The 61,470-nt window shown below is 42.4% G+C and overlaps 2 long non-coding RNA genes across 2 annotated transcripts; both read left to right on the forward strand.

Annotated features, from left to right (window-relative positions):
* Nucleotides 1–22,943: 22,943 nt before the first annotated feature.
* Nucleotides 22,944–28,582, forward strand: LOC134472756 (uncharacterized). Its single transcript, XR_010042714.1, has 4 exons — nucleotides 22,944–23,276; nucleotides 24,384–24,526; nucleotides 25,345–25,462; nucleotides 27,560–28,582. It is a non-coding gene; the product is annotated as an uncharacterized LOC134472756 (long non-coding RNA).
* A 14,867-nt stretch (nucleotides 28,583–43,449) lies between these two features.
* LOC106025661 (uncharacterized) lies at nucleotides 43,450–56,007 on the forward strand. The gene is made up of 3 exons (XR_001199205.2): nucleotides 43,450–43,670; nucleotides 52,834–52,959; nucleotides 53,408–56,007. It is a non-coding gene; the product is annotated as an uncharacterized LOC106025661 (long non-coding RNA).
* The last annotated feature ends 5,463 nt before the right edge of the window (nucleotides 56,008–61,470 follow it).

Genomic DNA, 61,470 nt, shown 5'->3' on the forward strand with positions numbered 1-61,470 from the left:
TGTGAGCAGATGTGAACTCTGAGCTTCACTCTTGCTATGTCATCTGTGGGGAGGGAAGCACACATGTGCACTCACATGTGAGTCTCCTGCTGGTGCTGTCCCAGTGTCTGCCACCACCGTGGCAACTGAACCCTGGGTCCCCATGGGCATCCATTTCCTACTGCCCATGGGAAACATTGAGCACAATGCCTTTCCTGCAGCCAAAACATGTAGTGTCTCTGTCAGGGTGATGAGGTCCAGGTGCCTGAGTTCCAAGCCAGCCCCTGCACACCACTGACTGTACTCTTGCTCAAGGTAGTGGAGGGCCTGAGATACAGCAGACTTAGTGCTTCTTCTACAGATATTTTAGAAACTAAACTTCCTGTAAATTGTACTTAGTAAAAGTTTGCAAGCTGCCCAGAGATCCAAACTGTGTACCCAGAAAGAACATGTGTGACACACTGTGGGTGTGGGAGACAGGGTCAGAGGTGAGTGAGGTGGGGTCTTTACCCAGCAGCACTTGTATTTTCCCTGGGTCTGACCTATATGGATTCCTCCTGCCACTCTGGCACAAAGGCGCTGGGAAAGGCACTGTAAAGTGATGAGGCTGAATTATTGCAGCCCTGCCTCTCATGGTGAGGCAGATACTAAGGTAAAAAGCAATCGGAGTGAGATGCCACTGGGAATTACTCAGGATGGGAGTACGGGGATTCATTTCCTTTCCTGCAAACAGGATTGGTAAGTGGCAGGCATTTGTTTTTCTAGATTCTATGGGTCGCCTCTGGAGTTTGCTCCGTTTGAGGCAGCCATGCCTCATTGCATATCCAAAGGTCCGCTGGCGTTTCTAGATATTTAACGCCTGCACAATTAACCAATCGTGTTACGTAATGTGTTTTTTAATGCTCCATTTATCTCGTAATTGAACATTTGTGCTTTCTGTTGGACTGCATTGATTTTCACTTTTAAAAAATTCCATTTGAAAGTGCAAGCAACATTTTAAACTTCAAGTGGAGTGCAGAAGGGCAAGAGGAAGTTCCAGAAGGATCTGCCGCTGCAGGGCCATCTTGGCTGCTGCTGTCCGCACTCTCCTCCTGCTGTCTGGCTTGATTTCCTCACCTTATTCTCATGCAAACCCAGTCTCACCTTGATTTGGAGATGAGGGAAGAGGCTTAGGGAGGCATGCAGCCTGAGGAAGAACACGCAACTGACAGGAATGGGAAAGGGTATTGGGATTCAGGCCAGTCAGCAGGAGTCCAGAGATAGCTCGTGGCCACTGCAGGATGCTGCTTCCAAAGTCTCCATACACAGCAAGAGCCTGACATGGGCACTGGGCTGTGATTTGCTTCCAGAGGCTTATTCTCCCTGACTGTGCTCTGTGCCCTAGCCCCCTTGCTCTAGCAGGGCAGGATTGTGGCTGGTGGGAGGTCTGTTCCTCCTGCTGAGCCCTGTCTTGTACAACCCCTCTGCTTTCTGCAAACTGTAGGCTTCAGGCTTCTGGCATGCAGGACTGCCTACAGACTGCACTGGTGCACTCTCTGATGAGCCCATCCTGGTGCCGAATGAAAGGCAAAAATCAATAGTGAACTTGGGTTCCCTGTGCCCACAAGGCCCAGAAGCTGCCTCCTCTGCTGACTATCTTCCAGGCAGAGCCACCTGTGGGGAGAGGTGAAAGATACATGAACTAATGAAACCTCCCACAGTTTCAACCTGCCTGTGTGTGTCTGTGTGTGTGAGCATGGGTGCATCTTCTCTGGAGTGCCTGTGCATGTTAGTTTCTGCATTTGTGCATATGCTTCTTTGTACAAGTAGACTTGCATGTTTGTGTGTTATTGTGCATGTGCACATATGCCTAAGAAGTGGGTTTATGCATACAGATTTGCAGAACTAAGTGTGTGCGTGTTGTGTGAGTGGAAGGAGGTGTGGTATGTGAAAATGGGTTTGTGTGATGAAGGCTTACAGTAATGTGTATAGGGGAACATGTGTGTACAGTGCTTATCTGTGTATTATGAGAGTAGAACCTTTATTCATGAGTATGTATATAAAGCTGTGTGTGATATGTGTATTTCTTTGCATATAAGTGTGCATTTATATAGGCTCCCACAGATTCAGAGAAATGTGACAGGTTTCACAGCAGCAGAATTAGGTGTAAGCTTCTGTAAATACCACGTCTGTGTTAGCTACATATTTATGGGCTATGGGCAGGGCTGCCAACCTGTATGCCCTTCTAGAACAGACCCTATTACGGTCCTTACTCCTCTTGGCAGCCATGACAGTACCATGGGACCGTGTCACACTTCCCTAGCTGACTGGCTCCAGATAGACACTTGACTCAAGGTTCTTCAGTTTCTATGTTGATTAGTGACATCACAGCTCAAAGTGCTGGACTCAGACACTTCCTTTTTCTCCTAGTAACAGCTCATTCAGCTATGATCTCATCAGGGTGTTAATCTATTGATGTAGTTTTCACTCTCAATTCAATCACCATTCAAAAGCCCCATCTTTGAATGTGTGAGTCTTTTGGAGGACATATTCATTCCAAACCATAACAATGATGGAGACTGAAAAAAGAAATCATAAACTGCTGTAGAACCTATAGAATTACTAGAAATCCAAATTTTGTATTGGGCTCTGGACCCTGGAAATCTCTTACCTGCTTTTGAATTTCATGAAATTTTCTCATTTCGTTTTGCAGCATACTCACTATGTTTGAGTTTGAGTGGGCTCAATACTTCTGTTACTGCCAAAATTCTTGGGCTTGGCTAAGAGCTTCCTTCCTGGTCACCCATATCAGGAGGGTGGAGGAAATTCTGGCAGTAAGTAGCCATGTTCACCATCTTGCTATTCTGATTTTCTCCTAGTTCAGAGCATATTTTAAACTTCAAGAAATTTGTATTAAGAACATCACAGTGAAAGGACCTAGGGTGGAAGAACCATACAGGTAGTCATGGACTCCCCAAATATAGCACTCAGGATTGTGTCCAGGGATGGTTGAACAATAAAAAGAAATTACTTTTCATCTCTCTTGTTCAGTAACTTTTATGGGGACCCCAAAACTTCCTGTAACTGCTAAATTGGTGTGAAAAGGAAGAGACAAGAAATGTCCAGCTCATGATCATTGGACTAAGAGATGGTGGGACAGCTCTCCAGGAGAGCTGCTCAGGCTGTCTCCTTCTTTGATCTGCGGTTGGGAGTAGAAGCTCTGTTTCTTCTGATCTCCGAGCGCATGGCCTTTCCAGGCTTTCTTGCTCTGCGGCTCCGGTACAGCAATGTCTTTACCCTTGCAAGAAGTGACTTAAATCTTTCAGTCTAGATGTGAATGTGTGAGAGGTTTCAGAGTCCAAGAAGCCAGCAATGCCCTGAAGGTGACTCTCCTAGGGCAGCCAGATGAAGTAGTGGCAAATAAAGCCAGGTGGTAAAGCCAGCCAGGTGAGGCCGACGGATGCTGTTGGCAAGGTGAAAGACTAACAGTGGCTTAGCAGCATCATAGGAAGTTCCAAAGACTAAGGAACGCATATGGTAACGTCACATCCAAGAGTTTATCAATGAAAGAGCTCTTATCCTTTCAAAGTGTATTCCTATTCTCCTAGATATGCTTCTCATACTTTAAGAACTGTGCTTTAGCCCATTATTAGGCATATATGTTTGCACTGTAGTAATGGAGACAGCTTTGCCTGGTGTTAGCTGAAGAAATGCCAGATATTTAAAACTCTACTTTCCTGTTCTCTACGGCACTAAATTTTCGTGTTCCTCTCAATTACATCTGACAGGAATAGTAATTCATTCCAGATGTGCAAATCAGAACAGGTGACTATAATTTCAAGGAAATCCAGGATTGTGTTATATATTTTCCTTTACCTTATTCAAACTTTGCACAGCCCTTGGAAATGATGCTTCTTAATGAAGAGGCACACTAAGTCCATATGAAGGTAAAGAGTACCATGTCAAAGAGTGGTCCACAAAATCATGCTGATTTCTAGAACCATATTTATTAAGCATTTTAAGGGAAACCAGAGTGAAAAATGCATTTTCCATCATGACCCAGTACATATGTTTCTGCAGTTCAAATAAACTCTTGAAAAGACAATGCAGATATGAAATGTGTTTTGATTCCAATCTACTGTCCTATTGCTGTATTATAAAATGCTGGCCTTTGAGGGTCCTAGCTCCCCTTAAGAGACAAAAATTTTTCTTTCTGAGGCTCACATCTGGGCCCCTATGTATATTCTGTTTATGCCCCAGGCCAAACAGATCCCACTGACCTACTTAATCTTGCTTAACCCTCGCAACCCCACCTCCAGTAATAGCCCAGTGGGAAAAAACCACTAGCCCAATACAAGCTGCTGTGGCACTACAAAACCAAAGGGGCTTAGATATTATACCTGTCAAGAAAAGTGGCCTCTATTTATTCTTATAGAAAAAGCATTGCTTTTTTTTGGGCAGATCAAAAATTGTCTTCTCAAGCCAGTTCGTCGTAGAGAAATTGGAAATGTGAGGAAAGAATGTGGTACTTCCTTCTAGGCAGACATGTTGTATCATTTGGAGAGATAAAAACCTAATTTAGGAAAGTAAAATTTAACTCAACATTGAATGGGTGATGCCATTTCAGAGAAATAGAAACTCAGCTTAGAAATACAGAGTTTAGCTTAGCCTATCAGGCTACCCTGTTTTGTTCCATTCTTTTCAAGCATTGCTGGAACCCAGAACCTTAAGTAGAACCCTCAACACTCCTGGCCAAGGGCAACTCCTAGAGCAGTGACCCAGGTGTGGTCACTGGAGGCAATAAAACCTTCCCTTTAAATCTGCATGCAGCTGGTTACCTACTAGGTTTTAGTAGGGATCTTCTTTGACCTAATAGCCATGAGTTATTAAGTCAATTTCATAGCCCACTAATAGTTTGTAGACTGGAAAAACACTTCTCCAGAGCCATCATATCATGCACCATTTTGGTAAGTTTTTCTCTTTTTCAAATATTGAAAAGAACTCCTTCAAGAACTCAGAGGAGACTATGAATTACAAAAGAAAGGAGGGCACTCATACACTATTTAAAAACTAGATTTATAAATAAACACCTTCAAGTGTTACTATCCTCTAACGAATGTTTCTAATCACAGGTAATTATAAGATATTCTTTTCCATGCTTTTTCTTTCTGCAGATTAGTAAGGTTTGGGCATCCAAAAGAAGCTCTGACATGTTACGTCTTGCTGTATTCAGCATTCTGGCAGGAACCTTCTTAGCTTTAATTTGAACTCCTGTAAAGGATAAAGTTCTTATCAGTACCATGGATGAGCAGTGTATTCATTGACAACAGGTGTTTTCTAATCTTGACCAGTACTTTGACTGGGACAAAATGTGCACATTACCTAGCAGGGCATAAGCTATATAATCATTCATCATCTATCCAGCTTTCATGGATACATCATGATTACTTAAGAAAAATTTCAAATATACCCACTATTGGAGAAAATTATATGATAAAATCTCAAATATTTATCATACAAATTTAGTAATTATCAGATTTTTTCTTGGCTCTCTGAATCATTTAAAAGCAAATGCTAGATACAGTAAAACTTTGGTTTACGAGCATAATTTGTTCTGGAAACATGCTTGTAATCCAAAGCACCTGTATATCAAAATGAATTTCCCCATAAGAAATAATGGAAACTCAGATGATTCATTCCACAACCTGTAAATATTCTCTATAAAATGATTACAATACTGTAACATAGTACAAAATATAAAGAAAAATAAACAAATTTACTTTAACTTACCTTTGAAAACTTTTTTGTCTAGTGTACAGGGGACAAGAGAGAGGAGGGTTACTGAGTAGGATGATTTCACTACCACTAACAGAATCACTGCTATCTGTTAGCTGAGTGAACTCCTTTTCTTTGCAACAAAGAATCTATCCAATGACACTGGCTTTCAGCTCCTTGTAAGGATTTCATGGAAATGTGATATTGCATTGTCATTAAACAGATTCATTACTTGCACTGCTATAATCTTATTTGGATGGTAATCTATAAACTTTTGTACTGTTTCTCACATTTTACACATTTTCCTAATGTCATTTGAAATAAGGGGTTTCTTTACTGTATTATTTTACTTCTAATACTTCATTGGGAATCTCCAAAAAAATCAATTTTCTGATACAAACACAGTGTCATTATTTTACAACAAGGAGAATTACACATTTGGAATCTTCAAAAACCAATTTCTAATCATCTGTCCTCAATTGTCATAGGTTTCATTAAAGCTGGGTTGTATAAATTCCAGTTCAACATAGGACACATTTTGAATCTTGTTAAATCTCTAATTTACAGTGCCTTTCTTTTGCTGCTTGTCTTTTGTTTGATGACTTTGCCTTGAAGAAATCATTTCAGTTGTCTTTGAGAATTGATTTATCTGTTTGCTTTCTGATTGTGTTGTTTAACCTGTTAGTCCATCCCCTTATGTCATGGAAGGTATCTTCAAATATTTTTCCTGATACATACTATAATTGTAGAGGAGCCTGTTGGCTGGTTATCATATATCACATAGAACAATGTGAAAATTGGAAGTCTATTACAAAGACAGGTTTTGGTTCAATGTGTAGGGCAAAGTTTCTTCATGTATCACAAATTATAAACCCTTAATGAAGAAATTATAAACATCTGATAATTCCTCTTTCAGTGATATAAACTTGATTAATGTGTTCATACTATGGCAACCTGATGCCTCCATTGCAAAGTTCCCCATCACTCTTTCACTCTATGGCTCCATTTACTGAAAATTATTTCCTGAATCTGATGCTTCTTTGAGATTTGCAAAATAGTGATTGCTTCCTCTCACATCCTTTTCATTTCATTATCTGACCTTCATTGACAAAGAATTTAGGTCCTCAACTAAGTTTATTTGGTTTCTCAAAAATATAATTCATATATAAGCAATTATACTCTACATAATTTCAATTATTTGAAATTTTCCTATCCCTGGATAAGCACATTTATAATTTAGATGTTCATGATGGAAACTGGAATGAGTTGTCTCAAGGAATCTGATGACCATAGGTGTGGTTGTATCTTTAGGTCCAAATGGAAAAGCTAGGATTATGTGGCTGACAAGGCAAATAGCTTCCTTGAAGATAGAATGCCAGAGGCTCCACTAACTTGGAGGGCCTTCTCTAGACAGATCCAGGAAGCTTTGGTATACCTAAACCCAGTCTCAATAATTGTCTCTGGCTAGCACCTCCACTATAGGAAAACACATTGGCTGATTCAGTCTTTCTGGCAGAGGTGAATAGCCAAATAACTTTACCTTAACACTGACTTAGAAGATAGTTGGGTGAAGAGAGAGGTATTGGAGTGAAAGAGGATAGGACACAGATGGGGAAAAGAAACAGCTACAAATGAAAAATTATTGCTCTGAACTCTCAAATGGGTCTCCTGCTTTTCATTCATCCATTAAAAGTATTGTATAGAAGCAATACTTTTATCCCAGTGAGCCTACTTGGCACAGAAAGCCGTGATTTAGATGTCACGTGAAACTTCCCACATGGTACTTAGAAAACACAGCACCTGCAAACTGACCGTCTAGTGGAAAAAAGTGAGATGTGGCTACACGTGTTGAAAATGTTATCGGCTGGTTTTCACAGGTATATGAAATTTGGCTGTGGTAATGAGGGAAATAAATAGTTGTAAATCTTAGAAGACATTACTTCTAATATATACCTCTGGTCTAAAAGTGTGGAAATATAAACAATTCAACCAGGTTCTTCTTTCCAACTCAAAGACAAAGGCAAATGACACATCTTACATGTAAATGTTTAACTGGTAATATGGAATTAAAGAGTACAAGTTACAGGTTAACTATACTCTTATCTCACTGTGGGCTGTCATGTGAGAAATGGTCCAAGCATATATCAAAAACTCATCCACTGATGACTCAATCCTTTGACAAATTCAGTCTGCTGTTTACAACATAACAGGTAGCTTGACTGACTGCAACTTTCTTTCCTTGATTCTTCTGCCTATACACATATAGAGTAAAATGGATACATGAGGATAGCTTCAAATATTTTCCGTCTGGACTTGACAGCCTCCAGACAGCTGATCAAATAAATAGGCAAAGCAGATATCAGGTAGGTAGTATAGTTTTGGAGGAGCCTGTTGTGCCTGGTTATTACAGATCACATATAACAGTGTGTAAAATCTCCCGCTGTTCAGAGATTCTTGTACTAAGCAGGTTAATTAAACCTTAATTTGAATCTCCCAGCTTATATGGGTCTGGCCTTAAAATTATCCCACCTAATTCTCTGCCTATGTATGCATTAGTGAAGGAAGTAGAGGTAAGGTAAGGCATTTTAGATGCCTGAGTCATTAAATTGGCTAAATCTAATTAGTAGGTTGTGAAACAGTGGAAAAGGTTTGATGGACATGCCACCTTAGGAAAGCCAATATATTTAAAATATTATTTTTCTTTGCAAAACTCCAGCTGTAATGTTTTTGGTATAATAACAATTCATGTTAAAATTAAATTAGCCACCCTTACCTAGGAATCCCACACAGATATACATGTCTCAGGCACCTACAAATCTGGTTGGGGCTACAGGACTTCAGTTACAGGATCTCCAACTTCTGGAGACAATGATCAACTTCAGTCTGGCCCTGGGACATTCAACCAACTTTATGAGACTCAAAATGTCTGGATACGTGTGGATTGCCAAATGCTTGGCAAAAGCCAGCGGTGTCCTCCACTGCCCAGCCCCATCACTGCCTGTACCCCTCCCATGATCCTCCCATGTCCTGTAAGAACACATAGCACACTGTCTGTCACTCAAATGCTCCCAGTACTGGACTCTGAGAATGTTTATCCTCCTTTTTACCTTGACAATTGTAAATATACATTAATCTGTTGTCAATGATGAGCCCTCTGGGAAATTCTCTGCTTCAGTTTAGGACTTTAAAAGTTGTATGTGAGAAGTTTCCAAACTGAATCATACATTTATCCTAGGTCCACTTCTGGCCATAGGTCTGCAGTACTGACTCCATAGTAGGTAAGTGCGAAGACGGCTTCTTCACCCTAATCCCCACTGTAGAGACGGTAAGAATCTACCCTTCCATAAGTAGCATTAAATTCCTGCCTTTGCCCTTGATGCACTACAGAAATGTATAAGCAAACCAGTGCATATGCTTTTGCTCTGGACTAGCAGAATCTCCAGGAAGAAATAAAATAAAGATAAGAACATCCTATGAGTCTTGTAACAAGAAGTGTTTTGGTGGTTGAACTTGAGAAAAGGTGCACGTTATGAGTGGAACTCCATTTTCAACTCACTGCAGGAAGCTGTGTGAGAAAACAGTCTCGAAAAAGGCAATCAATAATTTGTATAGCAGACACAGTGTGCTGTTAAATGGTTCAGGTTCAGATGGATTTGAAGCAGAGAGGAGGAGCAACAACTAGCCAGAAGTAACCAGTGGAAACAACGCATCTACATCAGCAAAGGGTTTGAAGGCATGTACAGAATACTTGCAGCCTGCCTGGCCTCCCACAGAGATAAATACCTGGGTATTTCTCATTTAAAACAAGATTTGCCAGCTTCCTCCAAGTACTTTGGGCAAAGCCCATCTCAGGGCTGCAAAGGATTCAGGATCATGGATATGCAGATGCCATGTGTGAGCGGAGATAAAGACAGAGTATCTGATGAAATTGTCCTGTGCCAATAGTGAGGACCCTTGGCTTTTAGCAGGGCAAAATTGATGGATTAGCATTTTTCTTCAAAGAATACAGTTACTTTGCTCAATGGGAGGCTGAGAAAGCCAGTACTTCACTGATTCTTGTCAGAGAGCAGACAACTGGGGTAGTGTCACAGCTGAGAGTGTGGACTCTGAAGCTGGATGACCTGTTTTCAGACTTGCTAAGTTTTAGCTGTGTTGCCTTGGTCAGTTCACCTAACTTCTCTCTATTTCTTAGTTCTCATAAGTAAAATAGAGATGCTAATAGTTTCTACCCCACAGAATTAAACCAAAAGGGTTCCCAAGCACTTGCGCAGGTAACACAACATAAACTATTAGAAGACCTGCTGCAATCAACCAATCAGAGCACTAGTTCTGGCACTTGTGCAATCAACCAATCAGAGCACTAGTTCTACCCATGCTGGCAGCGGTGGGTAGGGACCCACCTTGCAGCTTACTCACAGGGTCACATTGCTGGAGGTACCAGGACTGTCTTCCTGGAAGTCAGCTGTGGCTGGAGGCCCACCATGTGGAGAGTCGGAGGCAGCCAGTGATGTGTTTTGGGAGCCACTGGTGTGTTTTCAGAGAATTCATGGCAATCTGGGCCTTTGTTCACACTTCTGGGTAGTAAATCTGTTTTCCTCTCCTGCGTGGGCTGAGTTGGCCTGTTTTCCACTATACTCTGGCAACTATGGGATGGATTGCATCTAGGGTAAACTCCTTTAGGGTGCTCTCTGGTGCTGGTTTTTCACCCTTATCATGTCTATGTTTACACATACTCTGCAGAGCTGGGATTTACCCTGCAAGCCATAAGAGTTCAAAATATTTCAAGTCAACACAAATCTTGGCATGGCTGTAAGTCATGACAGGGTGAGTTTTATTGAACCTGTCTGGATATTTGGAAGAGGGCAGTGAGTTGTTACCTTTCTGTTTTGCTTTGTTTTTTTGACCCCTTATAAGGCAAATCTATGCTCTTTTCTAAACAATGTGCAGAGCAAGCATATCATCCTCCTCAGCACATTTAAAACCCTTTTGGAGAGGAGATGACAGAACTTTAGTATCTTAATCACCTTTCTCTTAATTGGGACTTAAAGGGAAAGTTTATTTTGGCTCAGATTTTTGGTTCATAATCAGTCAGCTCTAAGGCAGGAAGTGCACAGTAGAAAGTATGGCAGAAAAAAAGTGCTATTGTCATGGTGGCCAGGGAGCAGAGAGAGAGAGAAAGGAAGAGCCTGGGAGGGAGATGGCCTTTCCAGAAGATTTCTTTAGTGGCCCACCACTTTGGCCCAGGCCCTATCTTGGATGAATCTACAGATGAGTACAGTACATCTATGATCAAATCACCTCAAAGCCTTGGCTCTGAATGTGTGATACTTTAAGGGATATTCTCCATCTAAACCATAACACTTGCCTTGGAAACTGAAGATTTGGAACACAGTAGAGGTACATATACCTCTTCATGAATCTGGACTTCTCCATGTAAATGCTCCCCATTTTTCAGGACTGGGAGTTTGGGGATGGAGCTGCTTCGTACACTGTAGGGTGTTTAGCAGATCCATGAACTCAACCCACTAGATGCCAGAAGCATTCTCTTAGTCGTGATTACCAAGTAATGATGCATTTTTTGGTCTGGAGGGTGAGGCTAGATATGTCTGCAAGTATTTGTTGAGACTTTGTGAGACACTGAGTGTCTCCAATGAGGGAGGATCAAGAAGCAGATGGAGAATGCTCAGGCATAGTAACCCTTCTCAGGGATCAGGGTCTCAGAGCCCCTTTTGATCCTGTCTTATCACTGTTCAGCTTCTGTGACCCCCGAAGTTGGTGCCACTTGGGATTCAACAAGGGCGTCCACATCGAAGCTAGAGGTCGATGAGGTTTCAGTCTTCTCAAGAATTCCAGCTCAAAGGTCCAGGTGCTCCTGGCCTTCCCTTCTTTGTAAACATCTATGCCAAACCTCTTGCCTTCTGGCACTGCGGTTCTGGCACAGATATTGGAATAGAAACCCCATTTGAATGAATTGTCCATGCCTATGCCAATATAAGGACACATGTCTCTTGGATATGATTTGTCCCTGCCAGAACTTATATTAGAATTTGGTTACTAATGCAGCAGAACTGGGAGGTAAGGTCTTTGAGAGCAAATAATGTGATTCTTGAGAGACTGGGTTAACTGATGTAGAGACAGATTAGTTATCAAGAAAGCGTTCTTAAAAAGTGGGCCAGTTTTATAACAATGGATCAATGTCTCACTGGAATGTGCCCAGTTGCCCTGCTGCCTTTTGGCCATGCATGGAGCAGTACAGGGCTTTCTCATCAGAAGCTAGGAAGGAAATCTGCTCAATCTCAGACTTCAACTCTCCAGAACCATTAGCTAAATATGCACCCTAGAAATTACTCAGCTTCAAATAATACAGGTAAAAATATATATCTCAGACACCCTGTTTAAACCAGAAAGGTCAGTAACATGGCTTCTGAGTGGAATGAGAGTTTTTCTTCAAGCTGGTCATCCCCCTTCTAATTTGGGGCTCACTCTGCTATCTCTGTTTCAGCTATAGCCCTTAAGTTAGAGATAGAAGACTCACAATTTGTGTTGCTGCTTGAACAATAGCTCCCTATCTATCTATCTATCTATCTATCTATCTATCCTCTTTGTTGAAGTCCTAGCAAGATATGGTACCATTGGAGTGGGCTGCACGAAGTTAGTGAAGTAGGTACTGTTGTCTCCTGCTTAGTGATGAATAGATGGAGACAGAAGATGAAGGACTCTGCTCTCTTGTCTGACAGCATCTGACCAGGTATGGAAGAGCTAGACTTAGTATCTCCTATATGTACATGTCTGGCCTACTTTGTGTCCTTTGATTGTGTTATATTTTATTTATTTTTTAATGGTTTGATCCTTATGCTTTTTGAAAAAATATATATATATATGATATCAATGAGCAAAACAAAAATATAGAAAGAAAATGAAAATAATGCATTTTATTACAAAAATCAGAGAGGGATTTTTTTGTATTCAAATAATTTGAGTGTCAAGACACAATGAGAGCCTCGGTGGCTTAGCATCTCATAGTCTACATTTTTCCAGGCAATGGAAAGTGCTATTATTTGCAAATATTAGGCAAGTGGCAGATTGTCATGTTTTGCGAGTCACTGTCCCAGTTAATTGAGACATCTAAAGACCACATAGGGAAAATCGGAGGGTGTCACCCAAGAAATCTGACTCCCTAGGCTGGCATATCAGGAGCAGCCTGGGCTGGAATTGGGAGGGAGAAGCCAAATGTGTCCCATGTTCCCAGTGCTAGTTGATTAACAGAGCAGCATCAACCCAGTTCTCTGAGGCAGGTCTGCAGGGCTCACCCTCCTGGCTAGAAGGAAGTGTGCCTGCCCTTTCTGGTGGCTGAGGTGGAGCCAGAAAAACACCGGATGACCTGTGGCCATTCCCACATGAGAAGGTGCAACATTGCCAATACTTGGTAAAGAACTACAGAGCCTTCCAGAAAACCCAAATACATTTCAAAGGGCATGTTTTCAAATTATATCATTAATGCATCTAAATTAAATTTTTGTTTCTTCTGATTAGAAACTTAATGGACATGATACCAGAGTAAGATTATTCCTGCTGCTTCTAAACTAGTATTAATGGCTCCAAAGCATCCAGTGCTTGGAAGATTTATCTAGAGCCTTAATGTAAAGACATATTTAGTTTTTCTTCTCAAAAGCAAACACTGAGAACCTTAAGTAACTCATGTGTTTGTCACCCAGGATTTGGACTCCTTGTGCTCTATGACCTAAATTATTCATAAGAAAATCGGTTATTGGAGAAAGTGTCAAGGGTCTCTAAAGTGGTTTTTAAATCTAATATCAAAATCATGGGAATATAGGAAGGATAAAAGGTATGTCTTAAGTGGAGCTATGAATTTGTTCTCAGAGACCGAGCTGTGAAGAACTGAAAAGCATGAACCAAGCTAATTCGCTTTGGGAGGAGGAGGGGTTCTCCAAGGATGGGTGGAGATGGCCAGGCTCACTCTGCCTGGCTTTATTAACTCATCCGTAATTAGCCCATAGCTTCGATACAATTTAGCTCATGCCATATGGGCTAATATCGTGCAGAACGGTACCCCCCGTGCAGGTGACAGTCTGTCACATTGAAGGCAGATTAGCATAAAACAAACAACAACACACCCTTAACGACAGTGGGGCCATTTGCCACACCAGAGTTATGGTTGTGTAAGCACTTCCATTAGAAACTCTTATTTTCAAAGATTTTTTAAATTAGTCATTTAAAAAATCACTCTGGGCTGAAATAAAAACCCAGCCAATCAGCTCTTCGCCAGCAAGGTTTATGTTCAATGACACTCGAAAAAAACATGTGGCACTTCCCCAAGTTTTGGCTGCATACTCTCTTGCCTCGGAGTCACTGAATCAAATACCAAGTGCAACTGTATGTTGAATGATAGACAAATCATCATTAGAGAAAGAGAAAAAGATGCTCTCTTTCTAAGATGCAGCTCACCTGGTCTTGCAGGTTTTACTACCATTCTTTGGCTTTTGAGTTTGCAATGAAGGTGCTGAGGGTTGGATGTGGTTAGTCCCTCGTGGATTCCAGCCTTGCTCCTCGGTTTGGTGTTGAAGAATGATACCAAACATTTAAGAGGAGGAGCCTAGTGGGAAGTTTCTAGATCAATCATGGGTGTACCCTTGGAAAGGATCGTGTAGCCCCAACATGCTTGGCTTCCTGTCTGGCAAGGTGCTCCTGCCATTGTGATGCCATCTACCATGCGGCCAGGCTAGAGCCAAATGGATGCTGGCACCTACCTTGACCCTCCAGACTGTGAGAGAAATAAACCTCTTTTCCTTACAAATCTACCCAGATTTGGGTGTTTTGTGATAGCAATGACAAACTGACTAATAGGTTAATGTCATCTGGAGTAGGCAATGACCTGTCCCCACTGAGAATGGGCACTGTTTCTATTCATTGGATTCCCCTAGGACAGTGGCCTCTGGGTTCCATTTGAAGAGGGTGATCACAGAGTGGGAAAAGAACCCCACTCAAATGTGTATGAATTTTCTGAGTGACATGTCTCTGAGAATAAAATTTCAATGAGGGCCTTGGGAATATCTGTAGTTTTCAATGCTTCAGAGGCCAAAATTGTGAAATGCTTTAGATTCCCACTCCTACATTTAAATAACACTTGAACTGGGCCTCATTGGGCTCAGCTTACCTCTAATTCTCACTGTAGCCATGACTTCCCCTCATTCCACTGCCATGACCACGTTGGGCCACGGCCCTCCAACAGGTGAGGTCAAGCCGTGGCCACTCTATCCTTTGTGTAGCTTCTGCTATAACTTTTACTTGGCTTTTTACCATCCTATTTGCAATGCTGAAATTCTTTCCTTCTGATTTTGGTTCTTCTTAAAGTGACTTGGTGCCCACGCAACCAATCATTGCCAAGAACCTTGGGGCTGTGTTTGTAGTTGGTTCTGGCTGGTCTTTTGAGATGCAAGAGGCACAAGCAGAAATGTTCTGGCTGGCCTTAAGGGCACAGAAATATATCCAAGGGCCCGGGAGTCTTGCTTTAATCTGTTTCCATCCATATATAAGCAGTTGGAACTCTCTCTGATTTGAATTCAGTTTATCTAAATAATTGTATCTCCTTCCCCTCTCCCTTTTTTTTGCAATATGGATAGGTTATCTTAAATGGGTAACTACTTCTGCACCATGCGATTGACAAGAGGAGTTCAGTTTGTTGAGGGCCCTTGCCAAAAGGCTAGGGCTATCACCTACAGAGGAAAACAAGGAACTTAAGGTATTTTAACTTACCACTGGGCTCATGTTTAATACATTCTATGGGTAATGTAAGAGAGCATCAGAGGGATGGTCTGACATCTCTATTCTCGGGATCAGCCTTGAAGATGAATCCCAAATCTTTAAGAAAGAAATCAACAAAAAGAATCAGCCAGCAGGTTAAGTTTGGGCCAATTTCTAAAGATGTGGGTGGGAAAATAAGCAACTTCTTGGGCAGTGAGATTGTCCACCATTCAGTGACTTTTAGTGCAAATACAGTGGTCCTTATGCTGATGCTGCTCATGTGTCCTGTTGCCCATGTTCGCAGCTTCCCCAGAGAAGCTTTTTGCCCATGCTGGGACAGAAGGTCTTTTTTTAAGGTATGTCCCTGCTTAGGGGTGTAGATCTACTTACATTTAAAAATGTTCAAGTTAGGACACAATAGTGAATAAGAACAGAGAATTTCTTTATTAAAACTGCTTTATTAAATCTGTTTTTCACCAACATGTGCGGGCACTCTGTATGTATACGTGTGGCCTTTCCACTACCACAGGACAGAGTCTGGCAAGTAACATGGACTCTTCTTTTGAAAGGCAGCTCTGTTGTTTTGCATCACTGGACTTAAATGATTTGTGCTATCCAGACAGGAGCTAAATTTTCCTACCTCTCATTGGCTATTTATGTGACTCTATGGTTTTCAAATGGTGTGATGCAGGAGGGTGCCAAATGTCCTGCCATTTCATAACCAGCAGCAGACAGAGCTCTTTTCAAAATGCCACCGCTTGGAGCATCTGTTGTTATTAAGTAAGATGATCAAATGTTGAATAGGACTTCAATTTTGTTTTTCCCGTCACTTATTGAGCAAGAATAATATGCAGTTTGTGGACAAAATAAACATGTTAGGGCCATTGTGCCAATGGCTGCCTTTCTGTGTCCCCATTTATTACTGACTGTAAAATAAACTTTGGCCTTTTTAATAAATGTTATAAAAATGCTCTGTGAATAGGGAGAGTGTCATCCATTAAATCTATTTAACATCATCATAATTAAAAATGCAACACTTTCATGTATTCAGGACCAATGCCCATTAAAAGCCACATTGCTAAACTGAGGAGTGGCATAGCTACCTGACAACCCGAAACACACACACACACACAGAGAGAGAGAGAGAGAGAGAGAGAGAGAGAGAGAGAGAGAGAGAGAGAGAGACAGAGAGAGAGACAGAGAGAGAGACAGAGACAGAGACAGAGACAGAGAGAGAGACAGAGAGACAGAGAGAGAGAGAGACAGAGAGACAGAGACAGAGACACACACACACTACCTCCTTCTCCTCCTCCTCCTCCTAGGTCTCTACAAATCTCTGGCTGGCTAGATAGCATCTCCAAAGGAATGCTTTTAGCTGCCTCACACTTCTTCAAGGAAAATGTGAGCAGTAACAAAACACAGGCCAACGTAGCCACAGACAAGATGATTTCGTTTTGGGGGAAAAGTCACAGGAGACAGAGAGAGCTATGGTGGTGGGAGCCATCTGGGGAGTGTCGAGGCTGTGGAATGCTCTCTCTCTCTCTACTTCACATAAGGGCTGATGGCTGCTTTTGATATTGGAAAATAATACAGAGCAGAGGGCAGGGAGCAAGGGCCCCCGGCAGGACCTGTCTCGCCTAAGAGGTTGCTTAGACTCTGTTTCTACCTTTAATCTTCAATTTTGTTTCCTTCTGAACATCTTTCATGAAGTTCTTTCCCCCTGTTCTTGGGCTCCTGACATCCATGCCCAGGTGACATGTGCTTTGGAGACGTCCAAAAGATTAAAAGGGTGCCTGGGTTTCCTGCTGTTTGGAAACACACACCCCCCCCTCCAAATTTAAGGCTTTAGACTGAATTCCAGCAGTGAGGAGCTATGCTAGGGATGCTTTGTCTGGCATTTAGAATTTGTGGGCATCATCTAAAGCATCCACTCTATGTGGAATGAAAGAAATATGCACCTATTATTTCAAGCTCTGTGTTCATAGAATTTCCACACCCAAGCGCTTTCTCTAAGGTTTTGCTCAGAAACAGGGACAGACACCTTGCTGCAGAGGCTCAGTTCCCTTTCATGACACAAGTTATATCTCTGGGCATCCACAGAAATGACCGAGGGACTAAGCAGTACTCTATACGTGAGTTTTATCCTCCATAAGGCCTGTATCACTCCCTGAGCCTTGGTTCTTCATTGTTTATTGTTCTTCCCCGAGGTCCTTGCCTCTTAGGTCTGCCTGGAGTGTTTTTCTACACAGGTCCCAGCATCCTTTTCTCTGTTGTCATATTGCCTAAAACCTTGAAATGTAACTTCCCCCAAGTCTTGGTTTTTATTTATTTTCTTTGGTCCATCTGCTTTTCTTCCTTGACTCCAGTTCTCATGCATGTCTTGTCTCCCTCTTCATGTGACATCCTATGCTCCATGCCAGGTCACCTGCAAACTCAGAGTGAGGTTTGCATGCTGGTCTGAGACAGTTTCCTCCCAGGTAAACAGACCCAAAGTAGGACTGGTCATGAATCCCTCAGCATAGCCAGTGAATTTCCTGTTTTCATCTGAAGTTTAAAATATAGGTGTTTGCAATTTGGCCTCCTTCTTGAGTTTTATATTTGACGTTGTTATGTAGGGCCAGGAGTTTATGAGAAGTCTGTCTTGAAGCAGCCCAGAGGTAACTGCCTGGGGGACCCATGGGTTCCAGGAGGAGAGTGCAGACAGGCATTTGTTGTTCATTGTTGACAATTCCTTTGCATGGCTCCCACCCCTTGTTACTCTTTTGAGTACCAAGTAAGGTCTGGAGCTCCAAAGGACATTTCTTGAGGGTAAGGAAGCTGAAGGAAAGCAAAGGAGGGGTGGGATATGAAAAATTGTTATTTTCCATGCCGCCAAAAGAGCCTTTCATTATGTAGAGTGAGCAGAGAGACAGAGACAGAGAGAGAGAGAGACAGACAGACAGACAGACAGACAGATAGACAGATCCCAAGCTCTGACCCCAGTTGCTTCTCTTCAAGTAGACACATCGTCCTTATCCATTGGGACTTTTGGTCAAGGCCAAGACACAAGCTCTGCCCTGTGGCAATAGGATCACCTTCTTGCTTAGTAGCAAGGCCCAGCCCAGATAAGTATGATTCCTTTGTACTTGGAGAAACCAGAGTTGTTCCTTGAACAAGCATTTATCCCAGAGCCCATGAAGCCAGAACATTATAAGTGTGTCTCCAGACACCAATCTTAGGATTCTGGAACTTTCTTGTCTCATATATTCTAAGTGTTTGTGTGTGGGGGAGGTCACTTGAAAGGTGATTCTGTCCCTCATTCTTGTCCCTAGTGTGTCACTGACCCCTTTGGACTCTAGATTCAAATCCTAGTTCTTTTCTTCAACCATTTGATTGAACCAAATACTGATTGAATACCTAATATGTCTCCAGTAGTATTTTCTATGGGACATTGGGTGAGTTCCTCTGTTTCCTTGTAACACAAAGACAATGATAAAAGTTAAAAGCTGAACAGGGTGAGAAAATAAAAATGGTGATGACTCTTAAAGCGCAGGACATGATACTTGAATAAAGAAAGAAACTGATAAAATGTCATAGAAGTTTTGATTTTTGAAGGTGAAGGCAGTGTGGGAGCTAAGCTGGGGCTGGACAGTACCTGAGACATCATGGAATGACAATGGTACTCCAATCTTGGCCAAAGTATTACTCATGTCTTTAACAAAACTCAAATCTATTTGAAGATACGTAGCAATTCATGAGTTTCTTAAGGGTGCCTACTAGGAACCATACCTCTAAGTATACCTTTCTTGATTCAAGAATGGAACAATGGTCAGTGGGGATCTCTGACCCCTTGAGTTCTGCTAGGAAGAATATGATGAAATACAGAAAGGAAACTTTGGTTACTTAAGAAGGGTGCTGAGAAGACTCAACACATGATTAAAGTGGTCATTTTTATTCTCCTAATGAGTACAGTTAGCCTCTTTATCTTTACTATTTTCTATGTTCAGCCTGGTTAAATGTGTCAAATACCTTGTTTTAGAAGATGTAAAAAATTCCTGAGTAGGTGGAGTACTCATCCAACTCAGATAGTAGGAGAGTCTCTGGGGTAAATCTCAACCTGAGGTTCCCTACTGACCGTTCTACCCTGCTCCCTCAGGATCCAACTGGTCAATTGGTATTGTCACCAACAAGCATTAGCATGACTTGGCTTTGTTAACTTCAGACAATTTCTGCCATGACATGGAGTCAGAGTTTTATAAATACATACTTGAAATGGATGAAAGGATGTATTATCCTTGAAGTCCAGCTATGGGTTTGTGGACCCTCTCTCCTTTTCAAAACGTTCTATAATAGAGAAACAAATAACAGGTCACCTCTATGCCTTTGGCAACTGGAAACCTTCCAAGCTGGGTTAAAAATAAATGATGGGTGAGAAAGTGTTCTTCTGTTACTGGATTGAGTCAAAACGCTCCATTCTCTTTAAGAAAAAGACATACTAAGTAGACAGCTGACAGCTGGGGAAATTTTGCACATTTCTATTGTATTCCTCTCCATCATAATAAGGCCAACATGGGTGGCAGCTTGCATGCTTTCTGGGACCCTCTTCCACCTGTATCCAATGGGTCAGGCCCTCCTCCCTCTGAAATGCCACCCTTTCCTGTGGCCGAGGAGCATAGCTATCTGTGGGAGCTCTTATAGTCCTTTCTCTTTTTAGTCGCCTTGGTTCTTGGAAGCCTGATGGCAGAACCAAAAAGCCAGTCAATTGCAATGTCCCCGTGTTCGAAAGCAGAGAAAAATGCAACAGGAAGATGAAGGTAAGGCAGCCTCTCTGCCTCACTGCAGACTGCAAAAAGGGACCTTCCTGACAACTTAGGGTGGGAAATTCTCCCAGCAACTCACTTTTAACAAACTACTTCCAAAGCTGCTTTAAATCATTTACCTGCTTCAATATCCCAACTGCCCATGTATTTTTCATTCATTCCCATCCCTACAGGCTATCTACCCCAAATCAGTAAATCCAATTTGTCATCACTCAGATATGTTTTCAGGCTCCAAACAACCATTTTTTATATAAACCAAATGGGATTAACTTCCATCAGTTGTTTAGCTGCAATCAAGACATGTTCATAAACAATGTAAATATATTTACTATATTCCTTTACAAGTCAAGTGCCCACAACCAGCCAGGAAATCTGGATAAGAAAGAGCCCTTCTTGATGCTTTATGGGACTATTAATGAGTATGGATTGCTATGTCTCTTTAATTTTGCCTTGCCTTGAGGGAGCCTTATTTTCCTAGGGATTTAGGTTAGCTCCCACATGGTAAAAATCAGGATCAATCTTCTTTTAGAGTTAAAAATCACTTGCACATCCATTCTTGCCATTTCTCCTTTAGGCTCTCATTTCCCACTACTTCACTAAAAATAACTGCTAGTGGTTTGTGGAATTTGTTTGCTAATTCCCTCAGTCCCAAAAGGTACTCGCTGGTGACATGCAATAAACTTGACCAGCTCAGATTTCCTGAGTTATCTTGAGTCATCACCTGATGTTTCTGGGTGGATATAACCATTTCTGAACTCTTTAAATTCAGTCATGTCTGTGCATGAAACAAACAAACAAACAAAAGTGCAGCATTTTACAAGTTAAAATAACTCTATTTTACCTCTTTAATTTATTTTTGGATTTTTAATTGTTCATATTTACAGAGCTCCCCATTTACCAGACTTTGTTCTAGGTACTAAGCAAGACAGACACTTCCAGCCTTCAGGGCGCTGACAAGGTTAACAACTAAGGCATAGGTTTCTAGAAGGTGGAAGGTGAGAAGACTGAATCCTTGCCAGCTTTCTCAGGTAGGACTGCATGTTGTCTTGGGCTGTTATTTAGCTTTGGCAAAGAGTATTGTCGGTGTCGCTCCCGGCCGGCAGGAAGAACACGCGACAGATTCTGACGGTGTGCAACCTTGCCTTTATTTGTCTCCGCGTGGGCCCCGCGAGGCCTCCTCTCTGTCACCAGCCCTTTTTCGCCGGTGGACTTTCTCTATCTCTCTCGTGCTTCCTTTGTGCTTCTCTCTTGTGGCGGGAGAGGCATTTACTTTTATAGGGTAACAGTGGCCAATCAGTTCAAAGCGCGCGATGCGGGCTGATTGGCTAACATCAGTTGTTGCTAGGCAGACTATCTTACAGAGCGGGTTGTTTAAGTCGCCAGGGCAATCAGGGGGCAGGAAGCAGGCGCCAACTTGACTCACTCGATGGGAGGGGCAATCTAGCTCAGGCTCCGCTCCCACCCACAGGCCCTACGTCCGCCAAGTAAGGCGACCAGTGTCGGCCGCGGCTCCCAACAGAGTATTGGCTCCTGGGTACCTCATCCTAACTTTTCAGTCTCTTGCATCTCTCCACCTGCCCTTTCCTCTCTGCTTTTCTATTCCTGTGACCCCGACCTCATGTCCCTCATTGCAATAGCACTGTCTCGATTCTTTCCTTTTTTGATCTCTGGTCTCTAGGTACCACTGAGGTCCCTCATGTCATTGTCCTTTGCTAGAGTAGCTGCTTGGAGCTTAGTCTCTCTTTCATCCAACAAGCAGAAGGAATTCCAGGGATCTTCTGAACGTGCTCCACAGCCCCTGTTCTGCTTTATGCTGTCACGAGAAGATTATATGCACTTCAGTAAGGAGTGAACATTGAAATAAAATCTTTGGAAAAAACCGAGAAATAATTGGTTCTAGAAATGGCTATGTAAGTCAAAAATTTAAGCAGTTTTTGTTAAGACATCTTACATATAATTTTGTTAAGGATTTTCACTTTGGTAAATACGACCATGGCTCAATTGGTAAATTTTCATGGACTTAAGTGTGAAAATTACAGGATCACTTACCTTTGTGCAAAGAAAAGTACATTTTTCTTGGGATCCAATCAACATTTTACATTTATTATTATTTAAGATGTGTTGCTAGATTTTTGTTGACACTCTATAACCAGACTGAAAAGTATGTTTCGGGGTAGAATTCATTCCATCTGACCTGCATTTCTGGGCCACTCTCTGTGACAATTCCCACTTTTCTCTGTGTTTCAGCAGCCTGGCTGCTGCCTCCCCACAATCCTTCACTGCCCCCACCCCACCTCCCCGTCTTTATGCCCCATGAATCCCGGGCATCTTGCCATCCCATTACAGCCTCCTTCCGCTCTCCCCTTTCCAGCTCCTCATCTCCCCCCTTCCTCTGACCTCTCAGGCAGTTCTTGGCACCCCTCCAGGACCCCCTACCTTTGGCTGTTAGAGTTTCTGTGCACAGCAGCTGTGACCGCTTCTCAGCTGGGCCCTGACACTGGGCTGCATGGAAACCTCATAGGCTCCAGCTTGAAGGCATGGGGGAAACCCTCATATGCAGGCCGTGTGAGTCTGCCAGCCAGCCTGGGCTCCAGGGCCCACTCTGCAGCCCCCAGGAAGCTGTCCTGAAAGAAGACATCCTTGAAAGTTGCCTCAGGGCCACCTCATCAAACCCCAACCTTTTCCAAGACCAAGGTCCCTCGCAAGTTAAGCTGAAGGTTAAGCGTGTCTCAGGTTGTCCTTTTCTTCTCTGATTAACTTTTGCCAGGTTATAACCTTTAAGTGAAAAGCATCGCACAGACTCACCGTACTGGATTGGATGCTGTTCGGATATGGTTTTTAGATCACCTTTAAACTCTTCTTAAGAGAAGGAAGAAAAACGGAGATGAAAAACAAACTTTGTTTCATTGTTCCAGTTTCACTTTAAAATGAGAGAACCTAAAACAAACAACTGTCTGCTGATGTAATAACCAACTTATCCAGGTAACGCCATACGGAGAATTAGGCGAGTGAGCTCAAAACATTTCTGCACAGAAACGGGGTAAAAACGGACCCAAGGTCATTTTAGAACCCTGTGAGTTCTGCGAAGCATCTGATGAATTAGAGATCAACCACATCAGCTGCCCTGAAATTAAATCCTCCGGCTGTGTACCCACCCCTCCCCCACGGGGCAAGCATATTCTTAGGGGGTTTCAAACTTTTCTTCTGGCCTGAACTCTGTAATTCTTCTCCTTTTTTTTTTTTTTTAATACAGAAAAGGGGGAGGGGAGTGAGGACTGAGCAATATGATCTTCCCAGAGATAGGAAGCCGGGATACAAGCGCCCTTTGTTTCCATCCCTGAAGCCCCAGGACTTATGTCAAAGCCAGAAGGCCGAGCTGGGAAAGGAGCAGGCATTATTCTGCCTCATTTACATTGCAGCCTGTCTGCCTCCTGACCTGTGTGGAGGAATGCGTCATTATGGTAAAAACGCACAGGCAGAAAAACAGAAATAATAGATCATATTAGAGAACAGATACAGTATGCAGTACCCAGCGGATTCCTTAATTGAATGTTTATGATTTTAAGCTTTTTTTTTTCTGATACATTCTAAGCCTCTGCTCATTGTTTCCTATAATTTGAGTTACTGCCTCTGCTGCATTCTCTTTCTTCCCAATTTAGTGTAAGTCAGCTGCACATCCAAAAACTACTGACTTCTACCAAGTGCAGGGAATGAGGCCTCAGAGGCCCAGACGACAATACGAAGTCAGGTGTCCACAATGGATAGCTGTTTTGGGGATCCCGGTAGCTTCTGGAAGGACCCTCAGTGACCAGAGTTGATGAAGAGATTTTATAGATAAAGAAGGAGATTTCCTGGGGACTTCTAACTAGATAACTGCTGACCTAGAACTACCAAGTGTTCAAACCAGGGATGTTTACTTTTCAACTTCAATTTATATCATATGACATTTGGCCAGGGATATTTTAGACAAAAATTTCAAGATTCCCCCCCCCCCCATATTTTACTTGTTTTTACTGTTAAATTGTCCTGTTATTTTAAACATTATCTCAGCTACATTATATGACATTATCTTGTTTTATGGCTTCATAGATACTTTCTTCCCTCTGGAGACCATCATATCCAATTTTGTGCAAAGATACAGGAAAACAGAAATCCAAATAACATAAAACGTCAGAAAGAAGACATGTCTTGCCGTACCTGGTACCTGACCCCAGATATACACATAATTGAAGGTAAAAATGAAAACGAATTGTTTGGAAGTTAGCTGAGGGCCTGTTTGAGCCCTTGGTTTTTTCTGGCTACTTACCAGGGAACATATGAATCAGAGGCAGCTACTAAGCTCCACCTAGGCTGCTCATAAGCCCAGTTTGGGACATCAAGCTCCCCAGAACTGATACCGATGCAACCCAAATGAATGGGGGAGGGTGGTCACACTGGGAAACAGGACACACAATCCTTCTCTTCTATACTAGCTTATTTAAATATGACCTAATAGATACACAGAGTATCTGGGCTGGTAAAAATGCTGAATCAAATTAAAACTGAGCAACAAAATGACTGGGTGGGCGAATACGACAGACCAGGCCACTCCACTCCTCCACTTCATGCCCCAAGGGAAGGATTGGGTCTTGAACTCGTTGTGAAATCTTCAAACACATAATAAGAATTAATCACCATTCCTTCTCTATTTTAACAGCTGTCGGCTACCCCCTTAGCCTTCTGCAGCTGCGGACTTCTCTCCCTTTGCTGACATCATAATCCCATTACAGCTGGAAACTTGCACACATAAAATGCAGATTTAAGCTTATTTTGAAATAACTTATACTTGTTAATTGCCCCAATCTATATCACAAGCATAATATCTCAGCTCTCATCTGGCAATCCGAGGCCTCTGTGCCAGGGACAGGAGCTTCCTTCTCTTTATCTGGGTTAACACAGACCCAAATGCACAGCCAGACCTGGCAGCTTTGGAGTCACTGACACACTTGTGGACTGAATTTGTCCAGAAGTGGCATCTGTCCATCTGCTCCTTTCTCATCTCTCTCCCCAGATGGACCCTGCTGGTGGCTGAGAAAATGCCTTGGAATCAGGTGAGCCGCAAAGGGGCTGCCTCGCTGTGGCGGCTGTTTCTGGACCTGTTCTCTCCAGTTCCTGAGAGGAAATCGGAGGTGCTGTTTTCTTGACTTGCAAATCAAATGGGAGAAACTGATTTCCTGGTTCGGTTTGTGCACTCTTTCAACAAGACATTTATTTGACTGATTCTACTCTATCCTTTGTACTTGTGCCTTGTTTTTACACAAGTTGATGCATAGCCTGAAGCTTGACCAAGGATTTGTTTAGACTGGATTGGTGCAGGTTCTCAATCGAATGAAAAACAATTGTTTAAAGAATCTGCATGCATAACTATGTCCACTAATAAACATTGTAAAAGGGCAAAAGCATATTTTGTTCCAGTTCTGAGATATGGGTGAGTTGACTTGTTGTGACTAAATTAATAACAGATAGTTATTTTGCTTTCTTGAAAATTGTATGGTAACTTCCTTAGAGGAACACAAAAGGAAAAGTGTTTAAAAATCTACCATGTTAAAAAAATAAGTTAAATTCATAAGCATGTCTGGGACACTCTGAAAAAGCTCTAAAAATAAAAAGTAAAAATAAAAAAACAGACCAGCTGATAGTTTAAAGCACAAAGAAGAACCATTTTTATATTTTGAAAAGGTTTAGAATGATTGGTTTTTAGGTTAAAAGGTTCTTTTCTTCTGCAAGTGTTTAATTCTGTGGTTTTTGCAGCCCCCTCTGCTGTTCACTGGTGGAAGTGTCTGGTTAAGGATTATAAAAGGGCTCCTGCATTTTTTTTCCCTTACGCCCAGCAGCATTTTGATTTTTAGCTGTGAAGAGCCAGACCTAGAGATCTGAGTCACTATGTTTGTTGATAATTAGACTACAGTCAAATATAACATGAGAAGCACGTTAAGAAGACAGAACTTGGGAGTCACCCAAGCCTGCCAACTGGGCAAGAATTTGAGCCTTTGCGATTTCAGGCTATGGATTTTGAAGCAGACATAATTCTTCTACTTTGTACTTGAACAGGAGAATGAATTCCTGAGCCCATGGAAGGTGTCCCTGTTAGGTTAATTGCAGAGATCATTTGAGTAGAAATCAATGCTTGGCTCCCTCATGCAAACTGGGCTTTGGCAAGCCTGCCTTAGTAGCCTTCAGGAAAAAAAAAAAAAAAAAATTAGATCCTCTCTTTGGTGGTTAGATCCCTCCCCAGAGTGAAACTCTCTAGAGGAGAGCCCCTGAAGGCCGCTTGGATCCCTATCTTTTGGCACCATTCATTGCCACCTGCTGTTGTCACCCAGGAGTTTTTCCAGCAGTATGATGAATTGCCAGGCCCATCATGCTGCTGATCAAAGAATGCAGCACCCCAATTTGGCCAACAACTGAGTCAGGACTGTTCAGCCAGAATTGCCAAGTGTCGCTTCCTCTGGCATTGTTTAAATGGACTTGGGTTTAGATTGACATCCCTTGGATAGCCTCTCCTTGGCTGTCCTGTTTGCAGCCTCTCTCATTCTGTTCTTGGGATAGAGTCGCACTCCACCAAGCAGATGACATTTACTACACATGATAGACCTTGATGTGCAGTAAATGTGCAGTGTGCTTTCTACAGAGCTGTGACTCTGTTTATAAAACCAACTGGCAGCACAAAAGCAACTCCTGAGCTGGAAGGCAGTCAAGGTATCCTACACTATAAGCATAAACATTTGGTCTCCCTGATGAAGGGGACACCCAGTGCTTACTTTGCTGTTCCCTTTGCTGAATACACTGTGATCATAAGTCCTGATTCCAGTACAGAGAAACCTTAGCTTGAACTCTGCCTCCCCTGAGTCCTGTGTCTTAAGTGGAATTCTTTAAGTCATAACCTTCACGCTCATATTGGAAATGTCCTTTGAACATAATGTCTAGGACAGGGATCAGGACTAAGAATGCTCAATGTAGAAATACGGCATAATACTGGGAGGAAATTTTTATTTTATATAAACTGATTGGTAAAGAAAGATGATATACATGGTCTTCTCACACACATACATTGATTTTTAGTCACCTAATAAATATTAAGGTTTCCTAGACATGCCCTAAATGAACAAACTATGTAACATTCACCCATCCTTGTGCTGTCCAGATGGTTAGTGAGTCTAATAATGAATTGTTTTATTTGCAACTGAATGTCATCTTGCATATTCACACTGATTTTCCTTTTGCAGATTGGATCTACCCCCATATTTCGGGTCACAGCTTCCCCCTAACCTTGATGCCTGGATAGGGAGCAAGCAGGTGCAAATGACCAAGAGGCTGCTGGATAGTCCTGGATGCAACCAAGAACAACTTTGCACAAAGACCCTAGGAGGCCAGGCTGCATCTCCATGTATGCATCTACAGTTTTTGTGATTCTTCAGAAAAATTTTAGGGTCATTGGATCCTTAGAATTCATGCATATGTCCCCTTTGCAGTGGTTTGTATTTTACTCATGTCCAATGGATTTCCCAAGTCTCTCTGGGTACTGTGTTCCTAACCTTGTAGTTTGTTCTTTCATCCAGTCGGTAAACAAGCAGTCCCTCTGGCTCCCCTCACAAACACTAGTGCATGGATTGGCCATTAAGAAAGCCTGCTAAGGGATCTGCTGCCTGTCTTTCTGGGAAGGAGGCACATCCCCAATATGATGTCCTTTGCTCTGCTGCTCGGGTTTGGGACTGGCGTGTCCCTGAGAACCAAGTCTTTTGATTTTACTGGTATGTGCTATGGCTGCATAATTTTGTGTTCAATGACTTGGCTTGAAGTCTCCATAAATGTCTCTGATTTAATTTCACACTTAAGCAAACCAGATTCCTTGGTGGATCCACAGAAAGAAGGTGCATTTTGGGACCGGCACTCACTGGTCACCGGCACAACCTCTGAAGTAAGGCCAAGCTGGAGGTGTGTACACACTGGCTGCCTGGAGCTGCTGTCTTAATGTGTCTGGGAGTAGGGGCCTCCACAGCCCACTGGTCAGTCACAGGAGAAATGGTCACCTGAGCTTCCCTCTGTAACACATGGAGCATCCAGTCCTGCCAGGGACCCTGGTTGACCACAGTTTGACAGTAAAACTACAAAAAACCAGTTGTCTGGCCACTAGGATCAACCAGGCAGATCCTGGCCCTTGTTTTATAAGGATGAAGAGAAAAGGAAGAGATAAAGAAGAAATGAAGGAGAATTCACTGGAACTAAATTAATAAAGTTATTACATTTGTGTGTGTGTATCTTTTTTAGTGACCGTTGTCATTTCTTGGATATGTAATCCTGCATTACTGAAATTTGAAGTCAATTGCAGAATAACTTCCACTAGTTGTTGTCTATGTGATCCTTCTCCATGGTTTTTATTTGTGCATGCGCATGTGTGTGTGTGTGTGTGTGTGTGTGTGTGTGTAGTGTGTATCTGTGTGTGTAGGTGTATCTGTGTGGTGGTGTTCACACATACTTGATGATATAATGCGAGTGACTGTTTCTTAAAACATGGGATTTAAAGGTCTCTAGGTCTAGAGACCTACAGAGTCAGAACCCTAAGTGGACACTCTTGGCCTTCTCCAAGGGTGAAGCTTCTGAGCACCAGGACCCCCACCATAACCTCAGGGAGGATGTACAGCCACGGAGCCAGTGCCTTGGCTCTGGTGGCTTTCTAATTGATGTCAATATTGCGTCTGCCAAGAATCCTTTAGATGGAGCATAGCCTTAGGTAAGTCCTTGCAACTTTGAGGCTCAGTTTCTTCACCTGCAAATAATATAAAAATTCTCACTAAAGAAAATCTATCTGACCATTATCCTATCTTGAAGATCTGCTCTTCATTGTTACCTTGAGTTATTCATAGGTAATTTTCACTTAATTGTTTGATTTTATTTTTGTAGAGAGTGCAATTAAGGAGTCTTTTAATTATGTGACACCCCCATTAACCCCCTAAAATGTTCAGGTTCCTTGAGATTGTATAAAATTTATAAATTAAAGTTGCTATTTGACTTAACAAATATAAATAAATACATAAGTTCATTTCAACATAATTCCATATGAAACAATAAATGTAATTACAATTCTCCCTGGTCAATAAGTGAATTACTATTTTGATATATCTCTCCAACAAAAGCAGAATGAATCATCAGCAAAAACATATTCTTTAACATAGTAATAAAAAATCTGTTTCACAGTTAGAGAAGTCTGTGGTATTATCTATAGTTCATATTTTGGGTGAACTTACTATCAATCAGTAGATATTCCTACTAATGAAACTCCAGGAGGCAGCAACCCAGGTGAAACCGCCCTATTGGTTAACTGGCTTAGAAACCAAATACTTCTGGTATGCGAGGGCTTCAAAGCAGTGTTCCTATCTCATCACCTTTGAAATGGTTAGTGTTTGTACAGTTCATTCTGATAATGACTATTTAGGTGCCTTGTGAAATGGGCTAAAAGCTGAATAATGCACTTCCCATTTTATGCCAGAGAACAGCCAAGACAGTAATCCACTAAGGCATTGGCTGAATCTCAGGTGATGCTGAGGCTTCCCCTATGACATTCTTTCTTCCCAGCAGCTCTCATTTTGTGAATGTCCACTGGACAGCATCCTAGCAGCTGGGAGCAGGCAACACCCATCCTACTTTCATGGAGTTACTAGTTGTTCGCCAGAATTTTAACAAAGCAGAAAAATTAATATTCTTTATCCAATCTCCTTCTTTTCCTTGTGATAGAAAAATGATTAAGGAGATGAAATGATTGATAACAGGTAAAATCCTGTTGAGGATAGAAAACAAACCCCATTATCAAGCAATCAAATATTTTCCTAACATAGCTTCCACATCTTATTTCTAAAAATTTCAATTCGTATTGAAAACTGGTATAAACACCAGTGCATGGGAAGAAATATGTAAATAAGCAGAATTCTATGCAAAGTTGGAGAAACCCAGGCTATGTGAGCCTTGTTAGCAACGAGGAACAGAACTTACAATCACTGCACTAAATTCCACAGATCTGGACTCATGCCTAACCTTATGTTTTATACTCTAGTAGGCTCTTGATCAAAGAAAAACACAGGTGCTGTCACTGTTCATCAAAGGCTTTTATTTATTAAACATAAATAAAAGGTTGTAGGTCTCTTGCCACCTTTGTTCTTGATAAAATTAAAAAAGAAACTCCCAACACTCCGTTAGCTGTGAGGGCAGATAGGTTGAGGATCAGGAGTGCTGGGTTGCTGGCCCTATCCAGTTGGTCTTTCATGAGCCATGTCTGGCTGTGGCCACCCAGAAATGCCCATCAGACACATGCCATACAAGACTCCAACCTCCTATGGGCTTCCAGAAATTCTTCCAGAAAAGCTATGGCACCTGACTGCAGCCCATGGAGAATTCCTTGGGTTTTGTCAGATACTACATGTCAGTCTCTGTGCTGTGTTGAAAAGGACCATCATCTGGGACACAGCTACTCAGTTCTCTGAGAGGAAGTCCTCGAGTCAACATCACCAGGTTGGTGAGCTGATGTGTTAGGAAATCTATTTCATGTTTGTATTAGTGATTTAACATAGGAGAGCCAGTCAACACCACTGTTACGTTCTATAGGCTGAATGTTAGAGGATACAGGTGACAGTTGACTGGAGTCTCCTATACGGTAGGACTTTTAATGTTTTGGAGTTGCTCAAATACACATTTTAGTTCTTCTTTTGCTTTTTCCCAAACTGGCTTATGCCAAATCTCTCCAAATGTCTGCCACCAAATCTCTCTCGAGGATGAGTGACCAGAGTTCCTTGTAGGAGTCATTATCTCCCTAGATGGAATACTTCTTGAGTTAACAAATACAGACATGCATTCTATACTTATAAATCTATGTATTTTTATCTACTTGGGAAGATATAGCTCCCGTATACAGCTAGATCTCCTCACATATGAGTATGTGCGTGAACGGCCACATGAGCACACACACACAAACACACACACACCCCATACACACTTAAAAGGACCCATCTAAATGGATTTACTTTCTTTTTAATATTTTTGAAGGCTGCTTTATGATCCTGTTGACCTGCTATTAGTGGAAGCTTAGCTTTCAGCAAAGGTAATTAAATTACAAAAATCACTGCTGCAATCATCAAACTACTCATAAAATAAGAAATGGAAAAAAAACCCTGAAATAAAAATCTTGCAGGCTTCTCTTGTAATATTGCTCCCTGATGTTAATTACATTTAAATGGGTGAGTACTATTTTGGTATCATTCATACGCCTCCAAAAGTACTTTCCAGTTTATCATACCTGTCAACCTCTGTGCATCACAGGCTAATACTTTATTAAGAAAAAAATCATTAGGGAGCCGCTGATCCCATTTAAGTACATTGGGCAGAATGTAAGACTAATTAAAAAGCATATTTTTACATTATTAATTTCTGAGTTTCACACTTAATGAATGTGAAATGACAGGGCTACTATTTTTACATTCTGGCACTCTGGGCTTTCCAGTCAGGGGAATTAAATTCTGGGGATTTTTGCAAAGATGTTGCTTGGGAGATTTGTTTTCAAGGAAACCTAAGTTTTTTTAGCTGTGCCTTTTCCTAGGAAATTATACTAAAGCACATAACAGCCACTTAAAAAGAGTAGTTAAATAGATGTTATTTTTTTCATCATATAGCTATAAAAGTATTTTAGATGAGGTATAAAATATGGTTTTTAAATGATATTATGATTTGCAAACACTAAAAAATAATTGCAGTGCAGTTGAGAGAGAGAAAACATCTAATCTTTATTGTGTAAGACAATGTGATAAAATATTTTACAGCCAAAAGCTCATTTTGCATCTGGAAAATTGTGTAAACTGATGGGAGAAAAAATCTCATTAAAACTAAAGGTTATTTTTTAATATTCTCAGAACAAAGCAACACATTACAGCTAGATTTTTCTTTTTTAATATTTATTAAATCAAGCAGTCACGCAAAGGCCCAACACTTGATATAAATAAAGGCATAAAATGACAAGACCGTGCAGATGGACAAAGATGAATTATGTCAGGATGCAAAAGATCTATGTTAAGAAGAAGCGTGGGTGTTCTGGGGTCTCGTTAACTATATTCGGTTGCAGGGATATATTATTAAGTATTAGGTGTTACATTACTTAAAACTCCGCCAGTGAACACTGGCTTCCCTTCCTGAGTCTGCACACACAAGCCCATTTTTATAGGGCTACACAAGGAGGAGGAGAGGAAGAAAATTCCTTTCTTTTTTCCTTTCTTTTTCAAATGTGCTTACAATTACCTCTCTGTATTTTTATTGTCTTTTTACAAACCACAAAACTCACACTGGAGGCAAAGCTTAACTGCTGAGGCTTTCCTCGTGTAAATATTAGGAAATTACATTTGTACAAACTGTGGGGCTTTGCAAATGGGGGCTGGAGAGCCTCCAACACAAATTAATCAGGATAAAGTTGCTCTATGTTGAACATGACCATAGTTTATTTTCTTAAAGTATTAATTTGTCAACAGCTTTCCTGCCTCGGCGTGGCTCATTTGGCGGGCAGAGGGAAGACACAGATGTGGCTGGCGCTAGCTGCGTTTTCACCTTGTGGTTTTAGGAACCAAGTGCAGTTAATCAAAACAAAAGTGTGCTTAATTTTTCAGTACGAATGTTTCATATAAACCTTTAATATCACATGACAGAAATGTGACTATACACATAGGTGTTGCAGAAAGGCTTGTTTTCACGGAAAAAGAAGAAACCAATTGAGTCTGATGCTGAATAATTGATGTCACGTTATGTTTTTTAAGGGTTTCCCAAAGAAATGCTTTTCAAATTCCAAGTGTCTAATTTTCTGTCTCTTTCAAAGCCCACTCCATGCGTCCCTAAGCACTACAGGCGGAGAGTTGCAAATACAAAACAACCTCACTCCCTAAAACACTGTGGTATTTTTAATTATAATCATGATTTTCTTAAAATATTTGTTCCTTGTTCTGTTTCTGGAATGCAGAAGTATGTGTAATGACCTCTATTTTTCAGGTTTGCCAAAACAAATTAAGCAAAATGCTCAGCTCTCCCCTTGCCAAATGCTTAATGCTTCTCCATGAAAGCAAATCTTATTTGTAATGTATATTAAACCTGAAGTAAATAATGTATCCTATCAGAGGCAAATGCTATTGTACAACTATGTACAGTAACCAATTTTGCTTTTGAGAAAAATAGATCAGATGAAGGATTTAGGCATTTAAGGAGCACATACCTCTGCATGGTTATGAACAGTCTGTGCATGAACCTAATATGCCTATCAGACTATAACACTCAGGTATGAACTTTATGTCTTATCGAACCACCTACTTATCAGTTCTCTCTTAAAAAAAAAAAAAAATCCTCAAGTGTTCTATGACCAGGTCTCAAAGCTAATGCAAATGAACTCTCTGAAATCCCACTTTAATTTTTCCCACCTAGGATTAAGGTATTAGAATGATGGACTAATTTCACAAACGATCCATTTTTTTTTTTTTTTTTTTTCTTCTCCCATCCTCTACTCCAAGCACAGCAGAAAAGCAACAGGCCTTTAGGGGCAAAGGTCTCCCCCACCCCCTTAACTGCTGGAAGGGACCCTGCCAGACCAAATCATTCATTTTCCACACACAACTATACCTCTTTTGAGTGTAGATCGACTTTAAGGCGGTTAATAAGAGACAATTCCATGCGTCTGGATTAACTGGCTCTCTCAGCCTCTCAGGTCTTCCTAGGTTGTTTATATTAACATACATCTTCAAATATTATTGACATTCTCCTTGTTTTATTAGTTTGCATTTACCTTGTTCACCATTTTATTATTCAAGATTTCCGTTGTTGCCAAGTATTAATCAATGTATTCTGCTGCTCAGTTGGGCAAGCCGTGTGGAGTGGAGTGCCCCTAGGGTTACCACAGCCAAGAAGGAGAAAAGTGTTTTAGACATGTACACAACATGTGGTTTACTATTATCATTAAATGAGGTGAACTGGGACTCTATACATATGGATTTTGAATTGCATAAATTTTGATTGATATCATTTGAAGACTGAGGCTCTGAAAGGCTAGATTTTGTGAAAGACGATACACAGACCAGCTATTACCACATACAATCATACCAGGAAAAGTATCTGAAATGAGCAAGGCAGCTGGCTTTTAAATAGCTAAAACATAACATCAATACTTATTTTGAATAATGGAAAAAAGAGGTAAAAGATGTTGACCCCTGCCTGACAGGAACATATTCCAAAAGTAGAACTGGCCCCCTGGGGACGGCCCCTGCTCCACAGTAGCTGCCAAGCCTTGCTCTTTTTCCCTCTTTCTGCCTCTTTCTCTTTCTCTGCCCCCTCCTTCTCCTTTCTTTTCTTTATTTCACAAAAAAAAAAAAAAAAAAAAAAAAAAAAAAAAAAAGTAAATTTTTTTTGAGCATTAAGCCACTATGGACAAGCGGCTAGAAAAGAATTTTCACAAATTCAGGAAACACTTGAGAGGTAAAACCAACATCCTGAGACAGAAGACAGGCCAGCTTTTGACACTAGGTTGGAACCTGTGAGGCCCAAAACCTCCAGCCAGGAAGTGCTTGCCCTGGGTCAGGGCTCCTGAGGCCCGCGCGAAGGCAGGAGAGCGCGCTAGTTTCCATGCTCCACCGAAACCAACAGGCCTCTTCATGGGAAATTGGCTGAAAATGTGCTGACCGGCATAAAACTTTTATTAGAATCCGAGAGCAGGAACCTGAACTTCCAGGGAAGGACGGGTCTGGGCTGCTTGGGAAGCACGCAGCCAGGACCAAGATCCGGCGCGGGCGGCTCGTGCTACCTCCTCGGGCTTGGCGCCCGGCGAGCCCGCTGCACCCCGAGACGCAGCGCGCCCCCGCCGAGTGTGCCAGGCCAGGATCGCAGCGCCCCAGGTTCCCGAAATCCCGCAAAGAGGAGCTGAGGCAGGGTCGCACAAACCTTCACTCCTGCCGAGCTCCGGAGCGGGGCAGACTTTCAGAAAGGGGAAAGGGACATAAATCAAGGGGAAAAAATAGTTTCTGCACATTTTCAAAACCCACGTTGCGCTCTCTGAGGTCCTTTTCATTTTAACCAAATCAGGGGGAACTTGTCCTCACAGCGGCGAGGCAGATGGAACAATAAATCACAGGCGCTGTTGACTGCCTGCAGTGCGCTCTCCACAGCTGTCACTTTTTTGTCTCTTTGGTTTTAGCTGACATGGTTTGAGGTCCACTGTGAACCAATCTGGACTTTTTTTTTTTTTAACAGTCATATCCATCAAAACGACCAGTGGCCATCAGCCCGCTGTGGTCATCGATCGGGTGGCCCCTCCCCTCCGCGCTGGCCGGCACGACCCGGCTCCTAGGTGAGGCCGGGGGACACACCTCGTTTTCGCGGAATTTTTCCCCCTGTGTTTTCTTCGCCTCCAGCTACAGCGGTGATTTTTCTGAGCAGTCTTGGCTAACGTTATTAAAGTTGCATCACGATAGATACAGAGCAAAGCAGATAACTGCCACGGTGCACCGGAGCTGGAAAGACCGGGAGCCTCGGGTTCGTGTTGTTGTTTTTTAAGTGTGAGGAGGCGCCAGCAAAGCTTGGAGTTTCCAACTCGTTGCTTATTTTGCAAAGTAAACAAGCAAATGTTATGTGCATAACCTTAGCTGTCTCGGTAAAGGTCAGCGCGCCCCTGCTCATTTCCTGGGCTGCCTTTTGGGGGCACTCTGATGCTGGGATTTCCTCGGGTGTCGGGGAAACAAGACGTGCTCGCCTAACAAAGACTCAATCTACAAAGGCTGCAAAACAAAAACATTGATTACATTTGAACTGGAGTGCGGAAGTTTGCTTCGGTGTGTAAAATACTTATAAACCCTAAATGGCAAGCAGCCCGGCTGTGAGTCAGTGGGCCAAGAGGTAGTCTGTAGCTTTCTGGGAGAGGAAGATTCCCCCTGGCCAGCCCCAAAATTCAAGAGATCCACGGCTGGGTTAAAATATCCCATTTAAAGGTTCCCTTGGAATTGGTGTTTTCTTCCAAAGTTGCTTCTCACTTAAACGTCTTTGAAAGCACTTTCATTTGAACAGAGATAATTTTTACACAGGTACTCAAGCTTGAACTCAAGCAAGAACCCAGGAAGAAAAAAAAATTGTATGTGGAAATAGGGAGCTGATAGATACACAATTTTAAAAAAAGACTGCTTGAAAAATCCCCAGTTAGGTCAGGTTAAATTTATTATATTCTTTTATAGCTGAACTCTATAGTTTTGACTTGAGGTGACAGTTGAAATGCACCAGAAACCTTTGGAATTTCAGTATTATATATTACTATGAGGAAGAAAATAAAGTTCACCATTAGAAGGTAGGTGCTTGCCTTAAAATGTTCAAGAAAACAACGTTAATTTTTTTCCTACAATTCTGTTTTTTTTTTTTTTTTTTAAAGTGTGAAGTGAGTTACTTGGGCAGAGCACTCAGCTAAGCACAATATCAAACATAGCTGTGAAGTGCATCTGCCCTTTCTCTGTATCAGAAATTTTCAAAACAGAGACAACACAATGGGGGAAAGATATGGCTCCTATTTTTAGCAAAACACTTCATTTGGTTAATGTGTAGCTTTGTTCTTCACAGGAGTGTATTCTGGGCAAGACTTTGATCCAAATGTTTTTATGTTTTGAACTCTACTGACCACTGGTACCATCCACCAGGACTGAAGGTGAATCTTTTTACAGAAAGCTGCCAAAGGCGGTGCCAGATTAATTCCAAGTGAAACGTAAAGGGAAGAATATTTTCCAGAAATATTCTCACATTTTGAGAGAAGTCTCTTCATACAGTTCCTATTTTAGTTTTTTTGTTCGTTTGTTTTACATAAACTCAACTCTGAGTTTAGAAAGTCGATTGAACATGGAATCCATTATGGAAGCTCTGTTTGCATCTAGCAGCAAATGTTTTGCACGGTGGCAGGTGTCTGCGGCAGATCCTGTAATCCTCTCTACCTTCCTGGTAATCACAATAGAGAGAGCCCCTTAAAATACCAAACAGGCACTCTGCAAATGCCCATGCCTCCAGCCGGTCTGAGCTGAGCACTGCTCTCTGCTGTCTTGTCACCGCTGCAACAACAGAGAAATATGCCATGCTGATGCTGACACTCCGCAGGTCAGCAGTACCATTCTCTGTGCCATTTCGGGAGTTTTGCCTTCTGAGAGTCAATCAGCTCCTGGTTACGTTGCGTGGTTTCTGGATATAAACAGTTTTGTTTGGAAACCAATGGAGAAAACGCAACACAACACGAAACAAATACAAGAAAAAAAAAAAAAAAACCACTAATGCAAGCCTTAAACTAAGGCCTTATTGCTATTCCTTGGTTTATATTGAATGGAAATCTGAGTGCCTAGTTAGCAAAATGCAGAGTTGGGTTCTTAAAAGGCAGATGCCCAGAATTGCAAAATAAAACCTCTCTCTCTTTCTCGAAATTAATTTCATATTCTTGGGAAAGGCATGAAAACAGTTTTTATATTTCTTTGCTTTCAGTACATATAGCTTGAAGACTTGAAGAAAAGGAGAGAAAGTCTCAAATGTTTCCCAAACCTCACAGCCCTCCAGCTGTGTTCTCAGCACCCGGGATATAGTTGATGGTAATTAAGGAGTCTGCTCTTTGGTTTGCGTGACACATTTTTCAAATCATACAAACTATTAAAAAAGAAACAAAGCATCTTTCAAGCCACTATTATTTGTTTTGTCAGTCTGGCCTCCAATCTTACATCTGCATTCCAGAACTAAATGACCTATGTTTTCAGCTCTAGATGAGGTTGTGTTTTTCACTGTGACCTGAAAATACTCCTGGATGATATTGTTGGGGGATAAATCCTCCCTGTGTTTATGATATTGTTTTATTTCTATTTTTCATTTGACTCCAACTCCTTGTTCAAAAGTACCAGGGCAACTGGAGAGATGGGGGCTTGATTTGTCTGGCATTTGCCCCTTTGAGGATAGGATTGATCCCTGTTCCTTTAGCCACTCAGTTTAGGAGTTCAGCAGAGTTGCAGAGTCTCCTTTAAGGGGACTCTGATCAACAGCACACTCTGATATTTAACTGCATTTTTCAGAATCCCCTCCTTAGATTTCTTGTATTTTGTTTGCATGTATTAAATTCACAACAAAAAAGACATTTTAACATGTTTACATTACTGTCTGTCAAGATGTAACGGGCTTTTTACCTATTTTAGGGCTTCAGAGGAGCAACATATATATGTATAAAATATATATACGTATACATATCTATATCTATCTATCTATCTATCTATCTATATATATATATATATATACTGTATTTCCTCAAGAGTTTTCTCATATCACCTAAATCACTTTATTAAGAATAAATCCTGTGGCATGCTTCAGGAGTAGTGCCCCGAAACGGGGGCAGGGGGTTACAAGTAAGTGTTATCCAGGATGGGAGATTAAGGCTGACCATAGTGCAAAGGCTGGGTTATGCTGACATTTTGCAGGTGACACACACAGGTAGCCAGCTAACTTGAACAATCTGTCCCTGTGCAGAAACCTCAGCCTGGCTCTGCCAATGCTATGAGTGGCTGGTGGTGGCATTTTTAATGCTATTCACAATACACTCTATTTTATAATAGCACAGCCAGCTGTGGCCAGTAATTGCATGTCTTTGTTCCTAAGGTTTTCTAAAGAGCACATCAGTAGGGTAAACATGGATTTGCAGAGTGTTTTTCCTCCAGCCTAAACAAGTGAGTCACACTATCTGACCAGCCCTGTTGGTCTGAAAATACTGCTCCTTCTCCAGGAAGTCGAAGGTCTGTAATTGAGAAGAGGAATGACCAGGGGACAGGCAGCCAGACTTTCAGCAACATTTGAATATCTTAAGTAGAGAGTGGCTGTGAGCAAAATAAAAACATGTCATGTGCCCAGGTGACATTTTGTAACAAACAAGGAAATCGCAATCCAGGAAGTGTTGTATTTTATGCCAACAACAGCCTGACAGTTTTCTCTGTAAAGAAAACATGACACTTTTCCAAATATCAGAGGAGACGTCCACTGCTCATGGGATTCCTGTCCTGTCACTGAACTGGAAGGTCGCAGTCTGGCTTCATGATTTCTGTGCCTTCACAATGTGGTGGTGGAAGGTTTGCACGCTAAATGCTGTAGGCTAAGGGAAATCTTTCCCTTCATCTCTGAAAAAAAGTGACAGGAGGAAAAAGGTCCTATGCTGACAGCAGTAACCTCTAGGTTTAAAGGCTCTGCCCTAAGCAACGGCAAGGAAAATTGCCCATGCTAATGTGTTGCCAGAACGGTCCCACATATGCAAAGAGAAGGGGGTGCCAAGCAGACCTGTCCTGCCCCAGGTTCTATGGTGGCCTGTGGTGGGAGGGATTCTTATTATGCCTTCAAAAATCACATTTTAATAACAGCCCTGGACCTGGGGTTTCTCCACCTCCATTTCACACTGGGCATGATCAAATGTGCTGTCTACACTGTATTCTCCAGATGGGGGGCGATTCTGAGCCAGCCACACACTGGCATTCAGGGGAACCTGCTTTTTGGGAAAGCTCACTGTAGAACTGCTTTGAGGTGTCTTAAAATGCTTATGGTCATCCTGTCATTTCCGAAAAGTGCACACCAGGAGAGAAGCTCTGTAGGCACATGTGAGCGGTGCGTACTTCCGGACGGGGGCAGGTGTGCGTGTCGTGGCGCCAGCCAGCCAGTGTCCTAGGAGGACGAGCAGAACAAGGGAGGCAGCGTTAATAAGAATACAAGACTGACAATGAAGACACAGTTTGCTTCCCTTTCACAGTGAGGAGACTAGACTTTGAACCCTGATAAATGTTGATGCCCTGTTTTTATCTGGTCTCAGCTGTGCTACTGAAATAAAAAAATTCTTTCAACCAATTTCTTTTAAGAGTGGGGTTCCATTTTAATTAGTAGAAAGGCAAAATGTCACTTGCCATGTCAATACATAATTCTTTAAGCTAAAGGGAAACAGGCTGTTGCTTACAACTCAGAAAAAAAAAAAATAAGAAAAAACCAGGCTTTAAAGCGGAGAGCAGAACTGAAACCGATTTGCTCTGTGCACCCCCGACACACCCCTGCCTGGGCTCCAGGGTCCTCTGCAGCCCTCTCTACAGCTTGGACTCCAGGTTATATGCTTCCTGTTGCTCCTTTTATAAGCAATAAGAATTTAATAACTGAGGGCAACTCTATAGCAATATTTATATGGGTCAAGTGGCTTAAAAGTATGCAATAAATGTAAAGTTATGAACCACATTGCCCCTTTTTAAATAATGCAATGAACACGGAGATATTATGTTTCATATTCTGGAAAAAGGTGTTTCGGGCTAAGCTCTTGGCGTACAGCAGACATGAAAAGTTATACTGAGCCCATAACAAAGTCACTGCCTGCTTAATATGGTGTGTTATGTCGAGCTCCTCATCCTAATCTCAGCCCACAGCAAGAGGGTCCCAGATGGTATCAACAAAACCTTAGCTTTCTCATTAGCAATCAGCAAATTCTCCTGGTGTCTGCTAGTTTCGAATCAAGGCAAGTGCCTCTACTCCTAGTGTGAAACCCAGTAGGATAATAGAAATAATGTTGCCTAATCAGTGGCGAACAGTTGAAATCCCACATTCATAATGGGGTGGAGTGAATTTGGTGAATTTGCAGCTTTAACAAGTATTAGGAGCCCTCATCTCCCCCGGGGTATGACAGTGTCGGGAGGCAAAAGCTGAGGCCACACAGCCCCACATATAGATGATCCCAACTTGCCGTGGGCCCTCCAGGACGATCATGGTGGGTAGGTTCTTCCTCGCTGGGAAATTGGTGGGAAGAGATATTCTCAGATTCTCTTGGCAAGTCTGAACAAAGGAAGATGTCTTGGGTTGGGTTCCATTGCAGGTTTATGGTGGCAGTTGCAATGATAACTTTTTATGGAGTTAGGTTAGAATTGTGTTTCTAGGCAGCTGGTCTGGATGGTACTTCCCAGACTACATGACAAAATTATGGAATTCATAGAAGTCCTTTCCAGCCTGGCTCTTTTTAATTTCAAGGGACTGAGCCCTGACTTACACTACCGTCTGCCTCCTCATTCTGTGATTTTCTGCAAGGAGTAAGTAACAAGTTGGCCTGGGATATTCAGCACCCTGACCTCTTACCCACCCACCCACATGGGTTAGGCTTAGGGCTACATACTCTTAAGTACAAGGTTCTCCAGTGCAGATGCAGAAGAGGCCTGCATTGAGATGTACTCATTTAGCAAGAATTAACTTTTAATCCCATGTCCCTTTCAGCACCTGTGCCATATCCATACCATGCTTTCCCTGTATACCTGTATCTTATCCCAGGCCTCTGCCCAGAGACCTACATCTCAAAAGCTGCCTGCCACACTCAAAGAGGCCAAAGCCTACAAGGCAGAAGCCTTATCTTCCATTGAAAGATAAGGAAAAGGAATCATAGCCAAGTTTCAGCTGGGCAGGTTTAACATGGACAGCTTCAGGGTGGATAGGTTTTTCAGAGTTTGATGCGTGGGCTTAATGCAGAAGAGGCCTCTTCCAGCATCCAACCACAGACACCAGCTTGGAAGCAAACTAGAGAAGTAACTCAGAGTTCAGGGAAGTTCTTTGAGAGGACTTCATCCTTCTCATATTCCTTGCCCCAGCACCAGAAGGTGACCAATGAAAACATGCACTTTTGGTGCCACTTTGCACCAGGGGACCTGCCCATCCCTCCTGCACAACGACAGGCCAGCGTTTCTGGCTTGGATACTGAATATGGTCAGCTTTGCTGGGTCTACATTTCTACACTGTAGGTCCATCTTCTGCATATTAGCATGAGAATTTTTTGTGCGTGGACTTGGTACTACTGAAGACTGTTAATTTCCTATCCAATTCCCTTCTAATCATCAGACCTCAGCGAGCCTCTCTGGCTCTAAGGGAAAGAACTAATTTGAGAAGCAGTCTAAGCATAGTGTAATTAGAAAGGTATCAATGTTGACAAAAAATGTCATGTGCTCAAGGTCCATGCCCACTATTCTCACCTTTTTATTATTCCTCCTTCGTTGATCACCTGCTTGTCTCAAACCAGTAGACTGCCCCACACTTTATGTGCAGCGTATGTGCTGTCACACTGCCCACTTCCCTACCATTGGCAGGAGTAAAGAAGGAAGAAAGGGAAGAAGAAAAGAAGGAGGAACAGACGGAGAGACGGAGGGGAGGGAGGAATGAAAGAAGAAAAGGAAAGAAGGAGAAAAAGGAGGGAGGAAAAAAGGAAGATAGGTTGTCTTCAAAACTTTCTTCTATTTGAGTACTTTGGAATGATTTCTGTTTTTTCTGAAGCAAAAACTGTCTCAGACTTTTGTTTTTGTAACACAGAATGATTTAAATTTTTAAAGTTTCACATTTTCTTTTAATAAATAATGATTTTTGAAAAGTGCTTTGTTTCAACTCGATATATTTCTTTAGGCAGAAAAGCCTGTATCCGTGGTAGCAAACCCATGGTATGCATGCCATGGTAAGCTGTTTGTATCACTGAAAACTCTAAAATTCACTATATGTTGCTTACAAATTTGAAACACCAGAGAGTACTGGAAATAGACGCTCATGTGTCCTAAGCACTTCTGTCCCTTCCCAATACCACCCTTGCTAATTAGGATTCCTGAGGTCTTTGCAGTGAAATAAAGAGAGCTGCCCATTGAGGAGAAATTCTCAGATCAAACCCAGCTAGTAACCTCCATCCTTACCAAGTTGCATAGCCTGTTCAAATGCTTTTGATCACTCCCATCCGGATCACTCTTCTATTAGATGCAGCAAATGCCTTCCCCACTTAACTGTGAGCTCTTTCAGGGCAAGACCAAGGCACTCAGCCAATGTGTGTTAAGTACATAACACATAAATCAGTGAAGTTCATGATAAAATTACACTACAGGCATAGATTTTCTACGCATTGGAAGCAATACTTTAAGCTTTGCTTTTGTCTCTTGGAAACATACTCAGTATTTCTTCCATGTAGTTATTTGACTACACCGTCTATGGAATGTGCCAGATTCTGCAGGGCAGTTTGGTGGAGGTGATCTGGAAATAGCACAGTCTAATAGTGTATAAATAGCTCTTTTCTGTAGAAATGGCTGAGATGATGGGGTCTCTGGAAGGAGAGAGCTCCTAACCTCAGCCTTCGCAGCTAACCAGGACTAAGTACCTGCACAGTGTTGGAGATGTTTGGCCTGGGTTCTGCCTCTGCTCTGCTGGCAGCCCCTACTTAACTTGGCAAGTCACATCATTTCTGAAAACCTTAGTGTTCTCCCATGTAAGATGTGGACATTGGTGGCATCTACTTTGGGCATCATCAGAAAGGTGAGTTGAGCTAAGGTATGCAAAGACCTCATCTAGATCCTGTGCATTGGTAGCCCTTTATAGCTCAGCTCTGCCGTGATAGTGAGAACACAGCCATAGACATTCGGTAAATAAATAAAGTGTATCTGTGTTCCAATAAAACTTTATTTATCAAAGAAGGTAGAGGGCTGGAGATTATCTGAAAACTGATGTTGCTGACCCCTGGCTTATTATACTATCCTGCTACAGCTACTTTTACTACCTAGACACAAATCTATAAGTTCTTTTGCCAGTGATACTAGCTTGGACTTGGCCAGCATTAATCTTTCTGTGAGAGGTTTCAATTGTCCTCAGAGATCAGGGCCCCATTGATCTTAAAATACTTTCATTTTGCATATTCCTTGGCCCAGCTAATCAAACATCATTGTGCATGGAAAGATATTGTTACTCCTGATGATGTTACTAGAGATATGATAATGTTGCTGTTAAACAGGTACTAGGCCAAGCTTGAACCTTACTTGTGTGTACAGTGCATGAAAAGGCTGTGTTTGAAATGTCATTCACAGAAAGCTGTGGCATGCATAAAACTTTTATTATAGGTGGCATGGTTGTGGCAGGGTAACATGGCAAACCCAGTGTGGCTCAGTGTGGCCCCTGAATACTCCTCAGATATAACCCCCCATAGATCCTGGCCCCCAAGGCTCAGGGGGAATGCTCCTGGACTTAGTTCAGTTGGCCTGGTAGAGGAACCACACACAGAAGGATCAAAATTACACCAGGCTGGGGGGCCAAAGTCCTGGACTCTGGTTTGCCTTATGAATCATGAGCACTCTTCCCCAAGCCAACAGCTTGTACTTTGTGCCCCATTCCTTCAGCAAATGAAGATAGAAAAGTTACCTTGCTCCTCCCTTCCTGAGGATGCAAAGTCCTATCATTTGATCAGCTCCCTCCTATGGAGCTCTGTGTTGAAGACATAGGAGGCTGTGCTCTGGGTCTTCTGGCTTGGGTGTCCTAGATCAGTGAGGTTTCTGCAGGGTTAAAGATGGCTTTCTGGATACCAGTGTCAGCCCCTTGAGGGCAGGGTGAGTTTCATCGTTGTAACTTGAAAAGTCCTGGAACTGCATGCCAGACATGACTCTATTGACTTTTCAAACAATTTGTGCCAACAAGGGGGCATACTGTATGAATTCAATAAACCTGGTGCTTCTTTGGGGAAGCTGATGCTAAGAAACCTGTGTTTTCTTGGTTGCATTATTACAAGGAAGTGAGTTTGAGTTATTGCTTTTTGCGGGCAATGCTGACCGTCCAGGGCTGATTTCATGCAGCGGAGGAAGACATCACCCCATTTGTAAACACGGACAGTGAGGCCGAAAAAAGTTATACACCCTACTGCAGGTTGCATGTGGCTAAACTTGGGCTGAAACCTAACATTGCAACCTTAAGACTCAAGCCTGAAGCCACTTGCTTGGACACACACTTTGCTGAAATAACATGGGGGTATCATTGATCTAACTTTTCACATTATCACCTCTAGTTGTGGGAAGACCTAACTTCTCTTCAGTCTTCTTTTGTATAGGTTGGATGTGGTATGGATGGGTGGCCGAATTTTTGTATTTAGGTGCTTATGGTCCAACCCGGGAGAGCCACCCAATCTCAGACTGTGGACTCAGGTCAGGATGAGGGGATGGGTGGGGGGTGTCCTCTATTCAGGGTGCATAGTTGTGCAGGCCACAAGGATATGCAATGTGCAGATTTCAGCAAAGCTGTGAGACAGAGGGTCTGACTCAAGTTATTCTGTCTACTCGTAGCATGCAGCTCTGTTAAACAGCTATAGAGGGCTTTTCCTGTGGACCAAGATGGCAAAAATCTTGAGAATCAGTTGGGGGAACTCAACAGAGCCCTGGAGTAGAGAAACTGCACTGCTTCTCCTGGAACTTCTCAACCTTTTGTCTGGAGCCCACAGAGCAGGCTATGGCCACCAAACAAAATCTATTATGAAGGTCAGACTCACACGCTATGAAATGATTTTCATGCTCACTGTACGAAACATTGGAAATGAAATGATCTCTCTCATTTCCATTTCCTAGTCACTTGTTCCTATTCACTAAACTGATTGATTGATTGATTTAGCAATCCCTGGACCTTCTCATTGAATGGTATCTCCAGCCCTTTTTTTAAGTTTTTATTTTGAGACAAGGTCTTGATAAGGCTGGGCTCCTGCCTTAGCCTCCTAGAGTGCTAGACGTTTCCTGTGGCCTATTATGGTTTGGATCTGAAATGTCTCTTGGAAGGCTCACATATTTTGAGGTGGGGTTTTTGGAATAAGACTGGATTCTGAAGCTGTAACTTCATCAGTGAATTCACTAATCCACTGATGGATCCACATTCTGACGGTATTATTAAGACATGATAGAAACAAGAGGTGAGTCTGGCCAAGGCTGTGTGTCATGCAGGTGTACTTTATGGGATTATATCCTGTGCTTGGCCCCTTCCTCACTGGCTGATTTCTCTCTGCTCCCTGGCTGCCATGAATTGAGCAGCTTGGCTTGGCTTTGCCGTGCCCTCCACCATGATAGTCTACCTCTCCACAGGTCTAGAAACAATGCATTCAGATGATCATGGACTGAAATCTCTGAAACCATGAGCTAAAGTAAATCCTCTTTCCCTTCAATTGTTTTTTAATGTATTATGTCATGGTGACAGGCAGCTAACTGATACACAGTCTAATGATACATGATAAAATTAATTTATGCCTTTCAAGATAAAAAAAAATGTTGTAGGCTTTAGGTTGTCCTTGGAACCTGAGGTGTGTGGACTCAGGTCTTTTGTTCAGAGGTGGCAGAGAGGGAGGGACACAAAGCTTGACTTTACACCTGCTTTTACTCTTGCTCTGCCGTTACCAGGCAGCAAATTTGGGCCTGGCACATCCTTGTGCAATGTATGAAATGGCTTATCTCATTCCATCTCTCTGGACTTTGGTTCTATCTCCTAAAACATAGAAAATCCTATCTGTCAGAGAGGAGAGCAGTGGACCAAGGATCTTTGGATGCTTTTCCAGCCTGTGAGTCTAGCATGTACCATATCTTGGCAGACTCTTGCTTCATTAAGTCTAGTGAATTCTTTTAACTGTTTCAAAGTTATGCTTCTCATTCTAACACAAAACAAGCACAGAACAAAAGGGGTATGTTCAGTCTCCTGTACAGAATTCCAGTGATGCCAGAGAACATTGAGAGCAAATCGTGAGGAAGAGAATTTAGTCTGTTAAGGATTTGTGCCAGGAGGTTGAGATGGGAAGAGATAGATGACAAAGAGTTAAGTTACTGGTTGTGACACAAAGGGGAACCTGATACAAGTGCGGCAGGAGGAGGAAGGGTGGTGTATTCATGTGCACTAGTGCCTCACTCTAAACTTATTCTGAAATCCTGTGCCACCTAGAGAAGCAGGTCCTTAGGAAAAGTGAGTCCTGAAGCTGAGGAAACCTCAACCATGAGAGGAAAGAGCCTCTTCCTCAAAGGAGGAGGGATGTGGGGGAGATGTTGGGTCAGAAGGGGAGGTCTATTTCCTGTGTTATTGGGATCCCTGAGGCCAGATTAGGGGCAATGAAACAGCTTTACAAGTGGGGAAGGATTGAGCTCAAAACCTAGTGATGGCTCGCATGTGTCAATTTCTTAGCTTCTTCATGGTTTAAGGACAGTTTGACCAAATAATATGTGCAACTCAGAGCTTTAAAGATATCAAAGTTTTGCTCCTATTGCCTGGGACACCAGCTTTACAAAGGCCCTCCTAAGAGCTGAGCCCAGAGCAGAAGCAGGCAGTTCGCCTGCAGCAGATTCCACACAGGATGACACCAGGGAGGCTGAAAGACTTCTTAGCTGCCCATTTTCTTTTTTCATCAAGCCTAAAGTGTGATCATTAGCAGCACAATGATGTGTCCCCACATTTGTCTTCCTTCGCAGGATTCCTTCCCAACTCATATAGGAAAGCTTGTCCACCATTCACCTTTTTTTTGTTTTGTCTCTTTCAGACAAGAGTATCACCGGCTGGCCTTGAATTTACTTTGTAACCCAGGCTGGTTTCAAATTCCGTGATTCTCCTGCCACCATACCCAGCCAACATTTGTTCTTAAGTCAATAAAATGTCTTTTTTTTTCCCTCAACAAGCCTTTAACACACTGGAAAGGAGAGTGAAAGCAACTCAGTGTACCTGAATGCCTTTCAGTTGGCTTGGGTACCGCATGAGCAGGGCTGATGGAAAGGGACTGAGCCCAAGACCCAGGAGAGCTTCAGAACCCTAGGAGTGGTGGCACCTCGGCCAGGAGGAATTGCCCTGGGGACTGCTGGGAGCGTTTTTACTGTCTTTCTCTTCCCTCAGTGATGGACCTTGACTCACTCGAGCAAAGGCATGAAATACCTTTGCTACTACAGGAGTTCAGAGTGAGTGGCTCTGTCTCCACTGATATTGTAATAGCCTCAGTGGAGGCAGAGAACATCTCACAGTGAAACAGCCGTTTTGGAGAATGCAAATAAACTAGTACTGGGACCGTAGCAAGCATTTATCTATGGTGGCAGGGGAGGTCCAAGGACAGTGTTCTCTGAACATTCTAGAAACACAGGGTGCCACACCACACAGCAAAGGGCTTTGGAGCCTGGAGAACTAATGTGTCAAGCTTTTGCAAGCCCTTGGGACCTGAAACCAAAAGCTAGAAAAGCCCGCTCCTGCAGGAGGTGGGATGCCAGGGAGGCGCCTGCCTCCTTTTACACAGTTCAGAGCTCAGAGCGCCCAGCACATCATCTGATTGTAAGCATGAAAGGACACTCACAAAGCCCTGGGTAAGCAAACCTCACCAGACAAAGGGTGGCTTCACGAAGACATGGAAGATTCTCCACAGTTTGCTCTGCTTGTGTTTTGAAGTATTTAAATTAATTAAGGATGCTTGAGTGAAGCATTTTGTGAAGGTAACAGAACAGTTTTGGTGCAAAGACATGGTTATGAAGGTCCCCAAACAAAACTGCACCGACCCCTCATTACGTGGGTTTGTAAGTGCCAGCTGTCATTCTCTACCAGGCCTGCTGTCTTAAAACTAACCTTCCTGTCACCTCTGCTTGTCTCCCTCACTTGTCCTATTATGCAGAACCAAGCTGAGTCATTGTTTCAAGCCGGGGTGACATGTTAATAGCTTAATAATAGTATAATCTCACAAATAATAATATGCTGTCACCCTGTCTGAAGCACAATGTTTACAGGATACGTGGTAATGTATGATGACAGTAATTTGAATAAAAATGAATTTACTGCTCTTGTCTCATTTGCAGTAAATTTTCACATCTTTCATGCACAACTGTGCTCTCCGACCTCCCTCATCACTGTGCAGGGCTGTGGTGGCAGTGGCTTTAGAGTGAAAGGCAGGTAAACACAATATACCCACAGCTAACCGCCCATCTCCGAGAAGCAGCTCGCCATAGCTTCTGGAAGAATCTTTGCTTGTTACCTAAATAAGTCAACAAAGCCTGGGCTATTTAATTATTTCAAGCTTGAGGTACTGGCTGGGGAGCAGATAAGGACTGATAAGATGTGGATTGACAATTCTACAATGATTGTCACTAAGTGTGGGGGGTGGAGAGAATGGCTTGGAATATGAGTGATCCTTGGTGAGGTAGTGGACTGGACCAATTTCCGGGAAAGGCCTCTGCAATCAGATCATTCTGTGCAGTTTGGTTCTTGTTCCTTCCAGGGGATCTCTATCTCATCAGCAGCCACAGCTACACACAGGCACCACCTGGAATGCTCCACCCACTCACACAACTTAGTGAATCTGAAGAGGCATGCGATGGCCTGTGGTCACTGTGGATTTGTGCTCCTGGATGCTATTTGTAAAGACCTGCTAAGGGAGGCCTCTGGGCTGCCTGACATTACTGCATTCTTCATGGTGAAAAATTAATATGTGAGTAATTGGTCTCAAATGAAGCTGTGAGTAAATTATGTTGAGTGTACAGAGAAGAAAGTTATGACATCCAGCTGACATGCTGGAACTGGATATAATTTGATGGAATGAGGACAACAAATTGGAATTTGCTGGGACTTTAACAGTGACAAGAAAGTGTTTCCAAAAATGTTCCAAGCTTTAGACATGCATGAGGAAGAGCTGGCTAGGCTGAGATGCTGCTGCTCTGGGTGGCTGTGGAGGGGCATGCTTGGGCTATGCTGGGCACACCTGGGGTTTGCAGCTGCACTGTTCTTCATCAATGGGGGACACAGAGGTACCCCATGGAAAGCACTCCCTGATCCAATTAATGAAGGCAGGAAGAATTCATCTGCACACTCAGAAGAGACATCGAAGGCCTATGTTTGTGAAGGAGCAGAGCCTGGGAGTAGAATGAGAAGTGAATTTGTTAGTTTTGGGATTGCATATGGATATAAGCACCCATATCATTTAAGACTTCCAGAATGTGCTAGCAGCAAGTTGTAAAAATCATTTTGTGAATATGTGAAATAAGCAAATTCCTTGCACTCAAAGTGGATAAATGGAGAGATAATTTATTAACAAGTTAACCTTAAAGTAGCCTGGGAACTTTTCAATATGTGCCTAGACATGTATTGTGTCCACCAGATTACTGCAATGCCAAGTTAGCCAATCAGTGTAAAATTTTTCCACATACAAACTGTGAGTCCTATGACTACTTCCCTACCCTGCTCGGCAAATCCTGGTATTCTTTTAAGAACAGTGTCAGGATATAGCTCAGTGGTATGGCACCTGCCTAGCAAGCATGAGGTCCTGAGTTCAATTCTTGAAACAAAAGAACTCCAAAATAAATAGATAAAGAACAAATGATGTTATTAAAAATCAGATATAGAGTGTAATTTTTAGTATAAACAGCAAATCTGTGCTGGTGTTACCTCTCGAGAAACCATAGGTGCTACATTTATATGAATAAGAAATACTGCTAGAAAACGTCACCTTAAGTCTTTCTGATCATGTACCATTAAAATCACATTTAGTGCCAATGGCTACGACTCTGGGAGTGTTAGTTGCTAGTTCTTTATTTTTAGTTTCCGCTTTCTATCAGAAAATTTCAGACATGACTGAGGTTTTATTTCCTAAAATAAATCAGTTGAGCATAACTTAAGCACTTAAATTTAAAATAAGAGACAAGGTAAAATATTTGATAGCTGCCTATGCCTGTGCCCTCATGCAGTAGGCCAGACTGAGGATTCCATCACATACTTTGGTTAGTGGACAAAATATCTTGCAATCTCATTTATGAAATGATTTCTTTAAAGACTAAAGGTCTTTGAAAACTATCAAATCTATGGGCCCCTTGTCTTTCCTCTGAGTTGACACTGTTCCGTGTTTTTGAGAGATCATCCTTCCTCAGTTTCCGGGGTGCTGTTCTTCTCTATCCTCTCTCAGGATCTCCTGCTCTCTGGCTGGCTCCTGTTGTTCCCAAGGCATTATTCCCAGGAGTCCCTGACTGCCACCCTGAGCTCCTCCAGTCCTGCATCCTTGCAGGTCTTTTTGATCAATGCACCTCTGCAACCCTATGCTGGGATGATTGGCTGGTTAGTCACCCTCAGTGATTACTCCTGTTGCATTTTATTTGCCAGCCAAGTGTGAACTTGTGCAGGTTTTTGAGAAGACCATTGTGAAGGGCAGATTGCTGTAGACCTAGAAAGCAGGATACAGTTTTCCTCTTTCCTCTCTCCCCCTCTAACCTCCCGTCTTCACTCCACAGGATCCTGCTTCCCCATCATCCCTTGGATGTGACTGTTTTTCCTTTTGTCTCTCATGCGCTCCCTCCTCCCTGCAGCTTCTGAGGTATGACTCAAAATGTTGAGACCCTCATAAAGATGAACCCCAGATTCCAGAATGAGTCGTATGCACCACCTCCAAGAATGAAGAGTGCTGATTCACAAATGAGCTTCTTTAATCTTGCATGCTTTCAGTGAACCAGGAGTTGTGTCAATGGTGGCAGCCTCCAGGGAGGCCCTGGCAGTCTGTGTGAGCCCATGTGGGTGTGTGAGTTTGCTGCAGTGGGGCGAGGAGACCCGTGCTCTCTCTAATGCTGCCTCACTGTGACTGATCTTTGTACTTTCTGACATTTAAAAATTTAATAACTTATCATTTATTTCTCATTGCAAAGGTTAAAAAAAAAGATGTTAGGAGAGCAGATAGGAAATAGGAAAAATAAAAGCCAATATTTTTACCCAGAGATGAGAACTTAATTTGTCCCCATAGTCTTTAAATGCTAAACTTTTAAAAACCAAGAATATAAACTTTTACATATACTATGAATTTAACATTTTTTAATGTCAAAATTTGTATTTCCTCTCCTCCTAAGCAAATGTGAGAATTTTCTTTCAGGATAAACTCTTTATAGACATGGTTTTGCTGGCTTCATATCAGTCCTCTGAGTAGAAGCACCAAATTTGTGAGACTGTTCTCTTATGACTGATCAGTTAAGCTTGTTCTAAATGAATATATTTCGATATAAATGTCTTTCTGAGTTTCAGATTATTTCTGTGGGGCAGTTTCCCAGAAGTAGAATTGTAGGGTCAAAGGGACAACATAATATTCTAAATTTAAAGATATATATGGCCAAAATATTTTGGAAAAAGATATATCAGTGAATGTAGTTCCATTAACTCTGAAAGAAAGGAAACACCTTCATTTCCTTTTGCATCTAAAAAGGATCTTTTCTAATCTTCTGTGTTTTTGTAGTTAGTTGCTATATATTTCCTTGACAAATAACTAATGGTTTATTGTCATCATCTAGATGCTAATGAATTATATTCTACAAATCTTTTTGCTTGTTATTTTAAAACTATTTTAGGGGGCCGGGGATTTAGCTCAGTGGCATAAGTGCCTGGCTGGCAAGCGTGAGGTTGTGAGTTTGATCCCTGGTACCAATAAATAAACAAATATTTCAAACAAAAAGTTTGCAAGAGTAACACAAAAAACTCCTTCATCTCTTTCTCTCAGATACGCCTTTGGAATTTCTCCTTCCACAGGGATCTTTAGGTTCCAAGGCCTGGGGTCATGTCTGTCTAGGCTTCTCCAATTGTGAGCAATTTTCATGACTTTGGCAGTCCACGTGGCCATAGGCCAATCATTGTATATAACACCCTTCATTATGTTTCATCTATGCTTTACAGACTTATGTTTTATATTTTGGCAAAAATTCCACAGGAGCAGTGCTGTCTTCTTCCGCTGTGTTCCTCGTGGCATTTCTGATGCTGCTCCTCTGTTCCCTGATTTATGTGCTATCTGATGAGCTGTAGAAAACTTACTGCCTTCCTCTCATGGATAAGCATGGTAAGAAGATCAGACTTGTGACTAAGCAAGACACCAACCATTACCCCATTCCTCACCCACGAGTTTTAGTACCCATTAAAATTTTTTATCTACAAATGTTATTCCCATGATATTTGCCAAATAATGATTTTCTATCTCCATTATAACTTTTACATTTATTAGTTGGTATCCATTCATACTTGTTCCCTATTTATTTGCTGGTATTTATTTATGTCCCTATTTTATTCCTTGAGTTATAATCTTATGTGCTTACTTTGTTTAATGAGTTATAATCTTTTACTATTATTGTTTATTTTACTGCTTGAATAGTTCCAGTTTCAGCCATTAACAGCTCTTTAAGTTGTTCCCTTGACCTTTAGATATGTCATCTTCATTCTGCAAGCTCTTCCTTATTTCCTGGTGAATAGATGTTCCAGGATAACCTTGCTTTTTTCTTTTCTTCTTGCAGCCTTGGAACAAGCCACTTCTTCAGGCTCCTCTTGGGAGTAAATGATACTTTGAAGCCAAGATCTGGTTGGGGGTGTGCATTGCTCCTGGGGCTGCTGTTCCTTGGTCTTGCGGACAGAGCAAGAAAGCAAAATTATGGATGCCAGGGACACAAAGTGATGCTAGTGTTTGTTTCTGAGCCTGTTTGTGTAGTCACGGCCTCCATTTCAATTGGCCTTGAGATTCATCTAACTTCTCTTTCATAATGTTCCTCCTTTTTCAGCCAGTGAAAACCTGGCTTCTGTCATCCTTGATATATTCTTTTATCTGTGTGATCATCTCTGTTGCTGCTAATTATTTTGTTTTGTATTGGGTGTTTTCTGTGGTTTAGGCAAGCCTACAACTCAGGGTGAACACTGGGTTTGCAGGCATGCACCATTAAGCCAGTTTACTGTTCATTCTTGACTTATCAAGCTGCTGCCCACTCACACTGACTCCTGGTTTGATCCTAGCTGTATGTGCTGCCTTACTATCAAGAAGGAAAACTGGAAGAAAAGAAAGGAGGGCAGGAGGAAGAAAACTGAAAGAAAGAGGGAAGGTAGGTAGAAGTCAGTGAACTCAAATTCCAGGATTTTGTTGGCTCTGCACCTGCCTAGATGTCTTCACCTATATGAGAGGCAAGCATATTAGTAGGCAATGCATACCAAGATAAATGACTCTTTGAAAGTGTGAGGATATCTTTATCTATCAGAGGATATCTTTATCCTCTGACTTGTGGCTCCTCAAAAGTGACAATCATGAAGGTTAGCAGTGTTCTTTGGAGCCTGGGCATTTAGTTATAAGCCCTTGAACAGTTGCTTAGTAGTTATAAGCCTCTGAGCAATAACTTCATTTCTTTGTGACACTGTCTCCTCATTTGTCAAATGATGATAAAGGTAGTACTGTCCTGTAGAAGTGATAGTACTAAATCAGTTAACACAAATAAAGCATTCGAATAACACCTAGGACTCAGTAAATGTTAGTTTTAGGTGTCTGGTCTTTGCTGACTGTTGGAGATGATCTTCTAAGACTTCTTACTTCCAGGCAGCAAAGCCTCACACCAGGTCTGCACAAGCACTCAGGAGCACTCGGTGAAGAGCCAGTGAGATGGGTTTCTGCTGCCTGCAATGCTGCCTCCTGTTTCCTTACCTAGGAGTTTGTCCCCAGTCCCAGTTCTCTTTGCTGATCTCTAGGAGTCAATATCTGTTCTCAAAATCCCCCACCGCAGCTCCTAAGTCACTCTGTACATCTCCTTGCCTGCTCCCAACACAGGGAAACTATTATTCTGTGTGCTGCGGTGCTGTGCTCTGGGTCCACCTGCATTTACAATGACTTCCTGCCAAGGCAAGAGTATCTTTCTTCACAGAGACCTTCTGAGTTAGGAGATTTCAGGCTATCCTTCAAATGGCAGACAGAGAAGACAAAGTAGACAACTAGCTTTGAGGTTTGGTGGTGCCACCTGTCATGGGCTGAGCTGTTTCTCCTTGAAAATTCCTTTGTCTAAACTGCCCCTCTCTTAAAATGAGACTATATTAGGAAAGAAGGTCTCAAAGCAGTAACCATGGTTAAATAAGGTCATTAGAGTGGCCATCCCTTGGGAGGAAGAGGTGAGGAGAAGACACACACAAAGGAAGAATCTATGATGACATGGAGAAGTGGCCATCCATAAGCAAAGAAAGGCCTCCCTGGAAGGAAATACTCAAGCCAACACTGTGACTGTATAGTCTCAGCCTCCAGAGTAATATAGAAGGAAAATCTGTTGGTGAAACCTCTCTATTGGTGGTACTTTGTTTTGGCTGCCAGAGAAAACTAATATGCTACCTAACTCCTATATGATCTTGGGAAACTTAACATCTCTGAGCCTTTGGGAATTTACTATATAATAAGGAGTTTAGAGTCTCCTGGCTGTCATATCATATGCCTCTGAGGATCTATCCCAAGAGCACATAACAGCTTTTTCAATATTAGCCCCAGAAAAATTAAAGAGCTACTCTTGTTGGACTGAAGACAGTGAGAAGTCGCAGAGTCCTGTGACCAGTTACACATCCTCATTCACTTGGTTCCCTGCAAAGCATTTGCCTGGTACAGCTGAAGAATTCTGTATAAGAATGAGACTTTGTAAACTTATTTCCTAAATTCTAGTTCTAAAATCCTGATATTTTGACTACAATTGTCTCTTTTCATTCTTCTATTTTTAGCTAGTGATTGTTTAGATTTATATTATTTATGTGCTTAACATTGATTTTTGCTGTGCAGACATACTAGGTACAAAACCATGATGAGGTTGTTGTTTGGCGGCTTGGGGTACTTGGGGTGCCAGTTAGTGCTCGTTCTGATCTCCTTGTTCTCTAAAGGAAATAGACACTAAACAGGAACCATCTGGTAATGCGTTCTGCACCTCTTAATTACAATGTTTTGAGTGGCACCTAAATAAATTTCATTTACAAGCACATGACTGCTTGTCAAAACTCTGTTGATAATTTTATTATTGTAATATACTTTCTTCCTTAATTATTTAGTTCCAGTAAAGTCAGGAATATTAATTTTTATGGAAATTACCTGGACCAACAAACCTAAGCCACAAGCCTGCTTTTATTTATGTACATATATTTTGAAATGTGTCTTAATAAATCTGCCCAGAAGCCCATCACAGTGGATTCCTATGGGCCATTTGAAACTTCTGCTCATCTTGACTTTTTAAGTATAAAATAGAAAGAAATGGGATACTTGCTGATAACCTGGAAGTTTGCAAGAAACTGCTTGAAATAAAGTCATGCAAATGACATGCAAATGCAGAGTCAGCTCCTCCGCCCCACACTTGCCTCAGTGACCTTGAGGTCTTCACATGACCCTCTCTGGGGGACAGAATGGCTGTGTGGTGTGGAGTCACACCCAACATGAGTGCTTTGATTTCATTAACAAAAGCAGTTTGGAACATGTGCTTGTCAGATGGACAAAGCATTTTGGTCAGTTATTTGGTGGTTTAAATCCTCTGTACCAGCTCTTCACCTCTAACCACTCCTGTTTATTCACTCTATTTGATCATAAACAAATGTGAGTGCTGTGGTTGGAGCCTGGTCTTGGGGGAATATTTATCCAGGCTGTAAAATACCACAAACTTACTACTGCTGCTCTCCAAGCTAGATATCCAGCCCAAGATGCCCTGGGCAGCCACTGCCTCCCCCACACTTGTGGCACCCGATCTAGGAGGCTGCAAAGTGAATCTTGGCTCAGTCCCTCACTGGGGACATTTCTTATCCTCTCTCTTGGTAGCTTTTTGTTGTAGAAGGCTAATGGAGTGGGGCTCATATGTATGCAAAGTAGAGCGTGTCTTTAGGGCCCCACCAGAAGCCAGGGCTGGGACATGCTTGGAAGTACATGCAGAGAGGAACATGCAAGTGCCTGTACAGTTCTGCCCCAACTAACGGGTACTGGGCAGTCTCAGATTTCCCTCAGCTCTTCTCCCTTTTGCCCATGTGTTTCTGGTGCTTCCTACATGTTGAGGCTGGTAGAGAGGGCAAAGTAAATCAGGGCATGTATCACACAGCTATGACAATGTCAGAGGTGAGAAAGGTCACTTTGCTCATCACCTGCTACCCTGTGACTTGTGCTCATGTCCCCAGGCTCTGGGGTACTCCTGTCCACCTCCCTTTTGGTCCTCATCTACCTTCCTATACAATGCAAACAACTTCAAGAATGAATTTGGGCTGTAGGAGGAACATGGAGTGAGTTTGCAGGAGGTGTGGCCCAGGGGAAGCTTGTGCGAAATTGTGCTGGGATGCTGAGCAGCTGCTGGAGGCCAAGGGATCCCGAGTCCATCAGAATGACTTCTCGGGGTTCATTGTTCCAAGGTGTCCAGGCGCCACTAGCTAAGGATGGCAGAGCAATTGGAGCTGCTGTCTCCTCTGAGGGTGAAACTCACCCAGGGCTGGGCTTTGCCTAGAAGATTAAAGGCAAATTCCTACTTTAAAAATAAAGCCAAGCTGTGTTTTGCACCTTTTGACACTTATTAACTTAGGTCATTAAAAAAGAGGCTAATTAAAAATGAAGTAAAACAAAAGAGTCATTTGTCTCATGTGAAGCCTGCTCTTTCTGCCTTTGCTCCCCAGCCCTGGGGATGGAGCACCCTCCTCTCCTTTCCCTCCCTCCTTAACTGACTGCTAGGAGCCTCATTATACACCTCGTAAAGGAGAGAAATCATTGTCCTCAAAATTAGCCTGAGCTGGAATTTACATTCCCTGGAAATTTTGGTTTCCTCATTGTCCTTGGAGACCTTTACCGGTTGCAGTTAAAGTAAGTGAAGTTCGATAAATGCTTAGTACTTCATTAAGACATTTCTGAGCAAGCCTGTTTGCTCTAAGTGATATTTTGCAATCATTGGTGAAGGTCTTTTGGTCCCATTTTGCAAGTACACCCTTGTCCTGCAAAATGACCAGAGGAGTAGATTGGCCTTTAGTGATGACAAAGTCAAAACTCAAAACTGAAAATGTTGTCTTGTGTGGAAGCAGTTCGTCTCTTCCAGAGAAAGAATGATTCTGTCAAAGGACTGTAAGCACAGTGCTTACTGATCTGGCCTTGGCAGCTTGCTTATTTTATGTATATGAGAGCTGGCATTTCAGGGAATCCTTGGAAATTCTAAATCTTGACATTTAGCCATCCCCAAAGTCACGTGTCTTGTAATTGCTTTGCTCAGAGTCTATGTCTTCTCTACACTTTGAACGTGGAACCGTTGTTCCTCTCCTCACTTCCAGCCCTTGCTACCAAGGACCCCAATCTGGCATCTTTCTAGCATTGCTGGCACCTTTTAAGCAAGCCATGCCAGGTTTGGGAGGGTTCCAGAGTCTGCCTTGTGTCTTTCCACTTCTTATTTTGGAGGTGTCAGATGGCAGTTTGGAGGCTCTAGAAAAGCCGCCTGTTGTCTACACTTTGTTACTTTTCCAATTGTTCCCCTCTGTGGTAGAAAAGGAAGGGTGATTTTCATTGCAGGCTCCCTAGTTGTATTAGTTGTATTATGAAATCTGCTGTGAGCGTGTGTCACTACATTAAAAATAAACCAGTAATAACCTAGCAGTGCCAGGGGAGGACAAGCAAGGTGGGAGAAGGGCAAGGAAGGACCCAGACCCAACTGGAGAGGAGCTGTGGTCCTTGGCCAGGGACTAGGAGGCAAGTGAGCTAGTGTGCACAGCTCTAGGCTTGTGGATGGCTCAGGAGGGACAAAGGGAGCAGCCGGGCCATTTCCAGGCTTGCTGTTTCTACCTGGAAAGCACTGTGCGCTTTGGAGGGAAGAGTTAATGTTGGCTGCAAACAGTGCCACCGTGGATAGCAACCTTCATTTTGTGCTGGAATCTGGCTACGACAGCAGTATCCTGCAGGAAGCAAGCACGTCCAACAATTCATTTCTGGGTTCAGGGATATAATGAACACATCAGGTCAGGCTCCATCCTGCCAGGGGCATGTATATGACATTTTTACTTCCCAGTCTGTGTGGTCTCATCCAGGGGAATGGACACTGAGGACTTCCTTGCCAAAGTAGCCCATTTGAACAGCAGCACTTTATACCTGTTTGTGAATATTCATAGCAATGGCAAAAGAAAAAAAACATAACAGTGTTATCGTTGTTGAAATCTTCCGGGACAGGAGTGCCAGCCAGTGATGATTTAAAGAAGACTTGCCCAAGCCCCTTTCACCAAGACAGTGACAGTGCTCTGGAAAAGCTTCACAGATGTAGAGGCTACATTTTGTTTTCTCTGCATGTATGTTTTCTCTGAAGCCATAAGTGTGCGACAATGAAATCTTCCTTGCAGAGATCCCCATTATGCACCGGTCCCCTGAAGCTGCTGAGATGACACCACCTCTTACAGGTGGCAGAGAGAATGCGGCAAAGCCCCGAAGTCTCAAGTCACAGCAATCATCTTCAACTCCCAAATTGTCCTGGAAGGAGAATGGCATCGGATTTGTCTTAGGCTGTTTGGCCAAACTGGAGCACAGATGGGATAATGACTTTTACAAACAGCATTTTGATGAGAGGAGGGGAGAAGGAATCATATGTAAAATGCACAAAGGCTGCATAAACACACTGATGCCTGCAGCTGGAACAAACTAAAAAGATGTTTAATAATTTAGAACCAAGCAGGCAGGGCCTGTGCAGCTGTTGTGTGCAGGGGACCATGAAAATCTTCCATTTGACAGCTGGCCCCATCTTTCCCCAGTTGCTACGTGAAGAAGAGAATGCAGATCTGGGATTAGCCAATCCCTGTTACCCTTGCCCATCTGCCACCAAGACCCCCAGCTCTGCCTTCCTTGCAGAGAGGCGCACACATAAAGAAGGCCAGCCTTCCCAAGCATATGCATGCGTCGCTATTAGCCGTCAGGGCCACCGCTCCCAGGATCTGTTGACATGCCGCCAGTACATGGCTGCTGTCGTTTTTGCTGGAGGGCACATTTTGCATTTCACACATTTGCAGAAATACAAAATGCTGTTGGATGCAAACAATTCAGGGCCTAATTGGCTGAATTACTTCAATGTTACCTTGTGTCCCCCACCTGATTAACATAGCTCAGCTGGGAGGGTTGAGGAAGGAGGAGGAGAGAGGGATTTGGAGGGCAGGTGAAGCTGTGTTTGCCCAGGAAAGCGAGATTCTTAGTGAAGTCCCAGCTGAGCGTGGCCTGTGCCAAGCAGATAGCTCAGTGCGGGAGGGGCCGCAGCCACTGCATTCTTCCACAGGAAGCCAGGAGGAGGAGGCTTGATTGAGGAACAAAAATATTTCAACGCATAGAGGAGGCAGGCTGTTGGGGAGGAACAGGGGACAGTGTCCTTTTTGTGAGATGTCCAGGGTTGTGTAACCTCACTGTCCCCCAGGTAGGCACAGCACAAGGCAGCCAGCCGGGTCTACTGGCACCAGTGCCAGGAGTGTGTTGTAGTCACAAAGACCAGCCTGACAAAGATCCTTCCCTTCCTAACTCGACTCCCGACTTGCCTGCACAACTGAGTATGCTTGCTTAAACTGAAGAAAATTTCCTCCAAATTTGTTTGGCTTATTTAAAAATTGAAAACCCTGCTAATCCCAATCCTGAATTAATTTCAGAGTGACAAAAGCCACAGAGGAGTTAATGATCATTATTAGAGAATATTCTGCAATTGCGTCCTATTATTATTAATGAGGCAGATTAGCATATTTTTTTGTATTTAGAAGAATTTGGGGAGCTTGAGAAGGATGTAAAAATGATGAAACTGAAATGGATTTTTTTTTTTTTTGCAAAGAATAACATTCTACAGTGAATAGTAGCATTTGCATTTTTTCAATAAATTATCTTATATCTTGGACTTTTCCTATTCAAATAATTGCAGGGAAATAGTGTTTTTGATCACACTGCCCAATAAGTGTGTTCTTTTAGAGGAGGGTGACTCTGATGGATGGAGAGAAGTCATTTAAGGTTCCCTTTTCATTGAATGTGAATATCTTAAAACACATTTTATCTCTAGTCCAACCCTGTGAGCCACCTAGACTTTCTAGAAATAACCTTCATGTTGCTGCCATGGCCCCTTTCCTGGATTTGAAAAGGGCCTGGCTAGAGCTGCATACCCCTCCCCGGCCCTTGCCATTAGGAAGGTCTTCAAGCAGCTTCTGGGTTTCCTGGCTGCCAATTTGTATGGTTTAGCTGAAATTCTAGACAAACACCATGAGTTTGTCACCCAAGAGTCCCATGCTATAAATGCCCTTTTTGGTCTTTGCAGTCGAATTTGTTCTTAATAACTTGTAGCTTCATACATTCTGGAGGCAAATGCTTCAAAACAGAACTGAACTGAGCCTCAAAGCCTGTGGCATCTGGGACAAAGGGGAAAGTCCTGTGGAGGTCATAAAAGCAGCACCCCCTTGAATCACTGTTTCAGAATGTGGAGTAGAGAGAAAACCCCCATACATACCTCCGTCTCACAAAGTGAATGCTAACCTTGCACAGGTTAGGAGGGTCAGGAGGAGGAGATGGGAGGACATGTGAGAGTGTGGGAAAGGTAAGTTCTCCTTTGGATCTGGTACTTTCAGTGCC

The sequence above is a fragment of the Cavia porcellus genome, unplaced genomic scaffold (assembly GCF_034190915.1).
Source record: "Cavia porcellus strain 051 isolate PalLab524CR breed Dunkin Hartley unplaced genomic scaffold, mCavPor4.1 scaffold_2, whole genome shotgun sequence".
Classification (NCBI taxonomy): domain Eukaryota; kingdom Metazoa; phylum Chordata; class Mammalia; order Rodentia; family Caviidae; genus Cavia; species Cavia porcellus.